Below are 61,045 nucleotides of genomic sequence, written 5' to 3'. Positions count from 1 at the left end.
AAAGTCTAGATGAAAATATACCTCCGGACAGGCAGGTGTTTAGTGAGTTAAGGGTTAATCAGCACGTTATGTTAGATGTGGTGGTGTTGTGTTGACACTGGCTGCTTTTTTAGGTGTCAAAAAGCAGCCAGTAGCCTCTGGTTTCAGCCATTCCCTGGATGAGTCAGCCTCTCCGGCTCCAGCCTGGCTCAGAAATGACCAGACAGTTCTCACAGGAATTATATTTTGGCAGGACCGAAATGAAAAAGGACTCAGGTGTTTACATATTTTCCATTATTGTTGAAACTTCAAGACAGTGTTGCGTTCACTGGCACCGAGGCTCCTGTGTGTTTTGAAAGACTGCATCAGCAGTCTGTCTGATGCATTAAGATCAAAAAGTGAAGCTGTATTTAGAGTGCTGACATTGAAGACTTCATGGCAGGACCCATATGTAAGATAAAAGCAAAGTCAATAACTGACAAAACATGTTGGTTTTATAAAAATAAATCTGGTTTCTATGAAAATGTTCCATCAGAGATTTTTGTAATATTATGTATGTTAAAAAGCCCTTTACTTAAAGTCAGATGTGCATATATGAGTTTTGCTAAAGGATGGAAAGATGGTGGAAAGATAGAACTTCTAGAATTTCTATTTAATTCTGTATTGATTGATTCATTTCGACAGTTAAAAAGTTTCCTAAAAATCAAAGAATTTTTCCATGGTAATATTACAGTTTATTACTGTACTTTTACATAAAACAATCTCACAGACCCCTAACTTTTGAACAGTAACTATTTAACTATATACTAACTATACTTTATACCAACTTTAACTGTCAAGCTTGACAAAGTCAGTGTAAGTGGAAACAAAATTAAATGTTTAATAAACTCCCTTAAAGGTGGCAGAAGATTCAAAAGGGTTGAAAAGAGGACAAAAACTAATTCAGTATTCTCTTAGAAAGTGCATAAAGCACTTCAGAAAAAGAAAACTGTGGACGGTGAAATCAAGATTTTTTTTTAATTCAGTAAAAGCTAATTTTAGGTATAATTATGTTTTATATAACTTTATTAAATTACACTAATGATGAATGATGACATGCACATTGGCTCAGCTAAAACAAACATTTTATAATAAAAAAATTGCATTACACGCTGAACTCAAATCTATCAAATAATGTGAAGTTCAGTATCCCATCAATCAGTGTCAAGTCATTTGTGGTGAACAAAAGGCACAATTTTCTGTATATCGATCATATGTTGTTTATGTGCACCTGCACACCTGTTTTTTTGACACGCACGTTTTGTGTTTCAGGAAGTGCAACGGTGGAGCGCGAGGGCATTTCTGCCACTCTAGTGAGGGACATTAGAAACTATTTCCAGATCAGTCCCGAATACTTCTCCATGCTGCTGGTGGGAAAGGATGGAAATGTCAAGTCCTGGTACCCGTCCCCCATGTGGTCCATGGCCATCATCTATGACTTGATCGACTCCATGCAGCTCCGCAGACAGGAGATGGCTATCCAGCAGTCTCTAGGCATGCGCTGCCCGGAGGATGAGTACGGTGGATATGGCTACCACCATGGCTATCATGAGGGGTACCAGGATAGTTATCATCAGGGTTATTAGGGTTATTACGCTTTCATAAGACCAGTGTCAGGGTAGGAGATAACTAAAAACTTCCCTTTTAACTGGTTTTACATTTATCGTATAGAGCTGTTCATTCTTAAAGATGCATCTCCTCTGCTTTACATCTGTCTCTTAATGTTGGGGTATATCGTTTTACATCTATGGACAAACTCTTTTGTAGATAAAGACGTAAACAAAACATTTGTATTTATTGGATGTCTTCTCTATAAGAAGTGATCGTTTTTAAAGGTCACAACCTGCTTTTTCTTGTTAAACAATGTTTTGATATTGTTACTCTATTTTTAAAGAGCACTGTCGCTTTGTGTCTTATTTATAAACGTATAAATTGTACTTTAATTTCAATAAAAATATATTGTATTGCTATCATGCCTTTTGATATATGTTTCCAAACATTGCAAGTCAGCTCTATTTTTAGCTGAACTTTTTTAGAATACAGTTGAGATTTGAAGGCACTCAAATATAGGTATATCAAATATATTCTTAAGCACAGTCAAATTAAGTAGTTGACTTTTTCTTTGCTTTGCTCCCTCCGTTGGTCAGTAATATATCAGCAATTGCCACAAAATAGCAGTATTATTAAGAATTTAAATAAAAACTTATTTTAAAAAATATATTTTAGCAAGTAGGATTAAAATATGGATGTTTATTATTGCAAAAATCCAAGTATTTTTAAAATGTCAACAAAAACGACATCATGCACAATATTACACATGCTTTGAATCGCAATTACATTCCCATTACAGAAGTACATTAAAATTTAAACAAGCTCCTCTTACATTAATACTATCACTGTCACTTAGTCAACTACTATATGAAGGAACCAAGAATAGACCAATCAATAAATATGAAAGAAACACTTTCACAAACCCCCATGAGTTTGATACATGCTCATAATGTGTAAACAGTTTGTAGAAGAAGAAAATAAACAACTCTTTAATCACTTTGCATGTCACCCAGACATTCCATGTGACTGAAACAATTACCAGTCATTATAATACATTTACATAATACATATAACGGCTGATTCCAGAATATTTACATGATAATTAGAGAGATGAGATCAAAACAGACTCAGAAAGATTCTTCTTCAGATTCACTCTCTGTGTTAGCCTTGGTTAGTCTCTCCAACTCCTCCCCATCCTAAAAGAAAAACATAAAACACAATCATGAACTACCACATACATTCTTTTCAGACCACTGCAGAAAAACATGACAGCTTTTAGGGACTATATATATATATATATATATATCTTTATAGATACGTAATCGGTGTACAATCCAATGAAGAAAGTTTGTATCAGTTTTGGAATTTTTTGTAGAGACCATTCGTACAGAAGATAGCCTCGTCTTTTAAAAACGTGAGAGGCAGCAGAATGGAAAAGACTGCAGGCCATCAAAACATTAATAAAAGCATTTAATTTTTTTTTTTAAAGTGCTCAAGCAAGACACAGAAAACGGAATAGCAACAGAATATTCAAACACACTCCTTCAGATAAAGACTAAAATGTATTCTGGATTGACACCACGAAGTGTTTACGGAGTAATTTAATTTTCTAAAAGAACTTAAACCAGAACAAAGTAATAAAATATGTTTAAGAGATACTGGAATAAGTATGGGTAATAATAAGTGCTGGGTAATCACTTGTAAGGGATGCAAGACATGACTTTGAGGCTGTAATTAAAGCTGCAGTAGGTAACTTTTGTAAACATCTTTTACATATTTGTTTAACCTGTCATTATGTCCTGACAGTAGAATATGAGACAGATAATCTGTGAAAAAAAATCAAGCTCCTCTGGCTCCTCCCAGTGGTCCTATTGCTATTTGCAGAAATACACCGCTCCTGGTAAGAAACGACCAATCAGAGCTGCGGTCCGTAACTTTTTTGTGCTCAAGATTTACAAAATGTATGAATACACCATGAATGGATTTTAGCCTGTCCTGAATCACTAGGGTACACCTATAATAACGGTTTATATTCAGACTATTTTAGATTGCTTCGGGGATACCGCGGCGGAGTAACCCAGTACCTTTGTGATTCTTCATAGACATAAACAGAGAGAAATAGCTCCGGCTACGATGTTCTTCCTGCAAGACGCAAGCAGTTCTGTTTATTAACCGCTAGAGCGTCAAAAGTTGCGGACTGCAGCTTTAATAAGAAATGTTTCTGGTATGAAGTCTTTATATGGTCTAATGCTTAGATGATAGCATTGGCTTCAGCAGTTAACCGTAAACTCTGACTGCAAATTCTACTTCCATGTATATGATAATTAGGGCTGGGTGATATATCTAATGATATGGTCATGCATATCTAGTCAGTAAATCTGGTACCGTGATTAGCGCTAAATCACCATCACATGCTTTCAAATGGAGCGGCACTTAATAGACAGAGCTGTAGATCACTGACAAGCTACGCAATATCATGCTCATTATCCCACATGAATCGCCTTCAAATTGAAGAAGGTTAGAGAAAAACGTACTGTGCCATGGTATAACAGTAATACTCACTCTCTCAAGAAAGAAACTCGTAGTCTTGAATGCAAATGGAGAAAAACTAACTTGGCCGGTTTAAGAATTGCATGGAAAAACAGTATGTCCAGCTATAGACAGGCTCTAAAAACTGCTAGGGTAGAGCATATACACAAACTCATTGAAAATAACCAAAACAATCCAAGGTTTTTATTTAGCACAGTGGCTAAATTAACAAATTACCAGACGCCACCTGATTCAAATATTCCATCAACGTTTAATAGTAATGACTTTATGAATTTCTTACTCATGCTTACTTAATTGGATCATAGTTTGCCCGACCTCCTCTACAAAGACCTCGTTGATTATACTGTCAGAGTGCACTTCAAAAATTAAGGTGGAAACGAATAACTCACATGGAATAAATGATCAACTGAGATACAAAGGGACCTTTTTAAATCTTAAAGAATGTTTCAAAATGACTCTTACCCCTCTTGACCTCTCAAACACCTCGCCATTGATGACCCGGAGCCTCTCTTGTTGTAGTGCGTACTCTGGATCCTTCAGTTTGCTGTTGTGGTAGATAAAGATGGCTAGCAGTACTACAGGCGCCTGCAGGAAGAAATCCATCGATGGATGAAAGTCAAACAGGAAGAGAGAGAGCGCAGTGATGATGACTGTGGTGATCTGGCCTGTAAGCACATGGAACATGTTGTCACGGAACTTGAGAATGAAGGCCACCGACAGGCCTAGGGCAGCTGTGACGAAGACCAGAGCGATGGAGAAGATGTTGTGTCCGTAGAGGAGGCCGCAGTGTAGTGTCACATCACGGTAGTCAGAGTGCAGGAGCAACGTGAGGCTGTTGAAGATCAAACCAAACAAATACAGCTTGCTGTTCTGGATGAAGATGCTCTCCACTAGCTGCTCCCCCTCTTTGAGGATCTTCTCATTGTAGATGTTGGCCAGTGCAGAGATGAAGCACTGCAGCAGCAGCAGGACGTAACCCAGGCCGAAGCTGTTCAGCTTGTGGATGACCTGGCTGTCCCACAGCTCACGTTTCCAGTATGTTTCATTATAGTTCTGATGCTCTGGCTCGGGATGGGCGTATTTTAGGCAGCTGTTGGAAGGGGTGGAAATGTGGGCTGGGTGGATGCCATGTACAGCAATGGCATGCTGGTCACCACTGCCAGTGGTCAATGACACAATGGACAGGAACAACACGATCAAAGATGCCCACTGCACCCAAGACAGGCGCCTCCTGCAGGTCAAAAGATGGAAAGTCAGTAACAGATACAAAATTTTTTTTCAAGGATATTAAATGGATATCAAGAAATTATGGTACTTACTTTAGAACAACACGGAAGAGAATGGCTGTTGTAAAAATTACAATGTTGGAAAACATAACTGCCATGGCCTATTAAAACATGAGAAAAACATTAATGTTGTTATCGTTCGTAAGTTTGGGGTGAATACAATTTTTCCTTTAAAGAAAATGACGGTACTAATTTTTCTCTGAAAGTTGATCAAAAGTGATACATGTATTTGTAATGTTACAAAATACATTATTTCAAATAAATGCACTTTCTATTCTTTGAAGAATGCATTGTGATTTTCACAAAAATATTAAGCTGCACAACAGTTTTATTATTAACATTGAGCACCAATTCAGCATATTAGAATGAATTGTGAAGGATCATGTGACACTGAAGACTACAACAGTTGCTGAAAATTCAGCTTAGCATCACAGAAATAAGTAAACCTGTTATTTTAAATTGTAATAATATTTCACAGTGTAACTGCTTTCGCTGTATTTTTTAACAGTATTCACTGTATTTTTCAAACAAATGCAAATACAATCTTGCAGATCCCAATTAATTTAAAGCTTACGAATACATTTATTTAATATATACGTTTACATATTATTTTTAATATATACATACACATTACTAAAATATTTTTATATAAAGTAGTAAGTGCTTTCCGAGTCATATTTATCCATAACTATAAACGTATAATATTTCAACGTACTGGTTGCAGATAGGTCATCACATAGAAGATTATGAGGTTATCAAGGAAGTAGAGAAATGCAGGAACGGACCATTTCAGGTAGCTGAGAAAAGAGGCACCAGATGAACAGCCCAAATCTTTATAAGAGCGGCCCTCTGGAAAACAAAAGAAATGCTTGTAGTCCCATTACAAATAAAATGTACAGTAAGCTGAAATAACTTAGGTAATGTAATGGGTTATAGTTTACAGGTTACCCTATTTAAAATGTTATAAGGAATATAACTATTTCAATTACTTTATTAAAGTAATGTAACTGATAACATTTGATTACTTTTCTAAATTTCAATTAACAAATTGGGGTGGTTAATCATTTTGAAACATGTAAACCAGGCAGTGATCTACAATGTTGATCAGTGTTAAAAGAGTATATAACTCAACACTGATTACTGTCAGACTTCTCAAAATCCTTCATCACTTGAATTAAGATGATTAAAATGTACATTTAAAGCACAGCTAACACAAAATCTGACTTTAGCAGTTTTTTTTTTTACTTTGAGATCATTCTGAGGATAATTACAGATTTAAAATCATAAGAAATAATTGAATAGCTATGATACTGTTTTTGAAATTAAATCTTTGCATAGCTATGACAGGAAGCACTGGCATCTAACAATGTCTTGGTGAAAAAAGGACATCTTAAGAAATAAAGCATATGCATAAACCCAAATAAGAATTAAAAAATAATATTAAACTCCCGAAACAATGGTGTCTTGTATTTCTAGAGCAGTCAATGCAATTTGAGAAACAAATTAATTAGATCTTTATGTTTGTGAAAATAACCGCCTTAGTAATCATTAACATTTTCATAAGTAACTGTAATTTAATTAGGGATGCACCGGTTGACCGGCCATAAATCGGAACCGGACGGTTTTTGCTTAAAATACGCGATCGGCAATCGGCCGGTTTTTGGTCTTTTTTCGGCCGATTTTTCCGGAAGTGCGCTCGCGTGCACAGACTATATTGTAATCGTTCGCTATGTCATTTGTGTGGAAGTATTTCCAAATCTGTGCTCTGGACACAGGCAGCCGATCAGTACTGGAAGTGCAGAGCTTCATGTCTGAGGCACAGAGATGGTCAGCTGAACTTCTCACGTGTTGGATGAGAAACGAAACGGACTAAACTGTGACAAAACTGAAATGTTTTTTTTTTTTATTAGAACTTGCATACACGTTTGAAAAGCCAGAAATAAATGTCAGTTATGCATTAGGATGTTTATTTTTATTTTACCTTAAAATTACATAGACTTTATTTGATTTAAAAATCACCTGCTGTAGCACACTGACAAAAAGTGTTTCATTCATCCAATTAAAACATTTTAGGGTAATGATTAACATCTATATTTTTTTAGTTGAGACAATAAGTTACTTATTTTTCATTGGCTCAAGTAAAAATATAGATGTGAATTCATTATCCTATTTTTTTTTTTTATTGGATGAATGAAACACTTTGCATCTTTGTTTTATTCGCACAAACATTATTTGATTTTAACATTTTGGAAAATGTATTTATATAGCATAGTTTTATTTAGTCTCACTGGTAAAGACCCTAAAACCAAATTTAAAAACTAAAATACTGAATGCTGATTAAGAAACATGTTATTGATTGTGTGTTGATTGTGTTGTTTGGATTATAGAACTATGCAGTTGTTGCCTTTAATTTCACATGGATACAGTTAATCTTTTAATTAAGGCCAGTTCTCTGTAGTTTCAACCCAATTCAAAAACAAAAGCTAAATGCTGATGTCTGTATCATCTATGTTTGTATTAAATGTAGGCTACTTATTGTGCAGTTACTGCTGTTAATTTCAGATGGTTACAGTTATTGTTTTCAATAGCCAAAAGCAAGTTTGGCCTATTAAATACCAAATATCTTGTTTATGCACACTTTCCTTCTTTCTTGTTTGTTGCTTAAAAAAAAAAAAAAAAAAAAAAAAAAAAACGGAAATCGGTATCGGAATCGGCCAGTTTGTTTGTAAAAAAATTGGTATCGGAATCGGCCATGAAAAATCATGATCGGTGCATCCCTAAATTTAATTACACTTTTTTTTCTCATTAAACGTAACTAATTAAATGTAACTAAAGTGCTTAGTATGTTAATGAGTATGGTTTGAGAAAGTAATTTAAGGACAATGAATCTGACTTACCTCGAATGACCACCCGTACTGACATCACTAAACAAAATATTAGTTTGATGGCCTCTGCCATTAAATTCACAGATGCAGGAAGAAAGTCATATTTGTTTGCTGCAGGTAAGAAAAAAATTGTTGCAACAATATTTAAAATGCACATTGCAAACAGTAAACTATTGGTGGTAAGGAATCATAGAGTACATTAAGTTGCTCTGTGGTGGTGGTGTAATATTATGTTACCTTCATTGGCCGAGAATTTTAGTAATAAGATGCGACTGGTTCCCAAGGTGACAAAACCCGGACCCAGAACTAAAGTGTAGGCTGAAGATCTTGAGCACAGCCGTGAACAAGGACAGCAGCGACGGCATGAAGAAGAGGATGGGGCCATTATGGACGGAGTATGCCAAGGCTGTTCACAGAAGAATGAACAGGATCAGTGAGAAAACATCAGACAATCATATCAATCACAACACTGAACCACCAATAAAAAAATGAAATAAGAAATCGCATAAATTAGTCTCTCCAGCACTTTCACACTTTGTCAAGACGCGTCACATTCTGTATCTAGCGCTTTGTTTTCTACATGATTCACAAGCACACATGATGAGAAAACCAACAAAATATGCATGAAGTCACTGAATGAGGGATGACTATTGTGTTTTCAGTGTTTACACACAGTTCAGAAGGAACACGGACATTCTGTCTTTTGTGAAGACAGCGACATCATTTAGTGCAACACTGTTTAAACATCGAACCACAAAATGGATAGATGATTACGACATTATCTTAGAGATGACATAGAAATAGTTTACATACATTCTGGATGTAAAAGAAACACTGATGCTAGAAAGCAAAATGATTCTAAAAGTCACATTGGTGTTCATCACAGTCATTCAGCGTGATTGTTATGATGCTAACGGCGCAAAGAAAAACGACAGGATATTCACAATGTATCTAATATAATGCGAATTTGGCGATAAATCACAAATAAATTAATATTCGGTGTTTTATTTACCTACCCATATGTTCTCACTTGAACTAACAACCTGCCCACGGCTTCCGTATCTCTGAGCATGCGCATAATAGAGCTACGTCATCGTTTGGTTTAACGTTGCAGGGCAACACGCTTTGCTCATAAATAGTAATTAGATTATACTGACGTTCATTGGTCATATTACAAAGGTAAAGGCGTGGCTGGCTAATTAATATTAAAAATAATCTTTAGTCACAGTCGGAATAGTAAATTTACCCGCAAAACTAGCCTACATGTAGGAATGAATGTAAAACTGAATGTAAACAAAAACGATTTGTTTCTTGCTTGTTGGATAAGGTATAAACAGTTTGGATATGGGCAGAAGAACAAACAGTGTAAAGTTAGCCTACATAAAAAAAACTTTAAGCATTTCTTTTTAATATACTTTAGAGATGTAAATATAGTATTTTTAAGTATATGCTTAATTATGACTGAATAATTTAGAGCTTTCTTTTCAAATAACAATGCCTAAAATGAGTTGTAACATTTTGCTCTCACTTTTAACATTCAGTTTTTTGCATGCTGTATTTTATACACACACACACACACACACACACACACACACACACACACACATATATATATATATATATATATATATATATATATATATATATATATATATATATATATACAGGTCCTTCTCAAAAAATTAGCATATTGTGAAAAAGTTCATTATTTTCCATAATGTAATGATAAAAATTTAACTTTCATATATTTTAGATTCATTGCACACCAACTGAAATATTTCAGGTCTTTTATTGTTTTAATACTGATGATTTTGGCATACAGCTCATGAAAACCCAAAATTCCTATCTAAAAAAATTAGCATATCATGAAAAGGTTCTCTAAACGAGCTATTAACCTAATCATCTGAATCAACTAATTAACTCTAAACACCTGCAAAAGATTCCTGAGGCTTTTAAAAACTCAGCCTGGTTCATTACTCAAAAGCGCAATCATGGGTAAGACTGCCGACCTGACTGCTGTCCAGAAGGCCATCATTGATACCCTCAAGCGAGAGGGTAAGTCAAAGAAAGATATTTCTGAACGAATAGGCTGTTCCCAGAGTGCTGTATCAAGGCACCTCAGTGGGAAGTCTGTGGGAAGGAAAAAGTGTGGCAAAAAACACTGCACAACGAGAAGAGGTGACCGGACCCTGAGGAAGATTGTGTAGAAGGACCGATTCCAGACCTCGGGGGACCTGCGGAAGCAGTGGACTGGGTCTGGAGTAGAAACATCCAGAGCCACCGTGCACAGGCGTGTGCAGGAAATGGGCTACAGAGAAGCAGCACTGGACTGTTGCTCAGTGGTCCAAAGTACTTTTTTCGGATGAAAGCAAATTTTGCATGTCATTCAGAAATCTAGGTGCCAGAGTCTGGAGGAAGACTGGGGAGAAGGAAATGCCAAAATGCCTGAAGTCCAGTGTGAAGTACCCACAGTCAGTGATGGTCTGGGGTGCCATGTCAGCTGCTGCTGTTGGTCCACTGTGTTTTATCAAGGGCAGGGTCAATGCAGCTAGCTATCAGGAGATTTTGGAGCACTTCATGCTTCCATCTGCTGAAAAGCTTTATGGAGATGAAGATTTCGTTTTTCAGCACGACCTGGCACCTGCTCACAGTGCCAAAACCACTGGTAAATGGTTTACTGACCATTGTATTACTGTGCTCAATTTGCCTGCCAACTCTCCTGACCTGAACCCCATAGAGAATCTGTGGTATTTTGTGAAGAGAAAGTTGAGAGACGCAAGACCCAACACTCTGAATGAGCTTAAGGCCGCTATCGAAGCATCCGGGGCTCCATAACACCTCAGCAGTGCCACAGGTTGATTGCCTCCATGCCACGCCGCATTGAAGCAGTCATTTCTGCAAAAGGATTCCCGACCAAGTATTGAGTGCATAACTGAACATAATTATTTGAAAGTTGACTTTTTTGTATTAAAAACACTTTTCTTTTATTGGTCGGATGAAATATGCTAATTTTTTGAGACAGGCATTTTAGGTTTTCATGAGCTGTATTCCAAAATCATCAGTATTAAAACAATTAAAGACCTGAAATATTTCAGTTGGTATGCAATGAATCTAAAGTATATGAAAGTTTAATTTTTACCATTACATTATGGAAAATAATGAACTTTTTCACAATATACTAATTTTTTGAGAAGGACCTGTGTATGTATGTATGTGTATAAGCGTGTTTAATGTTGTAACCTATGTAATGTGTAATGTTCATTTCATTGTTTTCACGTGATTTCCCATACTTGTCTGGTCATTTTTTTTTTCTCGGCATCTGTCTGGAAAATGTAATGAGGAGGGTTTGTTAGGAAATTCTAAATAGAAGTCATTGCCCAACAAACACTTCTAAGGGAAATGTGGTCATGAGTCATGTGCAATATTACATAAATCTCAGTTTGTAATAACAAATGTGTTTATTTTTTTATTATTTTTTTATAGCTATGGTAGAGGTTGCCTGAGTGTGAAACAAGGTCCAGACTGTATCTGTTTAATATTCAAATACACAGACTTTTACTCACATAAACTTGTACACTGTAAACAATATATGAAGAAACTATTCAAAGGAAATCATTGGGATTATGAGTAAATCCTTACAACATTACTGTCTGGAGCAGAAAAGTGTAATGAGGAAATTTCTTACCAACTGAAACCCATAGTCATTTATTTCAGATTTCATGATTATCACATTTATAGTAATAGAATAACACTTAGTCTACATTAAAGTTGGGGAAACATGGTACAGGATCTCTTCATTTTCTGCAAATAGCAGTTACGTTGGCTGCATTATGACACTAACTAACATTTGTTTCAATGCTAAGGATTGAACTGGCAAATATGTAAATATGGTGACTTGGTGTTTTCCATTCTTGCAAACCAAATATTTGCTCACAATAATGAAAAGATTTTACATGTAAAAAAAAAAAAGCCTCAGAACACTAATGATTAAACAAAACAAAAATAAATCAGTTTTTTTTTCGAACACAGTGTTGAAACATGTGCAACAGGGAGGAGGGGGGAGATAAAGCTCTCTGCCATTTCTCTGAGGGTTCAGATTTCCCTGCACTCTGGAACAGACAGTTCTACCTGGAGTTTCATTGTCAGATATGAAACTCTGCTTCTGGCCAGGGGCCCCTTACGGTTTGGCCATTTTGGCATTCCTGTGTAATTGTGCCACAGCTGTGGAGAGACGATATTACATTGCAGCTGTTAATATTAACTGGGACTACACTGCCGGACAGCAAAGGTATGAAAAAGATCAATACTTCTTTGAATTTTAATTGATTCAGCTTGATTATTTGCCTTTTGTTCGCTTGGTTCTTGTATATCACAGATAAAGTCATTCACTATTGTAAAAAAGTAACAAATAATTACATTTGTATGCAAATAATTATCTGTTCTAAAACAGTTTATTAACTGACAAGCAATAACATTCACAGTAAATATTTTAAATTTCATAAATTTCATGAGTAAGGAAACACGAAGACATATGAAATACAAGTAACTCCAAATAAAACAAAATGTTAAACCAGAACCAAGAAACTACTGTAAAGTTTGTTAATATAGTTTACAGATATGTCAAGACTTTATTCAAAATGTATAAATATTTCACCATGGTAATTTTAGTAAATTGAAAACAAAACAACAACAAAAATAAAATAAAATTAACTGAAATAGGATATCTTAAACCTAAAACTTATATTATTTTGGCTAGCAGCTAAGGTAACATTTCTCATTTGCATTTAGTTTAACTTAATGCACTTAAATAATGAAAACGGAAACTGAGTTAATAATTAATAAATCTATATCAACATAAAAAAAAAGACAACAAAAATTATTAAAACTTTAAATTCGAAGGAAAGTGGAAAATATAAAACAGTATTTCTATGATACTGACACAAAACTACATTATCACACAGTTAGGTGTGTGTGTGTGTGTGTGTGTGTGTGTGTGTGTGTGTGTGTGTGTGTGTGTGTGTGTGTGTGTGTGTGTGTGTGTGTGTGTGTGTGTGTGTGTGTGTGTGTTATTTGCTCATCTAAGAAATGTATTGATTGCTAGTTTTTGTTGTTTTCCAGGACTGGACCGTCATATAAAAAGGTTGTATACAGGGAGTACAATGAGGGATTCACACAGGCTAAAACACATCCCTTGTCCTCAGGTATTTTGAATAACAAAGATGATGTCTTTGTTTCAACATTAAAACCCAAAAGTCATTATGCATAAGTCATTTACATTACAATTACATTAAGTTTTAAAAAATGATTATTTGAAACTAATGTTTTAGGGCTACTTGGGCCGACACTGCGGGGACAAGAGGGTGACACAATCATTGTCACGTTCAAGAACATGGCAGATCATCCCTGCAGCATCCACCCACATGGCATTGCTTACGGGAAGCAGTCAGAGGGTGTGTTCTGATCTGATGTGATTGCTGCAACAGTATGAGTGACGCAAAAGAATTGTAACATACAGCACACTAATAACGAAGTAAAAAATAGACACTGTGCTACGAAATAAAGGACAGACACATTTCTAGAGAATAGTTGTTTAGGGAACATTATAGATTATTTTAGGGCTCATCTTTTGGCTGAGTCAACACTTTCGTAACACAAACATCTGTGTTTGATTTCTTTGGAAATATTAACCCAAGATACAAATTAACCACAGGCTGTACCTAAGTCCAAAGCAGTGAGTCTCTGATAAATATTTACAGATACACTATCCTAATTTTTTCCTAAACCCAAAACCTTTTTTTCTTTTTCTTTTTTAAGATAAATTGATGTTGGTTTTATTAATAAACACCATCTGAAACTGAATCCTTCTCACACTCCTGACATTTCCATTTAGGATCTTTATACTTTGACAACACGTCACTCTATGAGAAAGAAGATGATGTAATTTTACCCGGAAAAGAGCACACATACCAATGGGAGGTGACGTCTGAGGTGGCCCCTATGGATGCGGACCCCCCATGCATCACCTACACATACTTTTCCCACTTTGACATAGTCAAGGACTACAATACAGGGTTAATAGGCACAATGTTGATCTGCAAGAAAGGTATGTGAAGCAAAAAACAGATCCTGGATTTATAATGTGATGTTTATTATGACATTTATGCTTAGATGAGTTAAGATGCCTATCTTGACCACTAAATCTCATCTCAACACATTTACTGAATGGCTACGCTCTTATTAATTATTCATTAATTCGTTCATTCATTAATTCATTAATTCATATCTTTATTTACTTTTGATTATGGTGAACTTTTAATTTATTTTATGTTGCTGGGTATATTACGTACGAATTGTAGTCCGTTACTGATTCCAAATTCCATCACAAAAAAATTTAATTACATTACACATTTTAGGCAATATAACCAGACTACTTTTTGATTAATTTTGCCCTCTTCTCACTGAACTCAATTTTCACATTGATTTAAATAGAATAATCTTATAAAATAAAGTGTTTAAACATAACATCGATTAAAATAAAACACCAGCTAAAAAACTGAAATATTATTATTATTTATTTTTTACCTGGATGTCATGTGACCATTAATGTCAGAGATCCTTAAACATTCAAATGTGATATTTTAAGAACAAGGGCTTAATTTTTGGAATCTGATTGTAATCCAGATTATATCAGTTACTACCCAGTATTGCCTATTTGTTAGTTTGTACAGTAAAATATATTTTATGTAAGTGAATTTGGCTAGAAGGCTGCAGGAGTTAGTGGGTATAAAAATGTCAAAATATAGGCTTTAAAATGGAAAAGTGGATTTAAAGTGGATCTATAGTGAAATCAATTTTGGAATATTTTACTAGTAATAATACTATTGTACACTGAAACAAAAAGTATCTAATGATAATAATTTCATTATAATTAATAACAATTATTTAATTTCTTTAAAAATATCTCAAATAATATATCTCAAATAATCCTGATTTATTTGCTTTCAAATGTCAAACCAGAGAACATTTCTTTCCCCAATTTCGATTATGGAATTCAAACCATGACTTTTGAGGAAAAAATAATTAATTAATTAATTATTCAATAAAAAAACAATGCAGATGTGTTTATTTATTTACTTTAATAAAAAAATGTTTTATTAAAGTTTATCCTATACACGTTTGAGTTTCCCGGAAATGACACAACTATAAACAGCTCTGTTTGTCTAGATGATTAATGTGTCTTTGTCCCACAGGCACCCTAGACGGCTCCGGAAATCAGCTTCATTTCCATCAGGAGGCTGTGCTGTTGTTTGGCGTGTTTGATGAGAACAAGAGCTGGTACAGCACTGGGGGCCCTGAACAGGCACACAATGTGAAATACACTATAAATGGCTACACAAATGGCTCTATACCAGGTCGGTTTGATATTTTTCACACATAACATCATTTCTGCAAATCTACTGAGGTGTAAAACTCCTCCTTGTCGTCCTCCAGATCTGGACATCTGTGCCCACTCCAAAGTCAGCTGGCACCTGCTGGGAATGAGCTCTGAGCCAGAGCTCTTCTCTGTGCACTTCAATGGGCAAGCCCTGCTGCATGATGGCCACAAAACCTCATCTATTGGCATCATTAGTGGAACTGCCACCAGTGCCAGTATGAATGGTATCCACCCCGGCCGCTGGCTTATCTCCTCTCACATTAGCAGGCACTTGGAAGGTAAAAACTGCCCGAAAAACCACAAGATTTCATGAATTAATTATTTAAAACATCAATATATATAGTCTCTACTTCATAGCTTTGTAGAATCACTATTAATGCTGACAGTTTGTACTTTATAAGAGTGATTACAGTGCCATATGTGGATGTCATATTTGCAGCTGGTTTGCATGGATACCTAAATATCAAGACGTGTGATGAGTACACGGCACCAAAGAGACGGCTTACCATCCAACAGAAACAAGAAAGTCAAGTGTGGACCTACTACATAGCAGCAGAAGAGGTCACCTGGGATTATGCTCCAAATATGAAAGACAACATGGATGGGTATGTGTACAGTGATTCATCAATAGGACATGTCTTTGTCTGAGCTCCATTCTAAATGTTTTATCTCACTTTTATCCACTCAGGGATTTCCGATCCAAATATTTAAAGCAGGGGCCTCAGCGAATAGGTAAAAAATACAAAAAAGCAGTATTTACTCAGTATAAAGATGGCACGTTTAAAGAGAGAGCAGAAGATAAGCAGAGGAAGAAAGAGCTTGGGATTCTCGGGCCGGTGATAAGAGCTCAAATCAGAGATGTCATAAAGGTATAAAGCTTCTCACATAATCAACGCTCTAATCATTGCTATTTTATTTTATTTTTGGGTTAAGAACATATTTAATGTTTCTGGTCAGGATACATGATGATTGTGATTATGTTTCTATAGATTGTCTTTAAAAACAAAGCATCACGGCCGTACAGTATCTATCCTCATGGACTGACCATAGATAAAGCAGCAGAAGGAGCCAGTTATCCAGCAGAAGGTTTGTTTGATATTTATGAATTTATATTTCATCAATTCTACACTATACATGCATAAAATTTATATATGCATCTTAATTTAAATCAGCAGACAACATTGTGAGGAGATATATGTGCTGACGTATAACTATTCATGTCATCTGGTGAAAAACTGAATGTACAATATAGATCCCAGTAAAATACAAAATAGCACAATCTCAGTTTTTTTTTCCAATATCATGCAGCTCTAATCTCTAAAGTTCTTTATCAATGAAAAGATACCTGTAAAATCATAAAATACCAAAAGTAAGCGTGGCTGATACGAGAACGTGCTAAATATAATTGCCGTTCATTTGAAAGGGAACCAGACACACGGGATTCAACCAGGTCAGAATTACACATATACATGGAGTGTGTCTGAGGAAGATACACCAACGGACAGTGACCCCAGATGTCTGACCAGGATGTACCACAGTGCAGTGGACACTCCTCGAGACATTGCTTCTGGTCTTGTGGGTCCTCTTCTCATCTGTAAGAGCCAGTCCCTCAACAAAAAGAATGTCCAGGTAACTCCTTTTCATGTGCAAAATTCAGTATTAGAGCACTGAGTGGTTGAAATGAAACTAAAGAATAATTTCTATACAATATTACTGTTTAAGGCACTGAAACACCCTCTTTTGGAAGACTGTTCCAAAGAGTAGGCAGCAAGTAATTGTGCCTCATATGCTACCTTTTTGCACAAAATATAGGGCAGCGTTGTCTGTATCCTTCGCAGATATTGCAAAACTGAGAAAAATGTATTCCAGCACAGCAGAAATGATAAATACAGCTACACGGATTGCATTACTGAATCAAAAATGCATCTATTAATGTCATATCACAACTATAAATTACATTTTAACTAATATTTGAGTGGTAGATGTATTTTTGAGCTTAAAGTTTCACAGTCTTATCTTAGTGACAAGCTAACATCAAAATGTGAGCAACACTTAATGGAGCTGCTAATTTTGTAGTGTTTTGAATAAATTAATTATGAGGTGTGACTTTATGATGGTTAACATTCTGCCTAAATAGCAAAGCAGCTCACTTAGTTTTGGATTCTGAAAGCGTTTCTCTTTTTTAGCTGAAAGCAGACAAAGAACAGCATGCCATGTTTACTGTTTTTGATGAGAACAAGAGCTGGTACCATGATGAGAACATTAACACATACTGCAGTGACCCCAAAAGGGTTAAAAGAGATGATCCAGAGTTTTACAAATCTAATGTTATGCACAGTGAGTGATTTTCTGATATTTATTATATTAGTGTTGTTGATTCATATTGCATTTGTATTATGTATTTATTGAATCAACTTTTGCAGCAATCAATGGCTATGTCTATGAAAGTGGCCAAGAATTGGGATTTTGTAATGGTGAAATCGTGACCTGGCATGTATCTAGTGTTGGCGAACAAGATTACATCCAGACCGCCACTTTTTATGGCCATACATTTGAGCTAAAAAACAGAGAAGAGGATATGCTCAGCCTATTTCCTATGACTGGAGAAACTATCACTATGAACATGCTTAATATTGGTGAGTATCCAAATGGTTTATTATGGACTAATTTTAAGACATTGTTACTGACTATACAAAGAAATATATTTAACAAAAACTATGAATTTAAACTCAGCATACTTCACCTTATAGGTATTTGGCTTTTAGCATCACTGAACTCTCATGATTCCACGAAAGGGATGAGGGTGAAATTCAAGGACCTTGAATGCTTCAGAGATTACGTAATGGAGTATGATTATGAACAAGAAAAATTCACTGTATGGAAACCTGCGCCCCTCAGTGATATTAAGAAAGAGGAACCAAAACAAATAATCCCTATCGTGGTTGATGAGGACACTGATAATTATGCAGAAGAATTTGGCTTGAGGGCATTCAAAAACGTAAAAAATGATGCTGAATTTCTTGACCTTTCGATGATAGATTTTGATGATGGTTTATTGCCGACTACTGAGACAAAAAGCCCGGCCCCAAGCGATGAGTTGGACAAATCACACAATGCTACTTTTGCATCTTTCAATCAGATTCATGGTTTATCAACTGAAGAGGCTGGTTTGGACAAGAGACAATCTTCAAATAAAGTCTTGAATGAAAGCACAAAAGAACCATTGCTAAACATGACAAGCATTTCTGATTCCAAACCAGAGGTCATGTCAAACAATGATACGGACAGTGTTATCTCAAATCCTCCAGTTGTAGAAAGAAAAGTATGCAGTGCATCAACAAAGCCAGTGAATGAAACGGAAAGTGTCTCCACAAATGTTACTCTGGATACTGAAATAAATACCAATATAGTAGAAAATAGCAGTTCATCATTGGAGACAGACAGTTTCTCTGCTTATACTACTCTTGTAGAAAATGCCAGTTCATCATTGGAGACAGACAGTTTCTCTGCTTATACTACTCTTGTAGAAAATGCCAGTTCATCATTGGAGACAGACATTTTCTCTGCTTATACTACTCTTGTAGAAAATGTCAGTTCATCACTGGAGGGAGAGAGTGTCCCTGGTTATACTACTCAGGAAGAAAATGTCAGTTCATCATTTGACAGAGACAATGTTCCTGATTTTACTACTCATGTAGAAAATGTCAGTTCATCATTTGAGAGAGACAACGTCCCTTATTTTACTACTCATGTAGAAAATGTCAGTTCATCATTTGAGAGAGACAGAGTCTCTGTGAATACTTCTCATTCTCCAGTAGTTGAAACCAACATCACCCACACAATGAATGAAACGCACATTTCCCCCACTAATACCAGTATCACTTCATCTGATGCTCCAGTTGGTGACAGAAACATTACCATGGAAGGTGACAGTCCATCTTTAAATTCTTCTGAATCAAACCTCTTGATTTCAAACCAAACTTTAGTCAACAAAACAGTAATTCAAAAAGAGGCAAACACTAAAAATAACTCTAACTTAGCGCATGGTGACCATGATAGTTCAGGACACGTCTTCATATACCATGTGCCTAGTCCTGATTCTCTCTCCAACAGCTCGGAGACACAAACTGAGGAGGATTTTGTGCTTCTGAATGGTGGTCTTACCTCTGAAGTTTTAACAGATTATAAGACTGTTGTAGAATATAATGTCTCACCAATGGACACACCAGAGGAGATTGGTGAATTAAATGAAAACACAACAAGGATTCAAGAACTCAACAGCACAAAGGTGAATTACACCAGTGAGATGTTTTCGCAGATAAATTCTGAAACTGAGAACATTTTTAATCTCAGTTTGTCTTCGCCTTTGAGAAATGGCACTTTGCAAAGCAACGAGTCTGACTCTTCAAATGCAACTTTGTCTGATTCCAGTCTCGACCTTGAATCTGAAATAACAGAGAATGGCACATCATCAACTAATGCTACAATGAAATCTCACAGTGAAATTTTGAGAAATGCATCAGAGCTCTTTTCTTCAGACAGTACGAAGAATATGTCCTTTTCTCTTGGCCCTTTCAATGTTTCAATCACGAAAAACGGCTCAGAAAGCGAAAGTGAAGAGGAAGTAGTTATCTATCTGAAGAACAATCACAGTGAGGCCATACTCACATCTCATCTCTATCCAAAAGAAGAGCACTGGGGTTATGAAGGCAACCACGAACTGGTTCATATTGAAATCCCAGATCACATGAACAAATACATCTCAGACAATTCTGCAGCAAATAAACCAAAGACCGAAAAGAAAAAAAAAGTAGTTCACCAGAGGGTAAAGCCGAAAAAGGGATATGGAATGAAGACGAAGAAAAGGAAAGAGTATAAGCCACAGCCACCTTCTGATGTTTCTCCAAAGGGTTTCTCTCCAAGAGGTTTTGGACCTTCTGGGTTGACCCCACGGGGAAGCAGGCCTATCTCTAGCGAGGAAGACCTGATGGAGAAATCCATTGTCATAGGAGTGCCAAGACGCGATTTCAATGATTATGAGATATACGTTCCAAAACATGAGCAGACTGAAGATCTTGATGCTATGGTTGATACCCCAGAAGAATATGAATATATAGAGTACAAAGACCCTTATAGCAAAACAGCAGATATTCAAAGCCCAGCGCTTGATGTCACATCCCAGCATTTCTTAAAAATTGCTGGAGACAAGAATACCAGAACTTTTTTCATCACAGTTGAAGAGGAAGAATGGGATTATGCTGGTTATGGTCAGAGGTACTGTTGGCGTCATGTATTTCAAATAATCCACATTTTGCATTTCTAGAAACAAAAAGCATGAATATTTGAATCTAAAAGCGTATAACCTATTCATGAAATCACTTTTATGTCTGCAAAGGAGGCCTGATAAATCATCTCAGAAAGAGAGGCCCACATCTTTCAAAAAAGCGGTGTTCAGAAAGTACCTGGACAGCACCTTTAGTATCCGAGACATCCGAGGGGAAATGGATGAACACCTGGGAATTCTGGGTCCGGTCATTAAAGCTGAAGTTGATCAGACTGTTATGGTAGATCACTGAATATGTGAACATACTTGTGCACAAAAAATAAGATTAGAAGCAAAATAGCATAAACAAAAACATAAACAATTACATTCCTGTTTTTCGTGCTAGGTATTTTTTAGGAATCTTGCCAGCCGTCCATACTCTTTGCATGCAAATGGAGTAAAGTACTTAAAACAAATGGAAGGCCTGAGTTACGAAGATGAGTCACCGTACTGGTACAAACAGGACGATGCCGTACAACCCAACAGCACCTTTATCTACATGTGGACTATAAATTCCAAATCTGGGCCTCAAAATAATGAATCTGACTGTCGTACGTGGACTTATTACTCTGCAGTGAATCCGGTAAGCATGAATGGTTCTTATTTTTCCACTTAACTAAAGATTGCTCCATGAGGGCTGTCCATAACTCAATTGTAATAACAAAGAGGTGCCAAACAAGTATTATTAATTTCGACTTAACAATTCAATTATTTTCTTGCATAGGAGAGAGATATAAACTCTGGGCTGATTGGACCGCTTCTGGTGTGCAGGAAGGGTACACTGGATGAAAAGCCTCTGGGCAGAAGAGAGTTTGTCCTGCTCTTCATGACGTTTGATGAGAATAAGAGCTGGTACTACGAGGAGAATCGGGAGAGGATTGAAAGGAAAAACAAAAGAGCAGTCATGGATCCAAATTTTACAAATAAATTAAAGTTTGACGGTAAGAAAACTGTTTGTCTTCAGCTTTTTTATCTCCATTATTTTAATTGTAATGGGGTATTTATACTACAGTCTTTATCATTGGATTAATACTAAATAAACTGAGGCCAGTATCAAGAACAAATAATATATATATTATTTTATTTTTGTCAGCTATCAATGGTATTATCTACAGCCTCAAAGGATTGCGAATGTACACAAATCAGCTAGCGAAGTGGCATCTGATCAACATGGGCTCTCCTAAAGACCTCCACAGTGTCCATTTCCATGGTCAAACGTTCATAAATAAGGAGTTAAAGGACCACCGTCAGGGTGTTTACCCACTTTTACCAGGTGTGTAGTGGTGTTAGAAGATACTTACTTATCTAGATCATCTACTGTAGAAAGGCCATTCACGCTCAAATCCCGTCATTTAGGTGGATTTGCCACACTGGAAATGTTGCCTTCAAAGCCTGGCCTCTGGCAGCTGGAGTCTGAAGTTGGACTGTCACAGCAGAGGGGAATGCAGACGTTATTCCTTGTGTTAGATAAGGGTATCATACACAGTCATTTATCATGCTGATCTTATTACAAGAAAACATTTGATTCTGTCGGGTCTTAAAATCTTAGCTGGTCTGTTGCAGTCTGTGATCATCCTCTTGGTTTCATCTCTGGAACTGTGAAAGATGAACACATAACAGCATCTGACTATAGAGGTAAGATTTAAAAATATAGCTTTCCATGTAGCATGGTCAGGGTCACATTATTAACACATTTAAACTGTTTCTAAGGACAATGGTATCCTCATTTGGCCAGACTACATAATACAGGGAAATACAATGCATGGAGTACAACAAAGACAGGACAGTACATTCAGGTAACCACTCATAATGCTGTGCAGACAATTAGCCCATAAATAAATAAATGCTAATGGCTAGTTATTTGAAGAGGCTTGTATCCTGTATCCCAGGTGGACTTCCAGAGGCCAGTAGTGATTAGTAAAGTTGCCACACAAGGAGCCAAGCAATTGTTAGCACATAATTTTGTGCTGAACTACACCATTTCCTACAGCACTGACAAAAAGAAGTGGACTTTCTACAAGGGAGACAGCGATACCATCAGAAAGGCAAGTGACCATTTCTGTGTGGTTATAAAGTGAATGTACATTTCAGCATAAGGATGTTTTCACAACGATATTTATAATTTTAATTTACCTTCTCAACAACAGTTTGCTTCCTTTGATGAACCAGGGTTCCCACAGTCTTGGAAAACCCAGACTCCCTATTTAATGTAGTGTTATTTCTAGATCTGGTACAAAGTATTGTAAACTCATAAAATCTAACACCATGGGCTTTTGTATGATGAATATACTACATTACATTTACTAATTATATCAAGATCTGAAAAAAAATATGGGGGAACTAATGCATCTACTAAAACACATGATATCCTGAAATTATATTATTTAAATTTTAATTATATTTATTGTAGTTAAATTTACAGAATCGAGAAGTGCATGTTGATTAAAATAGGTTTTGAATCCAAAACTAGAGATGTGGGACATTTGAACATTGGTATAGACATTGGTTGAGAAGAACTGCACTATACTAGACTGTCTTCATGTACCAAGAAACTGTATCAAATTAATTGTTTTAACATGCCTAGGGATTTTTTATTCTTTTTTTTTTCATTCTTTTTAAACTAATTCAAAACATTCTGTGTGAACAGCCCATAAGATCTGCACTGTGTTTTTCAATGCCCAACAGACTTTTGAAGGAAACAGCGAAGCTTATGACACGAAGGAGAATATATTTTTCCCACCTCTGATTGGTCGATATGTGAGGCTGTATCCTTTACAGTCTTACAACTACCCAACTGTCCGTTTGGAGTACTATGGTTGTGAGCTAGATGGTATGAACAAAAATTAGACAGATTTTGTTTTCTCATACTGGCTTATAAGACACAATACAGTTCAGTTCCATTTTACTAATCCTCCTCTTGTGCTGGCAGGTTGCTCTGTGCCATTGGGAATGGAAAGTGGTGTCATTACAGATGCTCAAATCACTGCCAGTTCTGTGGCCACCCATTGGTACTCTGGCCAGTGGCATCCTTGGTATGCACGCTTAAATAAATATGGGACTGTCAATGCATGGCGAGCCAAGGTAACTAAGATCTACCTCATAAATGAAACCCTTAAAGGCATTTACTACACTTCAAACCTCAAGCCTTAATAAACTGTTTGCAATTTACAGAACAATGACATTCAGCCATGGATCCAGGTGGAACTCAAGGACATAAAGAAGATAACCGGAATTATAACACAGGGGGCCAAATCATATGGCAATGAGATGTTTGTGACAACATATTCTCTGGAGTACAGTGAAGATGGCATGAGATGGACAAAGTACACGGATGATGAGGACTATGAACAAAAGGTAATTGGTCTCACTTTTCAGGACTGGAACAAGTTTCTGCACACATCTAACCAGTGTTTTATGTTTTAAGACTGAGAAAAAAACTATTTTCTTTTACTTTCACAGACATTTCAAGGCAACACAGATAACAATGGCAAAGTAAAGAACTACATCTACCCTCCAATATTTTCCAAATTCATCCGGATTATTCCAAAACAATGGCAGAAGTCCATTACTATGAGGATTGAGCTGCTTGGTTGTGATTTTGAATAAACACTGTGCTTTCAATGATATGACAATAGTTTTTATTTTATGTGTTGTAATTAAATATATAAAATAAATAAATGCGAAATCTTTTTTTTTTAAAGCGCATCTAAATAATTTAATTCAATATTTCCTAAAATATGAGGTGGATGAATGCAGTCATTTTTGAATGTCTTCCAACAGTTTACAGCACGCATATGCCACCTAGTGTTGAATTAATGTCTGCGCACTCTGGGTCAGTCAGTCAAACACACACACACACACACACACGCCTTTATGCTTAGGTAATATTAGACAGATAGATAGATAGATAGATAGATAGATAGATAGATAGATAGATAGATAGATAGATAGATAGATAGATAGATAGATAGATAGATAGATAGATAGATAGATAGATAGATAGATAGATAGATAGATAGATTTCGTCAAATTGTTTTGCTGTTGTTTTAAGCCTAGCTAAATCTAACTATTAATTTTAACGTGCAGATATTTTTGGTGAACACAAAAAAACTTACAAAACATTTTTTGCAAATATGATTCCCCATGAGAACATTGCAGAGTAGAGTCTGGACTGTCTGCAGTCGAGATGGAGGGAAGTTTTCAAGAGGATTTCCGACGCCATTGTGACGTCAGCAGCGCCTCTTTATTCACCGCCGACCGCAGCAGCCGCAACAAATGAACATCCCTGGATCATTTAATACTTTGTAACTGCGTTGAAACTTTGATCATGCGTCTCCGGGAAGCATTTTTGTTCCGCGAAAGCGTGTGGAAGCAAACTCAGCATCTTGCAAGCGGTGAGAAAGTTTTTGGATTAAAGTTAGTCGTCGCAGACTAACAAAGCCTGCCGGAGAAAGTTACTAGTGCTGGACTAGAGAGGGATATCGCCTGGCCTGGAAAACTGGTACGTTATCCTTGCATTTATCATTGCATTAGGATAAATTATGCAATTTTTAATCGAAATGCACGGAAACACATTTTTGTGCAATGCAAAATATCGCTGTTGTTGGAAAAATAGAGATGGAATCTCTCGCACTGTCCGCTAGCTGGTCACATTGCTGTGCTCATAGGCTGTGCGTGTTCATTGGACGTGCATCATGGTGAACGATTTATTGAAGAGGCATGACAGATGATCCACATCCAGTGGCCCCAAACGCATTTTGGATACTTAAGCTGCACAGAAACTATATGAAATTCATTGCATTAGATTTTAACTTAAATGGATCTACATAAAGTTTTTCCTTATGTGATATATTTACCTGAAGTGTGCAATTTTTTGTATTATGATATAATAATGCTAAGAGTATCAATTCTTATGTATTTATCTAATGCAGTGATACATATTAAGTGTGCCTTAAGTGTCTAAACATTTGCTCTGATTTTGCATAGATTTTTTTTATTATTGTTAGTTTCTTTGTTTTTTATATTTTATTAAATGACTTATGATTGTATTGTAAACGTAATGTTGTCTACAGTAAAGCATGCATATGGTTGTCAATCATGTTTCATTTTACATCCTGTGATTCTAAATGTGTAGAAGTCTTAAAATCTGAGCAGTCTCTTCAGACTATAGCCCAGTTCTTAACAAACAGCATATTGTAACAATGTGCGTAATCCACATTTGCACAATGTATTGTACAAACAAAATCAGCTTTACAGCTTTGTAGTGCTTTACAGGGACACCCTTGAATGAACCCACCACACCAGATCATTTCTTCATCTTGAAGCATTCAGATTTTCCAGACAGCTTTTATCAGACTGTATTTCCTCTCATATCTTGTAGTTCATCAACATGTCCGTCCAGTCCTGGGTACCCAGCAGCCTCCTATAATGAATCGCTCTAAGAATGGGACAGCAGTGGATAACTCCACTAACGGCCTGGACGACGACGGGCTCGTGGTCCTGGAGTCTGTCTCTATCATCATCATAGCCATACTGGCATGTCTGGGGAATCTGGTCATTGTGGTGACCCTATATAAGAAGCCCTACTTACTGACTCCCAGTAACAAGTTTGTCTTCAGCCTGACTTCGTCCAATTTGCTGCTGTCTGTCCTAACGCTGCCATTCGTTGCGGCCAGCTCGGTGCGTCGGGATTGGATGTTTGGAGTGGTTTGGTGTAACTTCACAGCACTGCTCCATCTACTCGTCAGCTCATCCAGCATGCTCACACTGGGAGCCATTGCCATTGACAGGTCAGTCGTTATGTAAGCATATCCTACAGTTTGAGGAATCCCTGTAAATAAGGGTTAATAGGAGTGTTTATGATAAAGAAAAGGAACTAACGATTAGTGTCAAAGTTTAAATTTAATGACTCTTAAAAAAAAGTGATAACATATTTTCCTTATATATGCAAGTGTACAGATCTTAATATTGTTTTTAATTTTTTTTACCAATATTAATAATTTATTCATAATATAATAAGTAATACATATAATTTATGAAAGTCACACAACATGACATTTGACAGCCTGGACTAACCTTGCCGTATCCAAAAAAACATTTTTATTTAAAAGTTACAATGTCAAAATTATTTGCTAGATTAAAAAAAAAAAAAAAAAAAGAGTAATTGATCTTGACAAGATCATAAAGGTTTGCATTCGTCCTCTCTGTCATATAATTTCCGGTTTAAGTTTTTTCAGAATTTCGATTGGACTGTGTGATTCTGAATTGGTGGACACACTTTACTTTAAATATTAATAGAAAATCCAGTACAGAAATTAAAAACATTGGATGTTTGGAGTGAATTGCATTTGCATTTGAATTGCATTTGAATATGTTTAAAAAAAAATCAAAGACAGACAGAAAATGACATGCCATGACATTTAAATCCAGTCTTGCTCGAACAGATCCACTGTTTTTATAAACAAGATGCACACTGAAAAATACGAGACCTATTTAGCTTTATCAATACACAAACCTAAAAGCCACACTCTGCTTTATTTTTGGCAGCTAGTCATGTGTCTCTCATGAGGGAATGATTGAACTGTATGTGTTTTAGATCAATATCTGTCTCGTTCTAGGTACTATGCCGTTTTATATCCCATGATCTACCCCATGAAAATCACGGGAAACCGAGCTGTGGTCGCAATCGTTTATGTGTGGCTCCACTCCCTGGTCGGATGCCTGCCGCCACTTTTCGGTTGGTCCGCCTTCGAGTTTGACCGCTTCAAGTGGACCTGTACAGTGGCTTGGCACAAGGAAATCAGCTATACTGCCTTCTGGGTTACATGGTGCTTCCTTCTGCCGCTGGCGGCCATGCTGGTCTGCTACGGCGTCATCTTCCGTGTGGCCCGCATCAAAGCTCGCAAGGTTTACTGCGGAAGTGTGGTGGTGCCTCAAGAGGAGTCCAGTTCTCAGAAGAATGGTCGCAAGAACTCCAATACTTCCACATCTTCTAACGGAAGTCGCAAGAGTCTGGTCTACTCTGGGAGCCAATGCAAGGCTTTCGTCACCATTCTGGTGGTTTTGGGGACGTTTCTGACCACTTGGGGTCCATATGTGGTAGTAATCAGCACTGAAGCACTGTGGGGTAAAGACAGTGTTTCTTCAAAGATGGAGACACTGGTCTCCTGGCTGTCCTTCACCAGTGCCGTGTGTCATCCACTTATTTATGGGCTGTGGAATAAGACTGTACGTAAGGAGCTGTTAGGCATGTGCTTTGGTGACCGCTACTACAGAGAGTCTTTTGTTATACGGCACCGGACCTCTCGTCTCTTTAGCATCTCTAACCGGATAACGGGTGAGCCTGCTGCTGCTGTCATTAGATCCTGGGATTCTTCATAATCTAATGTTTGGTATGGAAGAGATGTCTAAAGATCTTTGTTGTTTGATAGATTTGGGAATGTCTCCTCACCTGACGGCCATGTTGGTGGGTGGTGGGCAGCTCCTGGGTCGTGGAAGCAGCACTGGAGACACTGGCTTCAGCTACACCCAGGACTCAGGTAGACCTTCTGCTGTTTATAACGTCAATTTAAAACCATTTAAGGGAATAATCCATCCAGCAATGAAAGTTCTCATCATTTACTTACCATCACATTGTCCCAAACCTGATGACTTCCTAGTTTCTTCTGTGGAACAAAAAAAAGGAGGTATTTTAGCTTAATGTATTTTGGGACATTTCTGAAGTCATACTTCTTTCTCCATTTCTGAAGTCATACTTGACCAGTTTTGTATGAGGAAGAGGCCAAAATTCATGTCACTATTCACTGAAAATCTTCTTTTCTATTGCAGTTCTTAAATATCACTCTTACTTCTGCATAAAATGATGTGTTGCATTCAGCTGTAAGTCATACAACAAATACGGTTTGACATTATTGACCGTGCATCAGTTTGAGTATTTGAAAACTGAATCAGATTTGAGAGTCATAACAAACTGGAAGGCCTTCAGTAAAGAACAACCTAAATAACTTGAAGTCTGTTCCTCACACAAAATTAGATGGCTTTAGAAGACTTGTATAATGAATGAACAGTAAAAACATACTTTTGTGATACAGGTTTGTCTTTTAAAATAATTTTTAAATCTCAATATTATCAATTTCCTCCAAGTTTTGTTTTATAAAAGAGAACTGCACAAACTTTTCATCTTAAAAATCTCCTTTTTCTTTTTCTTGAAAAATATAAACGTGTATAGTAAAAGAGGCGATTTTTTATTTTTGAGTGAACTTTGCCTTTTAAATAATTATTAAAAATCCTTTTGATTTTGTAATAATCTTTCTTTTTTTTTTTTGCAGGAATGCACAATATACTAGTTATCATTATCAGCTGTTATTGGATATTTAATTGCGTATAAAAGGTGCTGTAGGGAACTTTTGTAAAAAAATATTTTTTTCATATTTATTAAACCTATCATTATGTCCTGACAGTAGAATATGACACAGATAATCTGTGAAAAAAATCAAGCTCCTCTGGCTCCTCCCAGTGGTCCTATTGCCATTTGCAGAAACTCCATCGCTCCCGGTAAAAAACAACCAATCAGAGCTGCGGTCCGTAACTTTGTTTGTGTTCAAAATGTAGAAAAATTTATATAATAAGTGAGTACACCATGAATCCATTTTCCAAACTGTTTTTTTGGCTTGTCCTGAATCACTAGGGTGCACCTATAATAAGTGTTTATATTCGGACTATTTTAGATTGCTTCGGGGATACCGCGGCGGAGTAACCCAGTACCTTTGTGATTCTTCATAGACATAAACAGAGAGAAATAGCTCCGGCTACGATGTTCTTCGGCAAGTTGCAAGCAGGTCCGTTTATTAACCGCTAGAGCGTCAAACGTTTCCTACCGCATCTTTAAATGCTTGAAAGTTGCTCTCTAAAACCTATGATAATTTAGTAACAGTTAAAAGTAATTTTTATCAAATATCAATATAAATATCAATGTTTCATACTATACATTGTAATGGTGTGATGGCTAAATTCACTGGTGTGTAAAATGACTGATTTGAGTTTTTATTGTTTTAATTTAAATCAACAAAACTATATTTTAAATTACAAAAAATTATCAGTATAGGCCATGGTTTTAACACTGCATCCTTACCTCTTTGAATACAAGGAAAGCAAACCGAATCGACCCCCACAGCTCTTAGCAGTCAGCAGAGGTGGTTTATTGGCTTGCAGACTGTTGTTATCGGGGTGTGCCATTTGAGGAAACACAGAGCCCATGAGTATCGCGTAACAGACAGACGGCGCTGCTCAGCGGCTCTCCTACAGTGTCCAGACTGGTGTGGGTGGGTGGTGTTGAGCAGTGTTAAAACTGATATTTGATTGAAAGATGCCTGCTGTGATTTACCCTCTAGCTACAGACGTCATGCTGTTGGACAGCTACACCTCAGAGCCCTCCCACTCAGCCCACTGTGCTGCCAATAAGAGGAGAAGTTCTGTCACTTTCGAGGACCAAGTGGATCAGATTCCTAAAGGTATCTAAACATGTTCTTCTTTTACATCTAATGCAAAAATGTCTTTGTTAGTTGCAGTAAAAACCAAGCAAATAAAAAGTGGCTCGTCAAAATTTTATTTGACAACAGTTCTGTTAGGTTTAATATAATAAATGTATGACTAATCAAATGTTAGGTGGAAAGTGTTTTTATTTATTTACAGAACTCTATGCTCAAGAAGTCTGTTATAGTAAAATGTGTATTATTATTACTATTTTAAATATCTGTTTTATATTTAAAAATTGTATAATATAAAATAATTCAACCCTGTGATGGCAAATATTAATTTTCAGCAGCCATTACTCACGCAACATTATTCACTGTCATGATCCTTCAGAAATCATTCTTATATGCTTATTTGGTGCTCAAGAAACATTTCTTATTATTATAAATGTTGAAAATGGCTGTTCTGCTGAATACTTAAATGTATTTTTTTTAAATGAATATATTTTCAGTGATCTTTGATGAAAAGAAAGTTAAAAAGAATAAAAATGTTACAATGTTAAACAAAATGTTAAAGTGTTCTATTTCAAATCAATGTAAAAGTCATAACTGTCACTTCTGATCCATTTACTGCTTCCTTGTGGAATAAAGTATTTTTTTATTTAATGAAAGGCATCTTACATACATAATACTATTCAAAAGTAAAAAATATATATAGTCACAGAAATCTATGAGTGTTAACTTGAGATTAATGAAAGAGCATTTACTTAAGTCTTTATCTGTCATTGCCATGTTAAGTTAATTTTGGACAAAAAGGAAATGTAGACTTACAAAATAACATTTGTTCATACTAGTTTATGTCTAGAACAGTAATCCCACCTTAAAGTGTTATACAGAAAAAATTGTATAATTTTATAAGACTTTATAATAATTATCTTGCTTCACTTTGCAAAATGAGTTGATTTTTTTTTTGTGTGTTTTAATCCTCATGTTATAGAGAAGCATCTTAAAATGTCTTTTTCTCAAGGTGACCCCTCGGTAGTCCAAGTGATGGCAGACATCCATAAGTCTTTGGACAGCTTTGCGTCTTCTCTGGCTAAGGTTATAGAGAACGATGCCAAGCTTCAACTCTTCGGGGAATTGAGTCAAATTCCAACAAGTCTGTTCACAGTACGAAACACACAGAGAGCTCCCCGTTACCTGGATGGACAGAGACTCAGGATGGAAAGCATCGATGAAGGAATAGTGAAAGATGATGATGAGGATAATGATGAAGAGCACGAGGACAAAATAGGTGACACTTCCATGTAGTTCTTCGACTCGGTGAATGGACCAGATCTGTAGCTTTTAAAGGTACAAGGAACACATAAGATACATGTTTACAAGTATACAGTGATTTATGTGTCACTCGCCAGAATAAGTTATGCTTTTTTAACATAAAAATTATTTTAAAATCATTTACAGCCCTCATATATTGCCAGGTATTTTGCCTGGGTCGGGTACTGTGTGTATTATGTTTACTCTCATCTTTTAAGGAAACTGTAACCACTCCGTTTTTTACGTCCTGACTGTTTGGAAGAATGATTATGCTTCAGCTCCTCTCTGCTGTTTTAATTTCAGGTCTGTTAATATATTCAGTTATTATAAGTGCCACCAGGTATATAGAAAAATATACCAAATGTCTTTGGGGTTATATTGATGTGGCCAAAAAAAAATTGCCTTCAGGCATTGAATTAACATGTAAATGAGAGAGAGATACTGGGCACGATCAAAGGTCGAAAGACTCTTAAAATGCTGTTTTAGCCATAGTTTTCGGTGGAAAATCTGATTAAAAATGTTTTGACTGAATGTAATGGTGCGAGAAAGACACTGGTACAATTGCACTTGAAGATTTTGTTACGTTTGATCAGTGACTTCTCACATCTGTTTTTGTTCCTAATAGTTTTAGTATACTTAGAAAATGTACTCAATAAGGATTAATCAATCTTTTTTTTGCATTATGCCAGTCAGTTATATATACTAATATTAATAGGCCTTTTTGTCATATGCAGCGCTGCTTCTGGCTGCACTATCTGTTTGAAAACCACAGCACATAACGTTATTTTTTTTGTTTTTTTTGTACTGTTATTAAATTCTTTATGGGTACTCAACAAGCTTTCAGTCATGTTTTGTTTGAATCACAAACACTTTTAATGTCTCCGGTACATGGATTGAAAAGGAACCAGAACTTAATCCGAAAATCTGTGGAAAACCACTTAAAAATGGCTTACATTCCTTAACTGTGCTGAATGAGGTTAGCATAGAATGGCACGCTATTAGACGAGGAGATATTTCATCTTAGCTTTTCCCAGCGATCACTAGTCACTTAGCAGAACGCTCAAGCCAACAGCTGCCACAACAAAGGCCATCTGTGCTGATAGGAGAGAGAAAAACACGACCTGCCAACTAATGCTTCAGCCATGTGGCTAGACAGCAGTGGGTTTTATGTATAGACCGAGTCAAAAATGGTTCTCATTTTAATAAACTTTTATAAACATTCTGCAGTGTAACAATGTATAATGGCTGGTTTGGATAATGAAATATTGCTAGTACCTGTGATTGGCGTTAGGCAGAAGATCCCTGTGCAATGCAATGACAAATGTAATGACAAAAAAAAAAGAAGAAAAAAGAGCCAACAATGGTAAAGACTAAGAGAACACATTTTCTCATGTTTGACATGCATAATTCCTGGTATACAAACATCAGAGTTCTTCATTTGAGGCTACAATAAAGTTTCACACTTAACACCGTTCCAAGCTCAACTGTTTAACAAATTAATATTGCACTTAAATACTCTCAAGCACCAGCCGTTTAGCCACATCTTTAAATTTCTTGCGTATCATCTTGTTTGCATGAACTCCCCAGATGCAGTTTACTCTCATATAGAGTAATTAGTACGAAAAGTCTCATTAAAAAATAATGCCAAAAACAGAACTAACATGGAAATACTCTATTTTGTAACTTGTACAAATCTCAAATGCTCAAGTGCACTGTAGCAAAAAAAAAAAAAAACACTCGTTTGTAGAAGAAGGGCTACTGTTCATCCTCGTTCTCTTGTCCGGAGCCTTCCGAACGATCACCCTCCACACGGTCTGAGGATAAAAGAAGGGAAGAGGAAGAAAGATTTAGACACCTGTTCAAGGTAGTAAAACCAAATGCTGGAGTAAGTATCCAGTGACGAATGCTGGTCAGTTAAAAAAAGAAGTGTAAATATCATTGCTAAATATGATTTATCTTAAAGGTGCTGTATGTAGGTTTTTTTGATTCTACTAAAGCATTGAAATACCATTAAATGTTTGCAGAGATTTAAGAAAATATCTCAATATATTCTCAAGCGGCAACATCCCAATCTCTCTTGAAGCCAACAAAGAAGTGACTAAAACTGCAATTCATCGACTGGCTTCAAAAGGTACTGTTAAAATAGCCAACTTTACAGCAGAAAAAAAAAACATGTTTACAGCCTAGTACAAAAAAATTTATTTTGTTCTATATTGCTAATTTCCCCTTGATGACAACTGTGAGCGGGGTGAATTTTTATTTTTTATAACTCATCCATTTAAATTATATTAAGCCTTAAAGTTCTGCATAATTAAGGGCGTGGACAGTTGAGTGACAGTTGGATTGGCAGCTGACACTCCAGTCGAGCTATAGGTGGGCCTGGCTTCAGCAACCAGCTCCCGCCTTTTTGCCCATTTTTGATGATCTGGGAGTGACGCGCTGCCAAGATGGCGACGGCCGCTCTGCCCACTTTGAGCTTCAAAAGCACTCTTCTGAAAACTACAGGTGACGTCACGGACACTACGTCCATGTTTTTATATTCTCCTTCAAAAATGTGCATCCCGGCCGGAATGTCGGACTGTTTTGGTTTGTGAAACCCACCCACTGCCAGTTTACCCAGTTGCAATTTTGCACCCCAGGTTGCCAGTTGGCGGAAAACACAGTGTATTTCATCTTATTCGTCATCAAGTGTGCTCATTCCTGTTGGTGTCGTCAATCTGGCAACCTGCGTGTGTATGTCAAGTCTGAGGAGCAGGGGCCAGGTGAAAAAAATCCTCTCCAATATTTTGGACTGCAATACCTATTTTAACAACCAGATACATTTGAAGCACCTTTAAATATTTCGATTTGTACTCTGTTGGATCTCACTGTATGTATACAGTCAGTGAGTTAAGAAAGGGACATGAGGAAGTTCACCTGTTCTGATGTGATTTAATGATGCCAGCATTCGAAGCATGAAGGAAGCAGGGACGGTGATGGTGTTCCTCGTCTCTTCCAGCATTAACTCATTACGAGCAATCACCTACAGCACAGAAACAAATCAGGAAATTAAATCCACGTTTGCTAACACTTTACTCCTGTAGCAATGGCACAGAAAAAACAATACAACTGCCTTCCTCAAAACGCCTCTATTTTATGTATTTTCCTCTATAAAAACAGACACAGCTCCTTAGGCTTAGACAACCACAATACTTGGAGCTCTTGTGCCATCTAGTGGGGATTCAATTACATCTCAAAACAGGAAATTCTTCAGAGAATTAAGCAGAAAACCCTGTCCATACCTCTTCAGCAAGGACTCTGTTAAAAGACGTTGACTGTTCTAAAGGCGACCACAGCTTGATGTTATAGTCAATTCCAGATGAAGCAAGAACTGTTAAAAAAAAAACACACACATCAGACCAAATGCTGTGATCCAAACTGGTCTCTATCTATTGTTTTCAGGTATTTCTTTGCTCACTGGGGTCATAAGGGTGAGGCTGTAGGCAGTTGACCACATGGTTGTCGGCCTCCAGCAGCATCAGGTGCTCTCCTGTGTGTCTGTCCCAGATGAAGATATGGCCACAATCCGAGCCACTCATCACAAAGTTATTCCCCCAGAAACACGACTCTTTAATCTGCACGAACAGTCAGGTCATTAAAGTGAAACATCTGTGTTAATGTTTTTTACACAATTGTTCATATGTTATACTAGAGCTAATAAGAAGTGACAGAAAGTTGGATTTTGTGTACAGTGTGCATGAGACAATAAACAGACAGCGTACCATGGTCCTGGAGTTGCGGTGGCCCTTGTACATCATCTTGACAGAGGGTCTCCTGATATTCTGAGTCTCACTCTCTTCCATCTCTCGCCGTTCTTTTCTCCTGCGGAACAGCTCCTGGATCCGAGCCGCGGCGGAGCGTCTATGAAAAACAGAGCATGCAGAGCAAAGCTCATGAAAAATCATTTATGCACTACAACTTCAAAACACATTCCAGCTCAACATAATATTAGTACAGTATGGTCAAATTTTCACAAGCTTAAATCGTTTTACAAAGTCTTACAGCACTGTGCAAGATAACACTAGATCTGAATTTTTTATTTTTTTGGCAGAAAATGTAGATGGAGCTTCTCCTTTCATGACACAACAGTAACAGCATTACTTTTATGTGCATGTTAAATTCATAAAATTATGTGTTTTTGATTTTACATTTAATAGCTGATAATTCATGGAATTACACTGTGACTTATAGCTGTATTTGTCTCTTTAAGAGAACAAAATGTTTATTGAGTGAAGCTGATGAATCCTTGATGCCTGCAGAGAGCCGTAGAAGCTCAGCTTTTCTGTAAGAATTTTAGAGAAATTTTAAATAAATTAATACTTTTTAAATCTGAATATGGTTTTTGAACTCCAAACAATTATACCTAAGTTCACTTGTAAATTCATGCACGAAATTAGTTGACTTGGTTAGTAACTAACCAAACGGTCCTTATGCAAACATTTAGCACACTCTCAGGCAGTAATAAAGTTAATATGAACTATTAAATCACACACTTTGTGATACACGTAACACACATAGCATATTTTACACAGCCACACAAAATTTATATCAGGTTAATAAATAGTTAATCATATCTGCACCCCTTGCAATTAGATTATATAAGAGGCTACCTCAGAAACATTACAGTACCTTATCATCCTATCACCTACAGCTGATCCTCTGTAATTAAATCTAATGAGAAGAGGAGCATTTTACTTATGACTGTCCAAAAGATAAACACGGTTTAGCATAAACTCATGTTGTCATGTTTTATGGGACTTCACGTCAGTCATTTAATTTGCCCACACATTGTGACGATTTGCATCATTAAACATCTTGACATGACGAGAGTCCATACCTCTGTCCCTGCCCTCCTCTGTACCTGGCTGAAGGGATAAGGATGGGGTCATCGTCACTGTCATCAGAGTCCTGATTGCGGGATGGTTGAGTCGAACCCTGGCCGCCCGTTCCAGCGGCCTCGCTCCTCCTGCACTGTTCGCTCAGCTCCACCGAAGCAGCAGCCTGGAGCTCTTCCGTTGGAGCGCTGGGACGAGCCGTGTCTTCGGTTGACAGCCCCTCTGGTGGTGCCGCCAGTGGCGTGCTGTTTTGAGAGCTGATGGAGGCCTTTTCCGTGCCACCGTCTGCAGTTTTGCCCCCATTGGGTGTGGGTTGACTCCCTGAGGCTGAGCTTGAACCTGTTTATGAGAGAAAATGTAAGATAACCTCCAAAAATAAGTCACATAACACAAATTCTGTAGCAATGGCCATGTGGTTGTCGACTCACTTTCCCCCGAGGTTTGACCTGTGGGCTCTTCCTCACCCACCTCCCCAACATTATGTCCTCCACTGCTGCATTTGGCACTGGACGTTGGACTGCTCCTTTACATAATGAAAAAGAAAAGTTAGTGATTTGTTCTTACAAAAAAGAAAATGCATTCTTAAAAATAAATACTCACAATCAAATAAAGAAGGAAGGCAGCCAAAGAGAATTTCATATCACAAACTTGACATCTGACATATCTGAGTTTTATTTATGTAGTATTATAGTATTTATTAATATTTTGAATTATATTATAATTATTGTATTATTATATTATAATAATTACAATAACATAATATATTATAATGTTTGTATTTTCAGTTTTTGTTTTAGTCATTTTGTAAATGTACTTTTGTAATTTTTATTCATTTTTGTTTAATATTTCTTTTTAGCTTTCTTGTTACTTTAGTTTCAATCATTTTAGTATTAGTTGCAAAGGCAAAATATATCTTATTTTTCACATTTATTTATTTTTTCATTTAGTATTTATTTTTATTTTGTTTCAGCTTTATTTCAATAAATGCTGATTAATTTAGATTTATCCCTTTTAGTTAACATTTACATTTACCATTTATTTTTCAGTTTTTCAAAATTTTAATACTTCAACTTATTTTAATTGCCATGGCAACATTCCAAAAAAAAAAAAAAAAATAATAATAATCATTTAAAAGTTATTTCAACTAATATTTGTTTTATTTCAGCTTTCATTCAATTAACGAAAATGGCTTTTAATTTTAGGTTTTTGTCAACATCAACACTGTTTATTGCTCAGAGAAAACATGAAAAATGTATACTTTAATTGGAGAAACTTTTTGGGTTAAACATGACTAAAATAATTTCATTTTAGTTTTTATTAATGGATGAAAAATTATATACTGTAAATTTGTGAGCCTTTATGAGTGATTCATTAAAAGAACCAGTTTCTTTAGAGTCATTTGCTTGTGTATCGGATCACACTAGTCGTAGCCTCAAAAAATAAATAAATAAATAAATAAAACAGATTTCATTGCATTATTTTGTGGAACATTATTTTTAAAACTAGGTATTTCAATGATCCTCAAATCTGGCTTGGGAGATCCACTTTCCTGCAGAGTTTAGCTCCAACCCTAATCAAAAAAACCTACCTGTGATTATCTAATGATCCTGAAGACATTGATTAGCAAATTCAAGTGTGTTTGATTAGGGTTAGAGCTAAACTCTGCATGAAAGTGGATCTCGCGAACCAGATTTGAGGATCACTGAGGTCTTCTATAGCAAGACTCTTTAGAGCAATGGTCTCAGACTCAATTCCTGGAGTGCCACAGCTCTGCAGAGTTTAGCTCCAACCAGTTCCAAATCACAACTGCTTGGAAGATTCTAGCAATCCTGAACACCTTGATTAGCTGGATCCGGTGTGTTTGATTAGGGTTGGAGCTAAACTGTGCAGAGCTGAGGACCTCCAGGAATTGAGTTTGAGACCAATGCTTAGTTTAGAGGCTTGTGGGAGTGATTTGTGTGCTGAGGTCAAGGCTGATTCTCTGGTCACTCACCACTCATCAGTGAAGTCCAGTTTGATGGTGCTAGTGGTGGTGCCTTCAGTGCTGTAGTGCAGACTGAGAACAGGTTCTGCTGTGCCAGTCCGCCCAGGTCCTGGAGGAGTGCTGCTGCTCCCGCCGCTGGTGCCAAGTGATGGCACAGTTTCTACAGTGTCTGGGGAAGCTTTACTGACACCTGTACTCTGATCGCTGATTACATAACCTGCTGCTTCTGCACCTCCTGGAGGAAAGACAGAGGACATGTGGGATGTGAAACTGAGCTTTTAGAAAGAGGGTTTTCCTTGAGAACATTACATTTGTCACATCTCCACATTTAATCATAGAAGCAGCTTTTCTGAAATATTGAAAAGTAATTATCATGCACCAGTATTGCAGTTTCGGCAGTACTGAGAAATACCTTGTTTCAGAATGGCAGCTTCAGATGCTCAGGTTTTCCTGAGAATTGTTTTTTTTTTTTTTTTTTTTTGTAATGTTTACAATAACATTCTAAATAAAGGAGCATAACAGCATATAAATCTTTCTGTGCTACTGAGAACCATGCAGTTTCACTGTTATTTATATTGTGGCAAACAGTGCCTAGTGTAGACAAAAAAAAAAAGGAGAAAAAAAGATTATGTGGCAAAGTGAGCTAAACCGATAGACCCCAGGCTACAAAAATTTTGATTATAGTTTGGTTAAAGTTCAATAATTGCGAGCAGTTAACCCAAAGCGAAGAGAATTCGCAATTTAAGGTTTATTGTTCTGAAGGGGAAAAAGTACAGGCACCAGTATGGACATGGAGAAAAGATGCCAGCCGTAAATAAGAAATATCTCCAAAATTGGTGTTTCCTTGGTTTTCAGGAAACATTACATATTCCAAAGCAAAAATAGCAAAGTCATTTTAAAGAAGTCATATCATCTTTTATGAATGTCAATCAAGGAACATAAAAATTGTTATAAACAATTTAATTTATAATAATAATAATAAAACTTTATTAGAATGATTTGGATCATGTGACCCTGGAGTAATGACTGCTAAAAATTCAGCTGTCACCACAAAAAATACATTACATTTTAGAGTATAGTAAAACAGAAAAGTTATTTTTGAGTGGTAATAATGTTTCAAAATATTACTGTTTTGGTCTTGGTAAGCATAAGAGACTTCTTTCAAAACATTTTTAAAATCCAGAACAGTAAATTTTTCTAGCTTAGTTTAACTGAGACGGAAGTTCTGTCATTACTAGTATTTTTCAGAATGTTTTTATAACAATAAATGCTTCAAAAGGTCAATGAAAAAAATGTGATATGACCCCTTTAAGCTAAATGTTGATGTGCAAGCCCACATTAGTCTCACAGACTGGGGTCACTTCATCTACAGCGATATCATTGACTTGATTGCAAATAAATGCACAGACACTATTTAAACTGAACAGAGATGACATCACTGAATTCAATAATGAACTGCCTTTAACTGTCATTTTGCATTATTGACACACTGTTTTCCTAATGAATGTTGTTCAGTTGCTTTGACACAATCTGTTTTGTGCTAATATAAATAAGCGCTATATAAATAAAGGTGACTTGACTTGACTTGACAGAGGGTGAACTCATTAAGTAGAGAGTGAGGGGAAGTAAACATGTGTCTCTTAGTTCAGGACATTATTTGAAAGATGAGCTTGATATGAACTCGGCCCCAGAGGAGGGGAGAAAAAGTATGTCAGTTGACTGAAAATGATTGACAGAAAGCCTCTGTATCTTTCTGAAGTTTTTCTGTTTACCCAGAGGCACATCTGAAGAGTCTTCTTAAGGTGACCGAGGACAAGAGCTGCTTCAATCAGTAATGTACAGAGCTCAAATGCAAAGGATTGTATGAAAATGAGCAAAAGGAAAAGAAAAAAGAGGAGAAGACGCACCCTGCTCCTCATCCAGAGTCATGGATCCAAGCTGTTTGTTTACCACAGATGAGGGAGAATCTGAAACAAAAATAAGACATCCTGAAAAACTCAAGCAACAACAGAGCCAGTACAAACATTTAAGTGCAGAACTAAATCCTCAAGAAACACACTGCAGCACACGCAGGGGAAAAACTTCCCACAACAAACTGAAAAGCCCAAAACTCTGTAAAGATGAGTCTAGGAGGCTTAATTCTCAGTTAAAAACACAAAGCCAAGGGTTACAGATTGAGTAAGCTGTTCCTCAAAAAACGTGAAATGGCATCCAGGAGGTGAGCAAATATAAGAGAACAATTTATCAGGAACAAACTGATGCATAGCCTTCTTTAATGCAGTATTCACTATCAGGCAGAATAAACAAGTCATACGGCAATCTGTAGTTCAGGAGTTACCTACGCTGACAGTGCCTTTCAGCGACAAAGCAACCAGAAGTCATTTATTTCTGGAAAGTGTTTGCAAATAACCAGCAAAATGTGACGTCAGGATGTTGCTGAACTAATAGTATAATGCTTTAAGCACAGAAAATACACTGCGTACACTTGGGCTATGGAATAAAATTAACTTTTACTGAAGTGCCTGTTTCATAGACAACAAATACATTCAGTTTTTGTCTAATCATTGCATATATGTCTAAAATAAGTGAGCAGGTCCCACTCACTGATAGCATTAAGAAGTATTTTGCGGAACATTGCAAAGTGAAGTGCAACAAGAGAAGGTATGAAAAGAACTAGTTAAACGTTGATCAATATTTAAGGTTTAAATTGGAGACTAAAAAACTGCCACCATCAAACAGTACAAACCATCTTTATTTGTGTGATTGCATTTCAGGTGAATCAATCAACAGATGGCAGTATATGCACACGTTTGACATCTGAGCTCTTTTCCAAGATCTAGTAAGCTACCTCACTTACTGACTACACAGGCAGCTAACTTCTAAAGCCCTCTCTTAAATCAAGGTGCATTCGATGTGGACGCTTTTCCATAAAGTCAGTTTATCCAAAAAAGTCAGTGCAAGATTTACAAGTGTTCAGAAGTAAGATTGTTTTCCTTAAAACAAAGGACACATTAAATTGATAAAAAGTAACAGTAAAGATTTTTGCATTGTTACCAAAATTCTACTTGAAATTAATGCTGTTCTTTTGAATAAATGCATCATGTTTTCCACAAAAAATATTAAGTAGAACAACTGTTTTCAATGCTCATAATAATAATGTTTCTTGACCAAAATCTGCATGTTAAAATTATTTCAAAATTTCTGATGTTAAATAGCGATAATATTTCATAATAGTATATGTGTAATACTGTCTAATATTTTGACCAAAGCGGAGTACATTACACGGCATCATAACTTTGAACAGCTTTTGAGTCAGGTGTGTATCTGTGAGGTCTAAAAATGTCACCTAGGTGGGCAGCTCACTAGGTTTTGGAGCAGAGCTCTGCTATTGGTGAATGTGAGCGTGAATGACCAGCGGTTAGATGTGTGCACATCTGTGTGGCAGAGGGGAAGAGGAACACACTCCATAACCAGAGGTGCAGCAGCAAACCAGTACAGCCATTAGACAGGCAGCTAGAGGGGTCAGGAGGTTAAAGGAGAGCAGGGATGCAGGCAGGGAAAAGATGGTAACCTGCAGGGGGCCCTGCGTCAGAAGCAGCAGCCTGTTGGGCTGAACTCTCTGTGCTGGAGGTCTCGGGTACAGAAGGGACTGAGCGTCTGCCCTGTCCTGGGGGGTCAGACAGGAGAAGCAGCCTCTGCAAACGTCTACACACTAAACTTACCGGCAGCCTGTGAGGACCATATTCTGACAGTGTGGGGTCAGAGGGAGAGAGAAGAGCAAGATGGGAAAATTGATGGGATGGGGGGAAAAGAAGAGAGGCAAATCATAGATGAGGAGGAATGCTGGGTAAAAGAGCAAATTAAAGATTGAAGCTGTAGGCTGAGTGATGTCAGACAAGACTGCAGGGTTTCATCACCCGTCATAAAAAATAACAAAAGCGTGCATTACACTCACACGTCCACACATGTTCTAGGGGCATGAACAGAAACGCCTGCAATGGCATGATGAGCAAAAAGGAGGGATTTATCATTCGATTAAAAAATAAGACAAAAGACACTACATGTAACATCCTGCCTCTGTTAATGAGATTGTTGATGCAGGCCCTAACAGCACACAATGTTCAAAAAATAAACCCCACCTTAAAAGAATAAAAAAGAAAATACATAAAGTTGGATGGTTGGGAGATGTATAGCAAGCAGACATGATAAATGGACCAATAACATAAATTGAATGAAATGATTTCGATTTGAAAGTTCATTATAAGCACATCGTCTTTATGGAGGAGAGATACAATGACTATATTTACATGCACAAGACAATTCGGATTACTACTGGAATAGGATCATATGATCTGAATTAAGCCACTACTTTGGTTTTTACAAACAATTATATTGTAAAATAATATTTAAAATTAAATAATTGTTTTATATTTAAATATATTTGAAAATATGATGTAAAAACTGAAGCAGCTATTACTGCAGTTTTCAGTGTCACATGATCCTTCAGAAATCATTCTATTCTTATGATTATTGTCTTATAATTGGTGAAAACAGCTGTGCTGTTTAATATTCTTCTGGAAACTGAGATACATATTTTTCAAGATACTTTGATGAACAGGACATTCAAAAAGAAGTATTTATTTTACATATAAACCTCTGTAACATTATAAATATCTTAACGGTCACTTTTAATCAACTAATTGCATCCTTGCTGAATAAAAGTATTAATTTCTTTTAAACAAAATCTTACTGACCTCAAACTTTTGAACAGTAGTATATGTGGACAAAACTCCTTTTTATAATAGCTGTAAAGCATGTAAATATCTATTCTTAAAATAGATTAAAATGTAAAATATGGACTTTAAATGGAACATTATGTGCATGTAAACATTGCCATTGTCTCATATTAAAGATGAATTCACTGATCAGTGTTTTGCTAATTGTGACAGACTTACCAGATAAAGCTGCCTCTCTAGATGGGGTGGGTGTGGCTGAAGGAGTGGGTGTGGCTGAGGAAGTGGACGTAACTTCATCCTGGCTCCTCTGCTCTGTGTCTGGGGATGTGAGGAGAGAGGAGGAAGCAGCGCTCTCCACGGAGGACGAGCTGGAGGGGGCAGGAGCTGTCACAGTGGAGGAGGAGCCTGAGGAGGAGGAGCCTGAGGAGATGGACTTGGGGAGGGGCTCTGGAGGTGCAGGAGGAGCAGCAGGTGGAGGTGGAGGATCAGAGGAGGGTGTCTCCACCTCCATCGCACCTTCAGCTGAGACCTCACTGGGCTCTTGTGCCTGAGTGTTTGTTTCTGAGGTTGCAGATGTTCCTTCTGGTCGAGCGGCCGTACCTTGAGACAAATCATCAAACCTTGAGCTTAACATTTAAGAGTAAATTTTGAATTCATGGAGTTTTTAAATTTTTTATAGAGGACATTTAATTACAGAATGTGATACATGCTTCATTGAACCATTCATTAGTTGATGTTTACTGACAAAGAGGATCAAATATGAAATTGCCTCCATAGCATTCAATGCTTTTTGCAATGCAAATGTAAGTCACATGGAAGAGCTTTTAAAGCCCCTATATACTTCAAGATAAATAGAAGAACGATCTGGTGTGTTGTCATTGCAAAACAAAATCAGGTCCAAAGAAAGTTTGTTTGGATTTCGACACAGCTTGCCAAAGCAAAGTTTCCAGAAAAGTTTGTTAACACTTTCAAACTACCATTGGTCCATGAAGATTTATATTATTTATATTATAATAATATGTAGGTGTGCTCTGGGGTTCTGCCTACTTTGACAGACTGAACAGAAGAAATCAACCAGAGAACATTTCCACGTCAAAGTCAGACACATGTCAAAACTTAGACACAATGGAGAGCTGCTTTATTGTAAAGTATGGTAAAATATTGAAGTTGTAATTCTAACTGAAAAAAAAACACTGACAGTTTTTTAATATTTAATGCAGCAAAAATGAATGCTTTAAAGCAATCTATAAAAAGTTACAGAAATAAACGTGACTTTACTTGACTGGAATGCTGAATTACAGAGCTTGTGCAAACATATCCATATACCTATGACCAGATGCTATTTTGTTATTGAGAGGTCTGTATTTTATGTTATGTTTGTCGGTATGTCCGCAACAGCATACTATGGAAGCCTGTTTCTTCGACTGAATGAAAGAAGAAAAAAAAGGTAATTGCCAGTTTTTATCTCACAATTCTGACTTTTTTCCTTGCAATTGCAAGTTAACATCTAGCAATTCAGACATTTTTTCTCAGAACTGTTCTAATTCAAACTCGCAATTCTGATTCAGTTGAGATATAAACTCTGAAAAAGAAATATATATAAAGTCAGAATTTAAATAGTACAATTCTTAATTTTTTCTCAAATTTGCGAGTTTATAATCAAGTTGTGCTTTATTGTATGATTATATTTGTATTGTATAAATCATACAATACTGAAACTCCAAATACATATCACGCAATTCTGAGAAAAAAAGTCAGAATCGCAAGTTTATATCTCGCATTTCTCAATTTATGACTCACAATTGCTTAGTTTATATCTCAATTTAGAAAAAAAAAGTCAGAATTGCAAGATTATATCTCGCAATTCTCACTTTATAACTAACAAATGAAAATGTATCTCTCACAATTCTGAGATAAAAATCTACATCTCATAATTGCGAGATGAAAACTCGCAATTGCAAGTAAAAATTCAGAATTGTAAGATAAAGTCAAAATAACCTTTTTTTTTTCCAGTGGTGCAAGAACAAAAAATAACTTTGCAAAGAACTGAAGAATATATCAGTATATTCATAGTGTGTATATTCAGTGTGGACCAAGGCTGTTTTTACCTCTGGGTCGAGTTTGAGGACGTGCTCTGCTGCTCTGGGCCTCACTAGCCTCTTCAAACCAGCGTGACAACATGTCCGACATCCTCTGCATTAGCGATACATTTGGACTCTGTTCTCCTGCAAAGACAACAAATTCTTCATGATCAATATCAAAGCAAATCAGAACCTAAATCATTCCACTCACAGAAAGCAGAAGCACTGGAAGCCTTCTGTTTACAATCAAGAGCAAGCTGCAATATGCCAGGAAGTAGTGAAGTAAAGCAGGCTTTGGACTAAACCCCTGTGAAAAGCTAACAAGTTCCCCTTAGACAAACTAAGCTGTTGATATTTAAAGTCAGAGGTACTGAGGGAGATTAAAGATGTATTGAGAGACACTAGAGACCGCAGGCCTCAGCTCGTTGAAAACATGGAGGAGAATGCCAGTGCGGACAACAGCCCTGTTCATGGAGGAGACAGCTGGAGCTGAAGTGGATGTGCAAATGATTTGTGGTAAACAGCTATGGTAGACAATGCCTTGATGCTTTAACATTTGAATACAGTTTTAAAGGATAACAGATCTTTTTGACAGGATGTGGCTAAGAAGAAAGTGCTAATAAATAAAATAAAACCACAATTTTGGATTGACTATGAAATGCTGCTAATAGGTATAATAAAAAGTGTGGGATGGGTTACACATTTCAGGTCTTATAGAATTTATTAGTTACAGAGTTAAGCTAGACTAGGAAGTGCTGATTATCATATAAAAATAAGCTGCTTTATAACAACATCCGCTAGTAAAAAATAAAATACATTTAAAAAAAAAAAAAATCGGTCAATTTCTGACAAGTAGAAGAACACACATATCTGTGGATCTATTCTTGATGCATTAATCTGAAGTCACCCAATAAGCCTGTTTGTAAACAGAGCCCTCAGTGTTTATTCGCCTGTGTATATGTACCATCCGTGCTGCTGTGTGTTCAGTATTTGTGACACCAGCATTTGTGCCTGCAAGTTCTCATCTTACCATCACGCTCCCTCTCGCTCTCAGGTCGAGCGCGCGGCCCTGTGTCCGACCAGTCGCCCCTCAGACGCAAGCGCTTGACAGGGGGCTGCCTCAGCTGCGGGAACACACATCAACAAGCTGTCAGTCACAGTCAAAACCTCTCACACGCCCTAAAAATAACACTCTCTACCCTGAGACTTGACATCACTGTAGAATCATCTAGTCCAGCATGTTTGCAGGAAGGATGACCAACAAATATTTTAACCCATGGTAAAAGAGGCTACTGTACAATGCAAAGTGATCTATCTCTTTGTGCCACCCAAGTTAAAATGGCTTTAGCTTCATGAAGTAATGTAATGTAATTAATGTATTTTTAAAGCCAGTGGAGTCCAAACAATATTGCACTCCATTGATTTTCCTCGTTTGTTTGTTTTTTTGCAAAATATGTTAATTTTGTTTTCCACGGAAGGCGGCAAGTAGATAATGAGTTTAGTTTTTATTTTGGGCTAAACTATACGTTTAAAAAGTTAAAAAGTGAAAGAACTTGGGATGTTGATGGGATTAACTATTGAGGCCACTTTGCCACGTGCCTCGCTCTCACACTTTTACCATCTCAGTCAGTCAGGACACTCTATTTTGGGTGCTAGTGTGCATTAACAAGCCAAGCACCGGCTCTAACACAGCCACATTAGACCAAACAAAGCACATCAGAGACCAATGTGTTCATTCTATAAATAATCTAATAATGAGCACTGCAGCTTCTCTCCACTTCACATGGAGGGATAAAATGCTATTCTTTTTTTACTTGGTTAAGAGGCTGGAAAGGACACATGCCTGTTAAGGTGCTTGTGGTTTAGATCAAAGCACCATTTATTTTAAGTAAAACCTGCAGTACTCAGATTGGGTCTTTGAAAAAAAAGTAATATTTAAAATGTAAATTTGAATTCTTGATTGATTTAACCAGTAGTTGTTGTACATTACTTCACAATATCTCCTCAGCAGGGTCTTTGAAACATTTATTTGGATGGATGGGCCTCATTCTAATGAACAGGCTAAACTATAGCGGTCCTAAGAGGGCTCCTTTCTAATATCTCTGCTGCCAACAATGAGTTTGAATGTCATACATACAAGTAAACCATACTAAGTCCTCAACAATTTCACATTGCTCTAGCTCTACATTCACTGATTGCAAAAGAGTTGAGTAAAACCTTGGTGCTATAGCACAGATTTATTGCAGTCAACAGGAGCTCCTTTTTTCTAGCTGGCAGTCATTGTGCACTGGGGGCCTATTTCTGTCTCAGCTGTGGTGTGCTGCGTGTGTCTGCACCTCTATTTGGAAAGGAATCTGATCGCGGGGGATCCGGACACAGCTGATCACACCGTACAACAGCTGAAGGGACTGAAGCGGTGACCCAGCAAATTTCACCACTATAGTCCCAATACAGAAGGAAAATATAGACCCGGCAGTTTAGCTTAAAGAGCTTACTGTTTATGTATGCAAAACTAAAACATACATATTTTTGATGTTTGACCAAATAAGTGAGCAGCATAAGAGAACTTTTTATTTTTTACTTATTTTTTAAAAAGAATCTGCATGGATTGGCTGTGATTGTATTCACTGGTATTAAAAATGTGACACATTGTGACAGATAATTGTTGCTGGAAACGTGTTGCATCATGCCTGGTTAGTACACGATGTAAAAATTACAAAGCCTAACTTCCTTTGCTTTTTCTTTCCATTAAAGTTGCAGTCAGTCATACATTTCCTCATTAAAAAAGTTTTACACATAAAATAAATGAATTGTACTTTGAACACGTATTTAGGTTCATTTAATTATGCTGTGTTACTGTACAATTTCACAAAATAAACATCAATATATAGACATAAAATTCAATATTGCATATTTTTATTCCCTGGCTAGAATCAGTCTTAACATTGAAATTTCTCTGAGCAGTGCAACAAGCAGTGATCCACATCCTAAACCATAGCATCACTGTCATTTGATCTATCCTCTCTGACATCCTCTACAAAACTATTTTCAAACTGCACCACTGAAGCACAGCACTGCTGAGGATTATACAGAGTGCATGAGACAAGAGCGCAGGGAACTTCAAAAGTCCTTTATTTAGATTTTGCTTTAGGCATGAACAGACTAACAGCACACACTTGCCCCCAGACCAGTCGCTCTTGACTTTCAGATGTATGGCTCCATTTCTATTAGGGCTGCACAAATGATGGAATTCAAATCGAAAGCAGGATATGGTCTTATGCGATTAAGAAACCAGAAAAGGTTGCAATTTCATTATACGTTACATAGCCTGAATGCTTCAGAGTGAACAAGCAGCACTCTGGTGTCTGTAGTCAAGTACATGCACTCAGAGGATGCATGGGTCTCATGCTTTCACATACTAGTACAGTTCACTTTAAAACAGTGCTTGTTTACCATGAAGATTCACATCAGCCCTCAGGCCATCCAAGATGTAGATGAGTTGGTTTCTTCATCAGAACAGATTTGGAGAAATGTAGCATTACATCACTCACTCACTAATGGATCCTTTGCTGTTGGGTGCCTTTCATAATGATAAAACATCACAACAATCCACATGACTCTAGTCCATCAATTAACATCTTGTGAAGTGAAATCTAAGTCCTATATCCATAATACTCCATTCTCCAGTGAAAACGCTGTCTCTTCTGAATCAAGAGAGTAAAAAGGCACAGGCATTTAAAAGTAAAAACAGTTCTAAACAAATATGTTGGTGGATTTTGATGAGACTGGACAACAGGGAATGGACTTTTTCACTGGAAGAAGCATTATTATGGATTATGGACTGCCATTTTAAACTAGAGCAATAGATTTAATATCTTAATGATGGATTTGTTTATTACAAACCCACAGCTTTTTGCCTCACAAGACTATTTTGATGGACTGGAGTCATTTGAATTACTCGTGGATTATTGTGATTAACTCACTGCAGACGATCCATTGGTGAACAAGTGATGTAATGTTAAATTTCTCCTTCTGCTGATTCAAAGAAGAAACAAATTCAGTTACATCTTGAATGGCCTGAAGGAGAATACATTTTCAGCAAACTGTCATTTTTGGGTGAACTACGTATTCCTTTAATTCAGCATGAAAACATTTTAAAAGTCGATGCATCTATAACAAACCTCAGGTTAACCATGCTTAAATATTGAAATGCTTGGTATTTTTAACGTGACACTGATATCACAATCATTTCTGTGGCAAGAGCTTTTGCAATCTTGTCAAGTGCAGTGTTGCAGATTTTTTACTTTTTGTTCTGCTCTCACAATGTGAAAATGACAAGAGACAAGAGATCTGGTCATTTGATTTAATTCATTTCCCATGAATTATTCCACTGGCCTACACTTGAATTCTCTCGTTTCTCTACACAAATCCTCATTAAGATCTTTCTCTTTGTCTATATTTTCACAAGGTGCTTTAAATCATAAATATTTATTTTCTCCACTTTTCTTCACTTCTAAGCACTATTAGCATCCTGTACTAACAGAACGTTTCTGAAGTAGGGAAATGCAATAAACCAGATACTGTATTTTTTATCTTATTTTATTGATTTATTTTTGCCTTATGATAGGACAGATCAGACAGGTCATCGAATTGGGATTCGAACTCGGGACATCTGTAGCGTAATGGCACTGTAAATCTTTTTAACTATTTTTAACTAAATGATGTAAAGCAAATGCTCAATGTTTAAAAAAATAATAATTGCGGTCAATCCAACCTCAGCTCTTACAATAAATGACGTCAGGTACACACTACTTTAAAAATGGCCAGTGAAGATCCTCCTGATATCTGCTTACCTCCTCTCGCCGCTCTTCAGAAGGGCCCTTGAGCTCCCTGGCCTGGTCATCTTTGGGGTCAAACAGGTAGATGTAGTCAGATGAGTAACTGACCAGCACTTCTTGTCCATCTTCACTGTAACACAGTGAGGTGACGCGGCAGGACTTGGTGGACAGGTGGGCTGGGGCAAAACGTACACACATGCCGGTCGTCCCTCTGCCAGTGTAGTTACCTAGTGAAATAGAAAAACCTTTTTTAGGAAAATTTGAAAAAGTCATTGAAAAATGTAAGTTTCTTTCTAGTTTAAAGGAGGAACATGCTTAATAGAGTTCTGAGAGTTTAGGACCTCTCATTGCAGTAATCGAAACAGAAAGGACACAGATCGGACTCGAAATGCTAAATATAAAAGATCATTAAATCTGGTGACATATATTTGATCCTCCATGAACCTGATACACAGAAGAACAAAAGGCTGAAACGATGAACATGAATAATTTTTCACCCGTAGCTCTTGTTCCCAGCATTCTTCTGTCATAGATCCTCACTGAGCTATCCGAACAGCCCACAGCAAGATAGTAGGGGACCAGGGGGCAAATGGATATTGAGGTAGCGGCTCTCCGGCAATTAATCAAAATGTCCTGAAAAAGGGACAGCAGAGAAAAAGAGAAAGTGGGCAAAGACATGGAGAGTAAAAGAGGAATAAACACGTGAATAGGAACTTATGAATCAGGAAATCTTTAAATAAACATTGCTGAATCAAACACAAAGGTCAAATAGAAAGAGCAGTCCTGTTTTTCTGTATCATTTGGAATAGAATTAATAACGTACACTAATGTTCAAAAGGGTAATCATTTCCAAAAAGTCCTTTGGGCTTGCCAAGGCTGCATTAGTAAAAATAAAAAAAAAGTGAAAGTGACGTGCATTACTGCATCAGATCAGGAATTGTATAAGTATATACCATTATGATTACATAAAAAAAAAAAATAATAATAATTCTAGTTTCTCAAGGACCCCTTGCAGTATCTTCACAAATAATAACGGTTAAAACCTAGCCATTAGATAACAAACTATCCAATTAAATGACATTTATTTTATTATTTATTTATTGTGAATCGGTTCAAAATCCTGCTTCACATCTATTCTGTATTTCAAACCTTTCCAACAGCCGAAGTCCTGGCAGAACCCAAGCAGAGCTCCAAACAGCACTTACAAACATTGTGCTTGTCTCTGCCTCACACAATCATGCCTTCTGATAGCAACAGAAAGCAATTGTGCCTTCAGGCTAACAACATCCTCAACACACACACTCTGTGGGTTGAAAAAACAAGGTTGGATGCTGCTTCCTCAAAAATGCGTCTGAGGTGCAGGTTCTGTACCAGTGTTATTACACCAGCTGTAATGGTGAGACTGAAGGGTGTGGAGGGGAGCCAGCAGCTCCTCCCCAGAGCACCACCAAAAAGAAACATGCTGAGCTTTTGGGTACACAGTGTTTGATGATGTATGCATCTACTACACATTCAAAACCTTCTTACATCTTTACAGTCCTCTTTTGTGCAGCTCGTCTTCAATCCGCAAGTCAAACCACCTCACTGTACCGTCTTCTCCACAGGACAAGAAGGTATATGGGTCATTTGGCACCGTCATTATCTGTAGAAAGAAACAGAAAAAAAGGAAATCAACCTCCACCTCACCACATGTCAAATGTTTCCATTCCCTCTTTGTGGCTTTTATTTCCTCCTCAATGCACTCTTCACATAACATTGTACCTCATAAGCAGTGCCATAGTGGCAGGTGAACTGGCACTGCCTGTTGATTTCTTGGCTCTTCTCTGTGTGTGTGTAGAAAATGATGCCATCTCCTGAGCAGGACACAATCTGTTGATCATTAGTTTGGGGCATGAACTTTGCACTGAAGACGTTGGCCCGGTGTCCTGAACGAATAGTAGTCTTGACCTAAAGACAAAAGTACAGCATATTAATTTTAACTTAACCGAATAAGAAAAAAATAATAGGCCTGATTTGCACAGGGTTGGTTTAATCAAGCTTTAACATTTTAGCATGACCAGAATTCAATGCATCAACATTATTATACAGCATTTGTATCACTGTTTTACCTTTCTATCGTAAGGGTTTGTGATAACCAAGTTAGTGTCATCGGACCCTGATAAGATGTATTCTCCTGTCTCATTCCAAGATATGGTGTTGACCTGTGAAGAAACATAAACACCAGCTTATATCAACAACAATGTTGATTACCCCTAAAACAAAATGATCATTTCTTCTGTTGAATAAACTGTGCCATAATTAAGTATATCTGCATCAATTTCTTTAAAGAAATAGCTCACCAGAATGTAACACTGTTATCATAGATTCAAAAACCCATACAATTTCTTTCTTTGAACACAAAAGGAGATATTTTGAAGAACTTTTATCCTGTGTTCAACAGGAGTCATTTCTATTTGTTGACATCATCAACAGAGCACCACTGATAGGGCTGGGTTTTTGACAAAAATTTCACGAATCGTTTCGATTTTCGATTCAATTAGATTCAATTCAATATCGATTATTCTGGATATATATATATATCAGGTACAGTAGGCTACATGCCAAATTTTCTACATTTCTTTACCTGACTAAACGAGTTTATTTTTTCTGAGGTAAATGTGACGTTACATAATTTAATGTTTCATTTCAAGCTTTACAATGACATCTTTCTATGGTTGAAACACTAACTGCACAATTACATGATACAGGATACAAATTTCTGAATGTTTTAGTCTTTCTTTTATCTTAGGATTTAAGAAAAATAGTTTCATAAAAATAAGAATCAAGAAATCAATATTTTTTGCCCAGCCTTAACTACTAATCATTATTTTAACCATCACATAAAATCCTGCTTTGAGGTTTCAGAGCTGAAATGGACTGAGTTAGTATGTGCTGCCTGTGCCTTTAAGAGCAAGCGATCAATATTTCATTAACTCAAGGCTGATACACGCTTTTCCTCCTCTTTCTAGAGCAGCTCAAACCTCATCGCACAGGCTCCATTTCCTTTGATCTCTGCCTTTCTAAAATAACATCATTGGGAGGGATTAAGCATTTATCCCTCATTCTGCTCTTCTGCGTTTCACTTTACCGCTCTGCTTTGTGTAGTGGGGAGATGGAATTAGGTTGTGTTAGATGTAGTAAGATGCATCGCATTGCATGTTAAAATAACAAGTGTTGAAATCAGCCTGAACTGTGTCATTAGTGAACGCAGGGAGTGTGCTTTAAATGAGACTAAAATGGAACCTGAAACGTTACCCTTTAAGTTAAGATTTCTTGCAGTTAAAAATACAGTGCATAGCAGGTTTTCTGTGCATTTGTCCTGACTTTTCACATCAACTGACAGATCTCAAAAAGAGTGAAAGAGGAAGGCCATCTGATCAAACACATTAAGCAAACTGTTTTTATTCAAAGCAATAAAAGCACAAATTCCATGTTTTTTTAAGGACAGAATTTGATATGTTTGTAAAGGCAGTATATGGTCACACAAACACATATTTTTCTTTAATTTATGGGAATATAAATCAACATTTAGCTCCTACAAAGTGAAAGTTAGATTTAGAACAATAGCTAACAACAGCAAACAATATCTATATGCTACAACTGCAACCTTTCATTGTCATAAATTTTTTGTTGTTGTTTATGTTAATATAAAAGTCTGTAAGAAAAGATAACTAAAAAATGAAAATTCTGTCTTCTATTCTGTTGGGCACAAAAGAAGATCATTTTGAAGAATGCTGGTAACCAAACAGCTTATGGTGGCCATTGACTTTCATAGTATAGAAAAATGGAAATCGATTGCTATCATCAATTGTTTTGTAACCAACATTCTTCAAAATATCATCTTTTGAGCTCAACAGAAGAAAGACAACTCGTTCAGGATTGGAACAACTTTTATGCTTACCAGTTTACCAAAGCTGCGTTTATTTGAGCAAGAATTGAGTAAAAACAGTAATTTTGTGAAATTTTGTAACAATTTAAAATGTAATTTTAAAATGTATAAAATAGAGAAAGGATTTCTCTCGGTATTTGAAACTGGACAAAAGCATTCATTATTTTCTAAAAAAAAAAATTAAAAAAAATCTTACTGACCTTAAACTATTTGAATGATAGTGATGTCCTGTGTTGTATCTAATTATTGTGATCAGCCCTTGGTAGACCATATTAAAGTGCTGCAATTTTTCCCCTGCTGTGTTTCTACCCATCTTTAGGTCACAAATGCTCACAAGGGTCATTTAACTATTACTAACATACTCAGTATGAAGGACGTCACCATAATAGCAAAATCCAAAATCATTTTCACTGACACAAACTGAAGTCTGTTGATGGTTACATTTGAGTGTTTATTTGAGAGGCTTGCAATTAAAGTAGAGTACATGGCTATCTCTGATGTCCCAGCAGTAAAACACTGACAAAATTATGTCCCAATGGCTGCCTGGCGCCTATCAGCCTTTGAGTTTAAAATCACTGACAGATAAAGAACAGGAGCCACTGATAAGTGGTAGAAAGAGACGCACACACAACACTCACACAAAATAGAAGTGCAGTGATGCCCCTGAGACATTATAACCCAGACAGGCACATTCTCCTACAGGCACATTTATCAAGAAAAAAAATAGGCAACAAAAAAAGACTGCTGAGGGGCAAGAGCATCAGACACAACTAGAGACTTCACTACAAGTGAAAAGAAAAAAACTTGAAAGACTTACGCATCCATCGTGCACATTGAGAACAGCTTCGAGTTTCAGTCGTTGTACAAACTCTCTTCTGCCTATAGAGAAAAAAGTATAAATTTGACTGTGGCAGTTTTCACTTCCAAGAAAATTTGCATTGTCTGTTAATTTACATAGAATAAGAACAGTATTTAACATGTCCCACGTTGAATTTAGTTCTCTGTGCCACTGGCATCACCAAATATATCTGTACCACTCACTGTTTCCAAACAGGTTTCTCCCCATCTTGTAGTAAGATGTTTTTTTTAAAGAAATGAATACTAGTAAATCCTTCTTTATAATGCTTACAAAGAAAAATTATTTTTTTTTACCACAGCTTCTACATAAATATTCAGCAGCCCAACTGTTTTCAACATTTATTATAATAATATTAGAATGATTCGCAAAGGAGCATGCGACACTGAAGACTGGAGTCATGGATGCCAAAAATTCATCTTTGCATCACAGGAATAAATGACATTTTAAAAATATATTAAATGTATATAGTAAATTAAAATTAATAGATGTATATAAAATGCATACGTTTATATTTTAAATTCTTATAAAATTTCATTTTTTTATTGTATTTTCACTCCAATAAAAAGCTGAGCTTAGCTATACAAATTTTCTATGAATAATAGGCACAAATCTAAGTTTGAAATCTCATTTAGGGTGTAAATGAAGAAACCATGAAACTATATTATGTGGCTGAGAAGCCTGGTATGATTGCTAATGGCTGCTGATATTTTCATTGCTTGCGAGAACATATTTCATTACCTCCTGAATTTGCTGAGTCGCTGTACATAGACGAAAAACACCCTGTAATAAACTGTTGTAATACCACCCTGACATACCACCCATGTCAACCACCCTGATTGGGTTCTTGTTTTGTTTTTTCCTTGTCTAATCTCTTATAAATTACCTCGGATTTATTTTAATTAATTTAAATACCAAGTCACATTCAATGCTGTTTGCTTTAAGGCAAATTAATAGCATTTATGTTTCTATTCCTGACAAGCAGATATCTCTGTGTGGTTGGGTATAAGACTGATCTTTCCATGACAGTATTTTCAGCCTGTGTAATAAGGCGCTACAAATAGCAAGAGCCAAACTTAGGTCAACCATTTTCAATGGTGCGGGCCTGGAGAACAGCAGTAGCCTGAGATGACACTGCTCTATAAAATTGATGGTACAACCTCAGAGAAAAAAAAAAAAAAAAATGAAATTCATGCAGAAATACAGGATTTTTGACTGGGTTAGAATTTGTAAACTAGAAGCTTAACATTTGTCCATTCACAAATGTTTAAAACAGAGATACTCTGTGTTGTTTTTCTGGCTGATATCATATGCGTTTCTAAACCGTTAGCATTGGCAGGCTGTATAACATGAAACGAGAGCCGAGCTAAATACAGAACACTCTGAACCATATGCTATCATCACTATCTGAATGTGAGATCCATGGTAAAACAGCTCACAAACACTAAGTACTGAACATATTGCACAATCCATTGATCACATAGAATTCCACATTTAATGCTTAGGCTACAGAGAAGAAATTAGCTAAACTGGTTTTATCTAAAATATATATTTGGGTCAGACTAGGTGAATTCTATTACATAAGCGTGCTTTGAAGTCTGCCAAGACTGGCTGACACTTCTTTCAGGTCTCTTAGCTCAAGTGTTATGTTGAAGAGGGCTATATAACAGAGTTACAAATACACCAGGAGGGTAAAATTTGGTAATTTGCATGAAAATTACTACTAGATGTTGCTACTTAAACTATATTGTTCTTAGTTGTCAGGGTTTTTTTTTTTTTTTTTTTTTTTTTTTTAAAGTTCATTATAACTTATATGCACATCATGCTTATATATTTTGGAACATTACCTTTGGAACATAAAGGACTTGTGAAAAACTGATACCATTAAACAATAGTAACATTTGTGACATTTTCTGTAGGGTCTATTTCCCTTAGAAAATAATATCCAACTGAACATATTTAATAAGATAAGCATCGTTTGCATATTTTAAAAGTTTAAACAGTTAAAATCACAAGGCAGAAAAGGAAGGAGAATACTGTAGCCAGTTCAGCTGTAGTACGTCCCCTTAATAATTAATAATTCATTACATTTATATAGCACTTTTCTAGGCACTCAAAGCGCTTTACATAGTCAGTATATCTCCTCATCCACCACCAGTGTGCAGCATTCACCTGGATGATGCGACGGCAGCCATAGTGCGACAGAACGCCCACCACACACCAGTTTACTGGTGGAGGGGAGACAGAGTGATGAAGCCAATCAGCAGATATGGGGATTGTTAGAAGGCCATGATGGTCAGAGGCCAATGGGAGAATTTAGCCAGGATGCCGAGGTCATACCTCTACTCTTTTCGAAAGACATCCTGGGATTTTTAATGACCACAGAGAGTCAGGACCTCAGTTTAAAGTCCCATCCGAAGGACGGTGCTTGTTCACAATATAGTGTCCTCATCACTACGCTGGGGCGCTAGGACTGACACAGACCACAGGGTGAGCACCCACTGCTGGCCTCACTAGCACCTCTTCCAGCAGCAACCTAGTTTTCTCAGGAGGTCTCCCATCCAGGTACTGACCAAGCTCAGCCCTGCTTAGCTTCAGTGGGAAACTGGTCTTGGGCTCCAGGGTGATAAGGCTGCCAGCCTTAAATGAGTCATATGATGTGATTTCATTTTTTCCTTCTCTTTGGATTGTTACAAGCTCTTGGTGCATGAGAATCTGAATGAAGAAGATCTGTACAGTTGCAAAGACTAAACTCTCTAAACAAAATAGATATTCTTTATCAAAGTTAAGACTCGTCCATGCCCCCCTACAAAGGTCTCATTTAAACACGCCCTCATGTCAACGTCAATGTGTGGGAAGATTTGCACCACCCAAATGTTCACACAAAAAAAGAAGGCGTATCTTTTATTCTCGCTGTAGTATTGTTTTGCCGCCATGTTGAGGAGATACGGTGTGTTTCATTGTGGGAGTGAAACTAATTTGTTTGGCCTTCCAAAAGAGGATGATATATTCACTTAGTCTTCACTTCAGCTGATCCGTGCTGGTCGCTGAGGAAACAACACATCAACTTCACACTGTGGATCGCCTGATCGGCTTTCACCGTAGATGAAGGGGAGTCCAGTCCGGGGTCATCACATGTGGTTGCCACAAGCTCCTTCATTGAATCCACCAGCCGCACCGTTCTCAAGCCCGCTGTTTGTGATGCTTTGTGTTAAGTTGTGAAAGCAAACTACTTTGTTTTGCCTTCCAAATACTTTAACATAACTTTAACAAAGTTTTGCCTTCCAAAACACAAGAAATCAGTGATTAAGTTGTATGTACAACACTGTTCCAGAACAGTTTTTTAAACCTGCAGAGTAGCCTACAATGCTTCTGTGCTTTAAGGCTGTTGTTCTATAAAGTGAGGCAGTTCCAACTTTGCGAGGACAGTCTGGCGCTTCAGACTCACAGCCTGTAAGTACATTTTTTATATTTAAAGAATTTGCCTATGATGATTCAAATGCGAGTTCTGAGCATTGTAGAGTAGTGTTTGTCATTTCTCCGATCATAATCAGTAATTATGTCCTCACTGGATGCAAAAACTGTCTCGTTTATAATGGGTTTTATTGTTTTGGTCTTGTCGTGCCGGGACACAGGTACCACAGTATGATAAGGGGCGTAACATTTCCGTCACACGCTTGAGGTATTCAACCAATCACAACACACTGAATAGCTGGCCAATCAGAGCACACCTCGCTTTTCAGATTGATGGGCTTTGTAAAAATCAACGCGTTTCAGAAAGGCACAGCATAGAGGAGCAACAATGATGTACAGTACGAGGAAAATAATGTGTTTTCATTATACCAAATACACAAAATGTTTTTTTAGCAATGTCATATGACCCCTTTAAATAAATAAAAAATCAACAATTTATGCCATTTATTCATGCAATTTAACTCGGAGCTCTTCCCATATAAATCAGCTGGACATTTCAGTTTTTTTTCTGTATTAAAATAAGTAAACCAATTAAACACCGTAAAAATGTAACCAATAACACCAATAATGTGTCGTTCTGAAAACAGATCAGCATTAGAGTAACAGGTCATATGATCTTTAACCAGTGTCCCTGCCCTGTGTACAAGCTCAAATGACAGCTGTCACCTAGAAAGTCTTGGTTAACATGTCTCTGATTTTCAAGTGCAACGGTGTGATATTAGTCGTAGTTCCTTACCTAAATAATTTGTCCTGACCGTATATGGATCTGTGCATCCAATAGTGCGTTTTCGTACATCCCAAATGAGGTTGCCAGAGCAGGACATGGTGTTTAAACCTCTAATGTTGATACATGCATGGATGAAAAGGGGAGAGCAGACGCTTTTCTTGTTTGTTTGTCCTTCCTTCAGTGGCGTTTGATTATTATTGTTTCCCTTTCCAGCGCCTGATATTCGCTATAAGTTCATCGACAACTGATACTTGAAGAATGAGAAAATATTACTCCTTGATATCGACACCCCCGCGGCGATCCGTTTCCGACCTCTTGTGCATGATTGCTTTGAGTTGTAGTAAAAATATTGCGCTTCTTGTTTGGCTATCCGCTTTAGCCTCTGCTGCTCTGGTACGTCAAATCCATCTCGAGACCTAAGCCAATGGAGGAGAGAGACGCGCAGTGTGTTTACTGTAATGTGTGGGTCGCACTGGAGAGCGTCAACTGTGCGCACAAGTTACGCCGATTCGTGAGTCACCGCCTGCATTCAAATCTCAACACAATTTTTTTTTTCACCTACAGTATTTGTACACTAAACTATGAAAAAACATTAGTTTAAATCTATTAGGTGAGAAGAAAGAATAGCGCCCATGTTTAATTACTAGATATGTCTTTATTTAAAAAAAAGAAGAAAAAAAACTGGTGATTGGTCCCTATTTAAAGCGAAGGGTAAATAAATTTTATACAGTAAAAAAACTACAGAAATAAAAATACAGTTTTAAAAAATATTTAGACAAAAAAACCGTTTTGCGTATATAAAATGCATTATATTTGTGACCCTGGATCATAAAACAAATCATAAGTCACACGGATATATGTAGCAATAGCCAACACTACATTATGAATCAAAATGATTGATTATTCTTTTACGCCCAAAAATCTTTCGGATATTAAGTAAAGATCATGTTCCAAGAAGATATTTTGTAACTTTATTACCGAAAATATATTTAAAACTTTTTTATTAGTAATACGCATCGCTGAGAACTTCATTTGAAACAATTTTTAAAGGCGATTTTCTCAATAATTTGTATTTTATATAATTTTTGTGCACCCTAAGATTCCAGATTTTTAAATAATTGTATCAAATATTTTCCAATTCTAACAAATCATACATGTTTATTCAGCTTTCAGATGATAGTCCAGGGTCACATTTAATTAAGACACATTGTAGTAAACAAAACTCAACCAATGATGTTTAGGCTCAAAAGGATACCGTAGACTCTAAAGGACGATTTATTTAAAATGAATGGACCTGCATGGAAACTTTTAACTTCCACGCCCAGCATTCTTCCTGGATTTTTATTTTTTATAAAACTCTCCACGTAACCGCGAAAACAACTTCTTTCCTCACGAGGCCCCGCCTTTTAAGAGCGTGTTAGCTCCTTTCAACCAATCACACAAAGAGGCGTGATCACATTAACCAATCCTTTACCTCAGCGGCTCATCTACGTCATTCGTTTTGCGACGCGTCCTACTGACACTTCAGAAGACAACATAGCAGTAAACTGCACTATCAAGGTCGAAAGTCGGACAATAACGTAGACTTCATAGGCCCACTTTATGGTCGTCCAGAGGTCTTGTTTTCCTGACTACGGGCTCTTGCTTTTTGGTAGCATCACGGGTCAATAGCGGCAGATTGCTCTGCACGTCTTCAGCGGTATTTTCGTGCG

General features: G+C 36.8%; 3 protein-coding genes and 1 pseudogene across 5 annotated transcripts; 2 read left to right on the top strand and 2 right to left on the bottom strand.

The window, feature by feature from the left end:
* Window positions 1–2,253: 2,253 nt before the first annotated feature.
* Window positions 2,254–9,392, bottom strand: LOC113108425 (probable UDP-sugar transporter protein SLC35A5). The gene is made up of 7 exons (XM_026271554.1): window positions 9,307–9,392; window positions 8,528–8,696; window positions 8,303–8,401; window positions 6,121–6,254; window positions 5,439–5,506; window positions 4,582–5,350; window positions 2,254–2,765 (listed from the first exon to the last, which is right to left on the bottom strand). The coding sequence occupies exons 2-7, from the start codon at window positions 8,673–8,675 to the stop codon at window positions 2,697–2,699; spliced, it is 1,287 nt and encodes a 428-aa protein (XP_026127339.1). The 5' UTR covers window positions 8,676–8,696; window positions 9,307–9,392; the 3' UTR covers window positions 2,254–2,696.
* A 2,973-nt stretch (window positions 9,393–12,365) lies between these two features.
* LOC113108424 (venom prothrombin activator oscutarin-C non-catalytic subunit) lies at window positions 12,366–24,674 on the top strand. 2 transcript variants are annotated; one of them, XM_026271553.1, is made up of 26 exons: window positions 12,366–12,578; window positions 13,409–13,491; window positions 13,618–13,740; window positions 14,181–14,393; window positions 15,541–15,702; window positions 15,782–16,003; window positions 16,165–16,330; window positions 16,414–16,594; window positions 16,715–16,811; window positions 17,149–17,354; window positions 17,912–18,062; window positions 18,149–18,361; window positions 18,476–19,198; window positions 19,256–20,999; window positions 21,121–21,289; window positions 21,395–21,631; window positions 21,773–21,989; window positions 22,142–22,321; window positions 22,405–22,521; window positions 22,612–22,683; window positions 22,759–22,844; window positions 22,938–23,093; window positions 23,734–23,878; window positions 23,978–24,129; window positions 24,220–24,402; window positions 24,508–24,654. In XM_026271553.1, the coding sequence occupies exons 1-26, from the start codon at window positions 12,439–12,441 to the stop codon at window positions 24,652–24,654; spliced, it is 6,285 nt and encodes a 2,094-aa protein (XP_026127338.1). In that variant the 5' UTR covers window positions 12,366–12,438. The 2 variants fall into 2 exon arrangements, with proteins under 2 accessions (XP_026127338.1, XP_026127337.1); XM_026271552.1 differs by having other exon boundaries at window positions 18,476–20,999; window positions 24,508–24,674.
* A 371-nt stretch (window positions 24,675–25,045) lies between these two features.
* Window positions 25,046–31,942, top strand: LOC113108423 (G-protein coupled receptor 161). Of its 2 annotated transcripts, none has more exons than XM_026271551.1 (6): window positions 25,046–25,549; window positions 26,323–26,837; window positions 27,666–28,384; window positions 28,479–28,586; window positions 30,438–30,557; window positions 31,546–31,942. In XM_026271551.1, the coding sequence occupies exons 2-6, from the start codon at window positions 26,476–26,478 to the stop codon at window positions 31,827–31,829; spliced, it is 1,593 nt and encodes a 530-aa protein (XP_026127336.1). In that variant the 5' UTR covers window positions 25,046–25,549; window positions 26,323–26,475; the 3' UTR covers window positions 31,830–31,942. The 2 variants fall into 2 exon arrangements, with proteins under 2 accessions (XP_026127336.1, XP_026127335.1); XM_026271550.1 differs by having other exon boundaries at window positions 25,048–25,549; window positions 26,429–26,837.
* A 747-nt stretch (window positions 31,943–32,689) lies between these two features.
* LOC113108422 (DDB1- and CUL4-associated factor 6-like) lies at window positions 32,690–51,990 on the bottom strand (annotated as a pseudogene).
* Window positions 51,991–61,045: the final 9,055 nt, after the last annotated feature.

This window comes from Carassius auratus, chromosome 9 (genome assembly GCF_003368295.1).
Source record: "Carassius auratus strain Wakin chromosome 9, ASM336829v1, whole genome shotgun sequence".
NCBI classification, from domain to species: Eukaryota; Metazoa; Chordata; class Actinopteri; order Cypriniformes; family Cyprinidae; genus Carassius; species Carassius auratus.
Note: the sequence above shows the minus strand (reverse complement) of the source record. Positions and strands in the feature narration are given on the sequence as shown.

Bases quoted from the DNA above. Each gene is read 5' to 3' on its own strand.
- LOC113108423 (XM_026271551.1), top strand. From the start codon at position 26,476: ATGAATCGCTCTAAGAATGGGACAGCAGTGGATAACTCCACTAACGGC. The intron at 26,838-27,665 runs GTCAGTCGTTAT...GTCTCGTTCTAG, and splicing joins GGAGCCATTGCCATTGACAG to GTACTATGCCGTTTTATATC. The intron at 30,558-31,545 runs GTATCTAAACAT...CTTTTTCTCAAG, and splicing joins AGTGGATCAGATTCCTAAAG to GTGACCCCTCGGTAGTCCAA.
- LOC113108424 (XM_026271552.1), top strand. From the start codon at position 12,439: ATGAAACTCTGCTTCTGGCCAGGGGCCCCTTACGGTTTGGCCATTTTG. The intron at 16,595-16,714 runs GTATAAAGCTTC...ATGTTTCTATAG, and splicing joins AAATCAGAGATGTCATAAAG to ATTGTCTTTAAAAACAAAGC. The intron at 21,000-21,120 runs GTACTGTTGGCG...ATGTCTGCAAAG, and splicing joins TATGCTGGTTATGGTCAGAG to GAGGCCTGATAAATCATCTC.
- LOC113108425 (XM_026271554.1), bottom strand. From the start codon at position 8,675: ATGGCCCCATCCTCTTCTTCATGCCGTCGCTGCTGTCCTTGTTCACGG. The intron at 8,402-8,527 runs GTAACATAATAT...TCTTACCTGCAG, and splicing joins AAAATTCTCGGCCAATGAAG to CAAACAAATATGACTTTCTT. The intron at 2,766-4,581 runs GTAAGAGTCATT...TTTTTCTTTTAG, and splicing joins TGTTTGAGAGGTCAAGAGGG to GATGGGGAGGAGTTGGAGAG.